At 35.7% G+C, this 70345-nt stretch overlaps 9 protein-coding genes across 10 annotated transcripts; 4 read left to right on the forward strand and 5 right to left on the reverse strand.

The window, feature by feature from the left end:
* The first annotated feature begins 4952 nt into the window (after positions 1-4952).
* On the forward strand, positions 4953-8881 carry LOC142613644 (putative LRR receptor-like serine/threonine-protein kinase At1g12460). The gene is made up of 2 exons (XM_075786083.1): positions 4953-7058; positions 7147-8881. The coding sequence occupies exons 1-2, from the start codon at positions 5893-5895 to the stop codon at positions 8624-8626; spliced, it is 2646 nt and encodes an 881-aa protein (XP_075642198.1). The 5' UTR covers positions 4953-5892; the 3' UTR covers positions 8627-8881.
* Positions 8882-9820: 939 nt separating this feature from the next.
* Positions 9821-13928, reverse strand: LOC142611554 (putative aminotransferase ACS10). The gene is made up of 4 exons (XM_075783617.1): positions 13184-13928; positions 12941-13057; positions 11077-11237; positions 9821-10990 (listed from the first exon to the last, which is right to left on the reverse strand). Exons 1-4 carry the CDS (start codon positions 13688-13690, stop codon positions 10135-10137), a joined length of 1641 nt encoding a protein of 546 aa, XP_075639732.1. The 5' UTR covers positions 13691-13928; the 3' UTR covers positions 9821-10134.
* Positions 13929-27473: 13545 nt separating this feature from the next.
* On the reverse strand, positions 27474-27947 carry LOC142612069 (uncharacterized). Its single transcript, XM_075784200.1, has one exon. It carries the CDS (start codon positions 27945-27947, stop codon positions 27474-27476), a length of 474 nt encoding a protein of 157 aa, XP_075640315.1.
* A 9902-nt stretch (positions 27948-37849) lies between these two features.
* On the forward strand, positions 37850-44732 carry LOC142612877 (protein TPX2-like). Of its 2 annotated transcripts, XM_075785049.1 has the most exons (18): positions 37865-38250; positions 38528-38671; positions 39622-39711; positions 40047-40200; positions 40812-40920; positions 41343-41393; positions 41994-42091; positions 42188-42263; positions 42360-42422; positions 42575-42661; positions 42862-42920; positions 43058-43136; positions 43218-43283; positions 43385-43447; positions 43556-43633; positions 43748-43792; positions 44028-44122; positions 44318-44732. In XM_075785049.1, the coding sequence occupies exons 1-18, from the start codon at positions 38064-38066 to the stop codon at positions 44334-44336; spliced, it is 1563 nt and encodes a 520-aa protein (XP_075641164.1). In that variant the 5' UTR covers positions 37865-38063; the 3' UTR covers positions 44337-44732. The 2 variants fall into 2 exon arrangements, with proteins under 2 accessions (XP_075641165.1, XP_075641164.1); XM_075785050.1 differs by lacking the exon at positions 39622-39711 and having other exon boundaries at positions 37850-38250.
* Positions 44733-45089: 357 nt separating this feature from the next.
* On the reverse strand, positions 45090-47932 carry LOC142611660 (guard cell S-type anion channel SLAC1). Its single transcript, XM_075783758.1, has 3 exons — positions 47417-47932; positions 45832-46637; positions 45090-45557 (listed from the first exon to the last, which is right to left on the reverse strand). Exons 1-3 carry the CDS (start codon positions 47930-47932, stop codon positions 45230-45232), a joined length of 1650 nt encoding a protein of 549 aa, XP_075639873.1. The 3' UTR covers positions 45090-45229.
* A 2539-nt stretch (positions 47933-50471) lies between these two features.
* LOC142612070 (blue copper protein-like) lies at positions 50472-52345 on the forward strand. The gene is made up of 2 exons (XM_075784201.1): positions 50472-50631; positions 52038-52345. Exons 1-2 carry the CDS (start codon positions 50472-50474, stop codon positions 52343-52345), a joined length of 468 nt encoding a protein of 155 aa, XP_075640316.1.
* A 6394-nt stretch (positions 52346-58739) lies between these two features.
* On the forward strand, positions 58740-60785 carry LOC142612071 (uncharacterized). The gene is made up of 5 exons (XM_075784202.1): positions 58740-58866; positions 59155-59360; positions 59547-59610; positions 59706-59767; positions 60486-60785. The coding sequence occupies exons 1-5, from the start codon at positions 58740-58742 to the stop codon at positions 60783-60785; spliced, it is 759 nt and encodes a 252-aa protein (XP_075640317.1).
* Positions 60786-62186: 1401 nt separating this feature from the next.
* LOC142612072 (uncharacterized) lies at positions 62187-63731 on the reverse strand. The gene is made up of 3 exons (XM_075784203.1): positions 63166-63731; positions 63002-63067; positions 62187-62805 (listed from the first exon to the last, which is right to left on the reverse strand). Exons 1-3 carry the CDS (start codon positions 63729-63731, stop codon positions 62187-62189), a joined length of 1251 nt encoding a protein of 416 aa, XP_075640318.1.
* Positions 63732-66971: 3240 nt separating this feature from the next.
* Positions 66972-67679, reverse strand: LOC142612073 (uncharacterized protein At4g02000-like). The gene has a single exon (XM_075784204.1). It carries the CDS (start codon positions 67677-67679, stop codon positions 66972-66974), a length of 708 nt encoding a protein of 235 aa, XP_075640319.1.
* Between the last annotated feature and the right edge of the window lie 2666 nt (positions 67680-70345).

The following is a 70345-nucleotide window of genomic DNA, read 5'->3' on the forward strand; positions in this document are numbered from 1 at the left end:
TAAAGTTCTCTTCAACTCTGTCATTCATAAGTGTTCATTAATATGTTGCATCCCTCCCCTTTTAAAAGACCTTTGTGCTTGGAACATAACAATGTTTTTTGTGTGTGTGTTACACATTGTTAAGCTTTATTCTAATAAATAATATTCTCTTAAACAAAATATTTTTCTTTGGTTGATAACATATCTATTTTGGGGGGATAGGCCCATTTCCTTACAAAGGGGTTAAGGCAATCAGGTTCAAGGGCCCTCAGCTTAAGATGGCCACTTAATTGGGGAATATCTACACAATAGCTGATGACCATGACCCATGTATTCCTTAGGAACCCTATGCAATCTTGTCCCAAACTTTCTAGTCGAACTAAGAAAACCTAAGGATGGATGATGACTGTGCTAAGAAAGGCCCGAGGATGGAGGATGACAGAGTTGAAATAGCCCGCGCAAAGTAGACACCTTGGTTTGTTTATGGGATAGTGTTTAGGTGAAGCAAATTGTCACCTTCACATTAATTATTATTACCTCCTAATAGCCACCCAACATAAATGTTGAATGACCTATCTAAACAATAGAGGAGATAGTTTTAGGCCTACAACCGCCTCATTATTTCTAATGACGGTGAGGGAGATGGGACAAATGTCACAGTTGCCTTTTTGTGTCTGGGACAAAAGGTGGTATACCTTGACATAAATAAAGAATGAAAAAGATTGAAATGGTGTATGCAATTTAAGGGTGAGAAATTTGAGAGTAAAACTTGGCTGAACATCCCTTATAAGAGCATTCACATCAGATGTTTAAAAAAAAAAATGCCATTTTGACACACCAAACACCTACTTTATCATTTTACCACATCATTTTACAATATCTCATTTATCAGATGTTTTATCCTTCACTCATATACATTAAAATAATATTTACAACAAATTAAAATAATATTTCATCTCCTTCCATTGTCAACAGCAACAACAGCAACAACAACGGCACAACCAACACCACTACTACAACAACACCGACGACCACCACCGGCACAAACCCACATCCACCAACTCCACCATATTAAAAAAAAAAAAAAACCAGAAAAAAAAACCACAACAACCTAATGGCACAAACACCACAACCACCCAATAATCACCCTCACAACCACTAAATTGCCGCCACAACCACAGTACCACGGCCACAACTAACCCACAAGCCACCACATTTACAAACCTCAAAACCCATCCCAAATCAAACAAACCCACAGCTCAAGCGGCGAGATTGATGAGATCGGATTCAAGCAGGAGACGTTAGCGGCGAGATCGGCTTCAGGCGAGATTGGTTTTAGCGGCTTTAGGCTAGAGAGAAGACGAGCGGCTTGAGGTGGCTTTAGGCGAGAGAGAAGACGACTATGGCATGAGGTGGCTTTAGGCTAGAGGGAGCTGTGGAGGACGACTATGGCGAGATCAGCGAGCGGCGGCTCTAGGCGAGATCAGCGTGCGGCGGCTCCAGGCAAGTGTGTATTGATTCTTCTGCAGAGTAGAGTGAGGACGAGAGAGGAAGAGAGTGAGAGAAAAAAAAATGAAGGTGAGAAAGAAATAAAGAGCAACGGGAGAGATGGAGACCAGATAGGAGAGAGAGCTGTTGCAGACGGAGAGAGAATGCGTTGGGAGAAGAGAGAAGAAAATAAAATAAGGAAAAGAAGCAAATAAAATTATAACACACCAATCTGTACCGTCTCAAAGATGAGACAGTACTGTAGCTGTGTGTTATGATTTTTGGAATTTGAGCTATCTGATGAGATCTGATTTTCAGTGTTTGATATGCCAAATGTGTTATATTATAGCATTTAACACATTTACAATACCTGCTATGAATCCTCTAAGGGAGAAACTGTGGTAAAGGCGTATTTCTTGTGCCATTCTAAATCAAATTGTAATCTTTGAGCTTCATTTGTAATTCTCATAAAAAAGCTATAATTTTATTGTATTGAGTTTAATTAATTTGTTTTACCCACTACATCTATCTTCTAGATTTTGTGGTGTTTATTTAGGCTTATGTTTTTGAAGAACTTACTTATTTTCTTAAAAATAGATAGAAAATTATTTTAAACAAATAAGTTGGCTTATAGACACACTAAACATTAGAGTAAGATGTCCTTCTAGTTCTTTTATACACTCAATAAAATTAAAATATGGGATTGAAAGTGATCATTTTAAGACACATGTCATGTTTGTGTTGCCTCCAATGCACAAGAGCATTGAAAGCAAGCCAAACCCCAAGCATAGAGGCAAGCAAAACCCTAAACATTATTTTATCAAAAATTTCAAAGAAAATAATGTAAATAATAGACATCATTACCTTATATACACGTAACATGTGAACAAGCCTCATGTATATTTTATTGCCTACCCAGCTGAATATCTACATTTGGGGTTCTATTAAACTTGGGATATTCATCCAAAGTGTGTTACAATCTTACCTCATATACCAAACTGAAAGGGGTGTCTAAAGACTTGTTGTTTGGTAGTTGAAACATCCCTATTTGAACAAGTTTTTGGTAGGTTGAATTCATCAAAATCTATTATCTTTGAGTTGAAGCATTTCCAGTTTCCACTCCATTGTAAAGATTGGATTGCTTAAAAACTTCGCTCCAAGTTATTGTCTCATTAACGAAATGTTGAAATTTAAAAACCAGATTCCCCATATAAATTATTAAATTGTCTCATTTCAGAAAGCTACAGAAAGAGACTCGGGCTTAATGCCATAACAATTGCACATGACAAAGATTCTGCATAAAGCAAGAGAGACTGTAAACAATCCACAACTACCATACCATCGGGTACAGTGCTTGCTGATTACACTTAACCCATACTACTAATTTTGTGATTAATGCTTACCAGGCGTTGTTAAATTTGTTAAGAAAAGTTAATGAATACTTTAAGAACATTGGGTTTGAAAATATTTATGAAAAAAATGAGTTCATTTTTTTGAAAACTTTTTACATGTGAAGAAAATAGTGTTAAAATTTGCTTAAAATAATTTATTAACAATTCCGATCCACATTTGTTTAGCACAAAACTAATGATATTTAACTGGAGGTTGATGTACACGCACCTTATTGTTGCGTGTACTTAGAGTTAACTTGGCCAATGCACCATTTTGGAGCCATATTAAAGTGCTTCGCAGCAGTATTTTTGCTTAAAAAAGTGCATTGTGACGTTGATATTGGGAGCAGAGAAAATTAAAAAGAAAAACTCATAAATAGAAGAAAAATCATAAATAGTGCTATGGGGTCACTGTTTGTGGACCACAAATGCAAATGCCAACTGTTATTGAACGTATTAAAAGCATTTCATAGACCAGCCAAACACGGCATAGAAACCTGGATGAGGACCTTCCGATAGTAAAAGCCGCAATAAATCGGACGGTCATTAATAACTTAATGTTATTGGCTTCTGCTAGTGTACTTTTCTTGACCATTGATTCTTCTTATTCCCTTTAGTCAATGTAAACGGACAAAAAGTTTGAAAGGGAAAATAAGGTTAAAACGGCCAGATTTTAAGACTAAATCAAACCTTTGAAAACATATAAAAAGGAATAGCCCTTAACACGGTTGGCCTTGAACGCACAAAAGAGTCATAGACCCAGTCACCTAGATGATCCTGTCTGTGTAACCCTATAACATATGGAAAACCATGTAAATACTATTGAGTAAGATTACGACCACAATATTTTGTACACATCATGTTTGACAAAAAGATCAGGGACATAGTATTTTTTACAATATTAATATATATTTTGTTAAGAAACAAACACACAGAAGGAGTAGAAAAGAAATTCTAATATAAATACACACCACAAACTTCATTCAAAGGCATAATAACATTACTTTTTAATATGATTTGTTGTGATTAAAATAACAATACTTTTATTTGTCAAAAACTTTATAGTTCAACTCGTTAACACATTCAGGTGTTTCTAACGAAGACATATAAGAATTAAATATCATCTCCCAAAACTGTTGAATTATTAATAAATAAATAAAAACATCAATTTTATTTGATTCTATCATTAATATTATTTTTTTAATACAATAATCAAGACATATTATGTGTGAAAAATGTTATTTCTTACTTAGCAAGAGTCTTTTAACTCAACTTATTAATATGCTTTAATGTTTTTGCAAGAGACATCTAAAACTCAAATCATCATTCCTTTTACTATTGAAGTATAAAATAAATTTAAAAAATTGATGTTTCATACTTATTTAATATTTTTATGTGATTAATTTAAAAATAACAATAGGCACTGTTTTATGAGAGTGACCTCAGAAGCCTTCTTACATGCATCTTCCATAATCAAAGAGAAAACTGCCACTCAAGCTAAGTACGTAAGCGAACAAGACTGTGTTGATTATTGACATTCAGCATAATTGCATAAATCAAAATAGAAAGAGTCTTATCCATCCAACTCAATCAAATGAGAGAAATTATGCTACTTTGATCAACATGCGTGGCAATTGGATTCAACTTTCCAAGAAAGTTTTCAGTCATATCATATTTAATACAACTTGCTAATGATTTCCCACCGACAAAAAAACAAATGAGCGATTAGGTAAATGTATGTTTTTTTATGGGTGGTTGGAAATACAAGATTTAACATAGATGTGGGGGAAAAAAATTCATAGCAGTTATGGCTATGTCAAATCCTTTTCCAAATCATAAATTGGAAGAAATTTAACTTTTTTTTTTCTTCATTTGGTTAGAGTAGAGCTTTAGAAAAGTTTTGAAAAAAATAATAATAATAACTGTGACGTTTATCATCTGCTGAAATTAATATTAGTAAAACTTTTAATAAACAAAAAAAAAAAGATAAAACAACGAAAGTCACAATCGAAACGGATAGAAACTAGAAAGAAGGTTCAAAGCCAAAAAGCAAACAAAGCAAAGCAAAAGCCCCCTCTCTTCGTCAAATAGTACAGACAGACAAAGAAGGCAAAAGCTTCTCTTCCTCTTCTTTTTTTTTTCTCTTTCTTTTTTTAGTTTTCTTATTACTACTTTGTCTTTATGTTTTCTGGGTGGTAGAGTAGTAAATAGTTGATAGTGATGGTGGTCTTGTGGGTGTTGGTTGATTATGGCAGTGGTGGCGTGGTTGGTGGGTGAGAGAGAGTAAATGCTGGGTTTGAGTAAACAAAAGGGCCTACACGGTGCTTATATGAGATACTAGAAAAAGAAAGAGCAAGACAGGTTGGGTTTCATATTTGATGCATATGAATCATTGTTAAAAGAAAAGTTTTTGAAACAAAAGAGAGAGAGAGAGAGAGAGAGACAGAGAGAGAGAGAGAGTTTTTGTGTGTGTAAGAGATTCACATGCACGTGGTTCAGCTTCTGTTGGTGGCAACTGCTAAATACATGGTTTTTTTTTTTATAAAAGCAGTTAAGTATTAAATTTGGCTCACTCACTCTCACCTGCTTTCTTTCCAGCCAAGACAGTCACTATTTCACCATTTTCATTACAAACACTCCCATGCCTGCCTGCCTGCCTGCCCTCCATTCATTCTCTCTCTTTCTCTTTGCAAGCCTAGATTTTTGGTACTTTTATTTGATTTGATACAAACCCAGAACACAAAAAGTCCCAGATCTCCGTTGTTCAGGCTAAACTGAGAGAACCAAGAAGCAAAAGAAGAAGCTATTTCAATAGGTACTTGCATTTCCATTTTCTGTTTGAATTAATGCGTTTAGATTGTCAGAGTACTTTCCTTTTCAATTCCAGTGAGAAAAAAAAATGTATTTTTTCATTCTGGAAAAGAATTGTTACATTCATAGCACAGTAGCTAGAAAGCTCAGATCTTCTGTCAATTGGATCCAGCTACCATAATGCCAAACGGATAGACACTCTGACCAGCACAGAGTTGCGAGCATGAGAAGACTTTATCAATTTCGTCTTTCTCATGCTCTTTTATGCTTTCTTTCCTGCTTTATTGGGATTGCTACAGTGTCACCAGCAACTGAGAAGGAGATTTTGCTTCAATTCAAGGGAAATATCACCAGTGATCCGAAGAGTAGCTTAAATTCATGGGTTTTGAGTGCTGACCATTGCCAAGATTACAGTGGTGTGTTCTGTAACTCGGCTGGATTTGTAGAAAGGATTCTTTTATGGAACACTAGTCTTGGTGGGGTGTTGTCACCAGCCTTGTCAGGTTTGAAATATTTGAGGATTTTGACATTGTTTGGGAATCGGTTTTCAGGCAATATCCCACAAGATTATGCTAACATTAAGACATTGTGGAAGATCAATGTGAGTTCTAATGCATTATCCGGGTCAATCCCAGAGTTTATTGGTGATTTACCGAGCATTCGGTTTCTAGATTTGTCAAAGAATGGTTTTTCCGGGGAGATACCATCAGCTTTATTCAAGTATTGTTATAAAACCAAGTATGTTTCTCTGTCTAGTAACAAGCTTTCGGGTTCAATTCCTGTATCAATTTTGAATTGCAGGAACCTTGCAGGGTTTGATTTCTCTTTTAATAATCTTAGTGGTGGCATTCCTTCGGGGGTTTGTGGTATTCCTATGTTAGAGTATCTGATTTTAAGAAGCAATGTGCTATCAGGAAGTGTTCAAGAGGAGATTTCAGCATGCCAGAGCTTGAAAGTTTTGGACCTTGCTAGCAATTTGTTTACAGGGCTGGCACCATTTGGGGTTCTTGGATCCAAAAATATTTCTTTGTTCAATGTATCCTATAATGGGTTTCATGGGGAGATCCCTGAGATCACCTGTAGTGAGAGCATGGAGTTTTTTGATGCTTCAGGCAATAATTTGGATGGGGAAATTCCACTTAGCATTACAAATTGTAGAAGTCTCAAGGTTTTGGACTTGGGGTTCAACAGGCTGAATGGGAGTATCCCAGTAGGGATTGGAAATATGGAGAATCTATATGTGGTTCGATTGGGTAATAATTCAATAGGCGGGACTATCCCAAAGGAGCTGGGAAGCATAGAGCTGCTTCTCATTCTGGATTTGCACAATCTCCACCTTGTTGGCCATATTCCTGATGATATAAGCAACTGCAGGTTTCTTCGTGAGCTGTGAGTTCAATCGCCTTTTTAAATTATTCTACACTCCAATCAAACTTTTTTAATTCAAACCTGAAGAAATTCTAATTTGTTGATGCAGGGATGTTTCTGGTAATGCTTTAGAGGGAGAAATTCCTGATACCCTTTACAACATAACTTCCTTAGAAGTTCTTGACTTGCATCAAAACCGGCTCAATGGAAGCATTCCTCCGAGCCTAGGGAACATTTTAAAAATCCAATTTCTGGATTTGTCAAATAATTCACTTTCTGGGCCCATTCCCCCTTCTCTTGGAAATCTGACGAATTTAACACATTTAAATGTCTCCTACAACAAGCTCTCTGGCACCATTCCTCCATCCATACAGCATTTTGGTCCATATGCATTTTTTAACAATCCCCTACTCTGTGGCACCCCCTTGGACACACCTTGCTCAGCAAACGGCAACGGTACAAGTTCTACACGAAGGAAAACCAAGGAGCTGAGTAATTCTGTCATTGTCGCAATTGTTGCTGCTGCAGTGATCTTTGCTGGTGTTTGTGTGGTATACATCATGAACATCAGGGCTAGCAGAAGGAAAAAAGTTGATGAAACAATGGTTGTTGAAAGCACACCACTAGGTTCCACGGAATCAAATGTTATAATTGGGAAGCTGGTTCTCTTCAGCAAAAGTTTGCCATCTAAGTATGAAGATTGGGAAGCTGGCACAAAAGCTTTGCTTGATAAGGAATGTCTGATTGGTGGTGGGTCCATTGGTTCAGTCTACAGGACTAACTTTGAAGGCGGGATATCAATTGCAGTGAAGAAGCTTGAGACTCTGGGAAGGATCAGAAGCCAAGATGAATTTGAGCAAGAAATTGGACGCCTAGGCAACCTTCAACACCCGAATCTGGTTGCTTTTCAGGGTTACTACTGGTCCTCAACAATGCAGTTGGTTCTATCTGAATTTGTCACAAATGGGAATCTGTATGATAATCTACATGGACTTAATTATGAAGGCACCAGCTCTGGTGGCAGCAATAATGCGTTGTTTTGGTCTAGGAGGTTTTACATTGCTCTTGGAACAGCGAGGGCCCTAGCTTACCTTCATCATGACTGCCGGCCTCCAATTCTTCATCTCAACATCAAATCAACAAATATACTCTTAGATGAGAAGTATGAGGCTAAGCTATCAGATTATGGGTTGGGGAAATTGCTTCCCATTTTGGATAACTATGGTTTAACTAAATTCCACACTGCAGTTGGGTATGTTGCGCCAGAGTTAGCTCAAAGTTTGAGACTGAGTGAGAAATGTGATGTTTATAGCTTTGGAGTTATCCTTTTAGAGTTGGTTACAGGGAGGAAACCAGTAGAGAGTCCAAGAGCAAATGAGGTGGTTATCTTGTGTGAATATGTTCGGGAGTTGTTGGAAAGTGGCTCCGCTTCAGATTGCTTTGATAGAAGTTTGCGAGGTTTTGCAGAGAATGAGCTTATTCAGGTTATGAAGTTGGGGCTCATTTGTACATCTGAGGTTCCTTCAAGGAGGCCAAGCATGGCAGAGGTTGTTCAGGTTCTCGAGTCTATCAGAAATGGATTGGGGTAATATGATTATGTACACATTACAGGATTTATTGGACAGCCTCCAAGTTAGATTAGCAGTATATTTTTGGAGCAGAGATCAAAGCAAGTAGTCTAGCTGCAAAGGGGACATTGTTTAGTTGTGCAGAGGGGACAAAAGAGTTGCTTATTTGACATATATAAGAAATAGAAATTGATTCTTTTGTATTTGTTCTCCAGTTACCATCATCAATTGTTCATGACTTTTAATTTTTTGCAATAAAATCATTCGTTTAATGTATCTCATTTGCAGATCAATACTAAACATTTCTCCCAATTTTTAATCTTCTCTTTAGTGCATGTGCCCGGGATTAGCCTCAAAAAAAAAAAATTAAGGGTAAGGTTATCTACCATAACCTCTCTCATACTCCACAAAATCTTTGTACATTGGATAAGACCCTTTTTTTTTTTTTTTTTTTTCTTTTTTTCCTTCAGTGCATGTGCGCACACACACTGATGGACACACCTGAGTGGAATGGTAGGTAGCTACTAAGATCAAGTAAGAAAAAAAAGGAAGTGTGAAGAAAAGAAATTTAGACAAGCTAAGACGAGCAGCAGCAGCTAGCAAGCTCCTTATATGCTGCAGCTCTTTTACTATTTTCTACTATAAGTCTATTATGACTGGTGAGAGGAAACTGCATTATGTCGGTGTGTCAATGGAGGGACTCATTTTAATACTACCACAAGAAACAGCCTGGGAGAGATTCTTGAGTGTACCACTTATTGTTTCTTTCAGCTCTGATAAACTTGATGGAGTGGATTCCATAAGGACTTCAGAGGGGAAAAGGTGTTTCAATTATGTAAAGCCATAATGGCCTGTGACTAGAAGGCCACTAAGAGTTGAATTCTGACAAACTAAAATAATTCAATCAGAAGAAGATTGCCATGGGGACCCGCTCCCTGGAAGTTTCTGTTTGAAGTATCTTTAACTACATTTAAGGAATCAGTTTGTGGTGTTTTAAAAGAAAAGCATGTAGCTTTCACGGATTGCCATTGATCAATTTTCTAAAAATGTACCCTTGTAGAATCATTTTTAGCCAAGTTTGTCTAATCACAAGTCACAACTACCGCTGCATCATTTCAAATAGGGCCGCTAAACCGCAAGAAGAATCAAATATGTTTCTAGCTGTCTGCAAATCATTGATATTAAAGGCGTAAAAGTGCACTCTAGAATGCCAAGTGGCAGAAAATAGAAGGTGACCTTCTGCCCTTTTCCTTTGGGCCATGCAAATATGAGCATAGAGGCCAGAATTTTTACAATGAACCTGGTTTATTTATATCTACACAGTCCAGGTAACCAAGTTTCTTTTAATCACCTCCAGATCCATATTCCAAATCTTAAGCACAAGTCCCAGCACATTAAATATAAGGCAACTTAATCCATTGCATTGCACTTGGTCGATTCAGAGTTGAGGTATGCTTCTGCCTTCTACAACTGTGACCCTAAAGCTACAGCAACGGCTTGTAAAAATAAATCTAACCCTGTTTGACATTTCAACTATGAGATTTACAGGTTTCGGTAATTTTCCGAATTCGATCCATAACAACAGGAATATCTTTTTCGGTCAATGTAGTAAAACAGAACCGAAACCATCCAGGTTCAATACAGTGACAACAAGATCCAGGAGTTACATTAACCTTAGCTATATTCAACAACTTATCCCAGAGCTCAAGTTCCCCTTTCTCACTGTAAGAGGGGATATACCCACGCATGTCAGCCCAACAGTAGAAACCCCCATGGCTCTTTATGCACTCTATTCCCAATTGCTTTAACCCTGCCACGAATTTTATGTACATTCTTCGGAGCCTCTCTCGATTGATCTCAATGAATTGTTGAATAAAGTTTGAATCTGAAAGCATAAAGACAAGCAAACGCTGCGATAGTGCTGAGATAGAGGAGAACCTTGTCAACTTTTTAGCAGCAGCCAGTACGTTATCATTGAAGGAGTAGATAATGCCCACCCTAAAACCTGGAAGAGAGAGGTCTTTTGATAGACCATATACAATATGAACCCTGTTCCGGTCTAAATCTTCCAAATCAATGATTTCGGCCATGCTCACAAACTCTTCATTTCCATGAGTGGATCCAGCAAATAATTCATTTGAGACAATATGTATGTTCTTCTCTCTGGCAAAGTCTAGAAGGCTGTACAGTGTTTCCCGATCAAGCAGACTGCCCACAGGATTTGAGGGGTTTGATATGATAATCCCACGAACTTTTGTACCACGTTTCTTTGCCTGGTTGAATGCTCGATCAAGAGCTGTTATACTTAATCTGAAATTGTCAGCACTGCGGCAGGGAACGGGTATTATTTCCACCCCAGTTCGCCATTTTACATCCCTGTCAGAACTGCATAGCATGTTCAAATTCTCAGTATTCTCACCAGATAGCTGGCAGCCTAAAGATAACTTTTGAAACACTGAACAAGTAATTACCAAGGGTAATATGGGGTGGGAACAAGAAATGCATTTCCAGTGTCAGCTAGGCAGAAGCTAAGCATCTCAATTGCAGGGTTTGCACCAGCAGTTAATATTATTTGCGAGGGGTTGAAGAAAACTGACTTTTTCATGACTTGAGACATGAACCCTGCCACTGCCTGCAGAACAAGAGAATGTTGATACGACAACAACTGTAATTGTAGTCCAATGATATACTACACATACAAGAAAGCTACATACATAGTCCATGGGAGTAAAAGCACTATATGTTTGAATTTTTAAGTGCCACATAAATGAAAGGTCATAACTCTGCCAAAAACTGATGTTGGCATCCATGAAGGGATTAATGTCCATCCAGAGAACCAGGCTTTTATTAAAGAGAGGAGAGAAAGGATGCCCCAAACTAATAATCATTACTTACATAACTCTTCTAATCAAATGGATTCATGTGTCTTTTCTATAGGTAAATTAAGTACACAAGAGTTATAAACCTCACCCTAATTATTCAAATTTCCAATTATCTATAGGAAATAATGTGAACAATAAACTATGACATAAAACAAAAACGAAGTTTTAAAGTGGCAGTACTAAAATCCCACAGTATTGTATGGCCAACTAGTCATGCCAGAGAATATCAGCTCTTAGTCTTGAATAACTTAAAATGAGCACTTTTACACAAAGTTGGGAATATACAAATCATTGAACAATTTATATCTATACTTGAACATAATTGTCTATTGCCAAACATGGTAGCAACTGTCCATTCATTCTGTGTTAAATCCAAATCAGATATAGTTAAGACAGAAGCCACCAGATCAAGAAGGTATCAATTATTAGCTCAAAAATATTGTATATTCCACTTGACCATCTATAATCTAGTCTAAGAGCATGCTTGAAAGGTCAACTGCTGCAATGGCAACAAATAATAGCAAATCATACTGAAAGTTAATTGAGCTCAGCATCTGTTATGTAATACCTAAAGAGAGTGCTATCATTCTTTAAGTTTTATCTTGACTAGGACAAGCACACAAAATGATCTCTGCCAGGGCTGTTTAAGATCAACAGCTAGAAGAACATCCATTTGCTTTAAACTGCAAAGGATTAGTAGATTCCTTTGGCTGGAAACAAGTCGTTCTCAAGATGCCAGGAATCTATAGATGAGGAACCCACAACTGGAAATGTTAGATTAATAGGAGAATATTTATCAGCCACAGAAAGTTGAGCCTGCCGAGGCCCAAGACAGAGTTAAGACTAATAAACCTGCTATACATCCTAGTCCAGTGAAGTAGGACTTGTTTCTTAAGGACATATCCAACAATTACAAGAAGAAAATTACATGTAATTCATTTAGTGAAATTCTTTTAGTGCTTACATACACATTGAATTAGTTAAGAGTTTTTTTTTTTTTAAAGTAGTGGATATGGAACTCTCTCATGAATTGCCTTCAGCAAGGTAAGGCATTCAGGATCTGAACTCAGCTTCAGAAATCATAAAAACATTACCAATTATAAATCAGCAAAATCACTCTGAAATGAATCCATGCATACACAACTTCTATGTCAGCAGCCTAGAACAGTCTACGACATTGTCACTGCCAATCAATCACATTTACCAGGAAATACAATTTTGTAAAAAGTCCAATCAAAACCAATTCATACAATTAAAAACTTGGATTCCACCTCATTATCTAAGCAATACAGAACTAGAATTTAAATTAAAAAAAAAACATAACCAGACAAATAAAACACAGCCGTAGTTCTACTCCTTGCATGCAACAACCCAAAAACATTCAAACCAATTACAATTTACACAGAGACAAAAAGCTCATATCACAAATATAGATTTATAGGTATTAAATTACCACTTTGAGCTCCATCAACCCATCAAATGGCTGGTAACTAGCAATCCCACCAATACTCAGCTCTTCCCCAAATATAGCATTCTTCGCAAGCCATTCTCCAACCAAGTCCAATGATAACTATAACCCACCAAAACATTTATAAAAAAAAAAACCAATAATCAAAATTAGTTTACAAAAAACAATATTAAATTTTCCAAGCAATCATTGAAATGAACAAAAAAAAAAAAAAGAAGCAAAACCCACTTTGTTTTCAGCCAAGCCAAGCTGGATAACCCCATCCGGGTTACTCGACTGGTGATACGGATCCTCCAAGGCCTTCCTCAAACCGACGTCGTGTGGCGAGTCACCACCCTTAACAATTGAATTAGCACGACCCGACACGTAAGCGGGTCCACCGGGGCTCCTCGGTGTGAGATGGACCCGAGAGAGCGAGCGTGGCAGCACGGACACAGACACCTCAGCCAACTGTCCCCCCGAATTCTCCGGCGGTGGCTGCGGAGGCGGAGACTTCGGTTCAGAACGGTGGCGTTTGAGGTAGAGCTGAAAAAAGTAAAAGAGAGCGCAAGGAATTACAGAGCCTAAGAAAAGGCCACCTCGTCCTTGAACCACGCCTTGTAGAGGCACTATAACTCTCATGCCTGTGCTTGTTGTGATATTGTGCTTGCTATAATGTTGTTGTTGTTGTTGTTGTTGTTGTTCTTCTTCTTTTTCTTCGGAGCTCCGAGAACGGAACAAACGGGTCCGGGTCATTATTACAGTATAGACATGTGGGAAGCTCGATGAAAAACGCTGCTTTTTTTATTTTTATTTTTTATTTTTTATGTGTGGTATTGGTTGTCGGAGAGTTCGAAGAAGAAGGAAGTGGATTGTGTGTTGGTGTTTGTGTTTGTGTTTGCGTTTGTGTGTGGGAGTGGGAGAGGGAAGTGTAAGAGTGACGATTTTTTTTTTGGACTTTTGTTTAAATTTTGATTTTGGATTTTTGAAATTTTATAATGTTGTTGGGCACTTGTGCGGCGTTCCTTGTTTGAGAGGATAGATGATGGATTTAGGATCTAGTTGCTGGGATTTTTTTTCTTCTTCTTACTTGAGTTTTTACTTTCTTAGCCTAAAATGAAACAAATTGTGTTATTAACAAACTTTGTCATCATCTACTTTTTTTTTTTTTTTTCAGAAAATTGTCAACATTTAAGCTTTTGTACCATTTACTTGGTAGAGTTTTATAATTCAACTGATTAATTGTCACATTCAAAAAAAAAAAAAAATTTGTCACCTAATAAATATTATGTCTCAACCAAATTAGCCAACATAAATAAATAAACCAGCCAATAAATTTGTAATTTTCCATTTGCTTTTAGAAGCTAAGGTTTTATTTATTTTTTTATAAACCCCTCAATGGAAAAAGTATAAAATAAAATGGAGGATTAGTCATTACAATTTACAATAGCTTTATTGTCTAATTTTGGGGCATTTTTCTTTGTATTGTCAAGTGTTGTGTTTGGATTGACTTCACTTTTAAACCAGGGTTGAATTTGCTATTCTCATCAACACATATTGTGATGAAGGCTAGTAGTATTATCCTAGGAGATGCACACAAAATCGTTAATTTGCAAATAAAAGGGGGTTAGACAATGAATACAATAAGCAAAGGCATCGAGCCTAAAAATATGACTGATGGAGAAAATTTTAGAGTGATGTGATAGTTAAGAGGAAGAGAATTAGGAAGAGGATTCTCCACATGTGATCATGAACCTAAGAAACTTGTTATGCCTTCTATTGTTTTTGGCACAAAACGTTGTATTTTGTGAGACAATAGTAAACAAAAATATTTGAGGTTAGTGAAGCTTCGGAATGGCAACATGGTGGGTTTCCTATTCCCCAACCCCGCCCCGCCCCACCCCACTTCCATTTCAGCGCAGGTTTTATTTCTTCGCCTCGTTCTAGCAGATACCTGCGGGTGCCCACGAGTACCCATCTAGCCACATTCAAAATTTTTTTATATAATTTATTATTGTATAAGTTTATTTTGAATGCATTAAATTAAAACTCAAAAAAAAAAAAAACAAGTTCTAACTTTTCAATACCTTCTCAAAGCATAACAATACAACAATTTAAGTAATAAGAAATACAAAAACAATTCAAACATAGGAATACAAAAATTACAAAATATAAACAATGTAAATATTAAAACATAAAAGTATAAATTCAATAATACAATATGCAAAAACATTATAAATTTAAGAATACTAAAAGCACATATGTATGTCTTATAAAAAAACCTATAAATGAATAAATTTTAATTGTGTTAAAATATAAACAAGATGGATGCCGTGGGGGGGGGGGGGGGGGGGAGATGTTAACCCTCATCTTAGCCTTATTTGTTATTGGCCGGGTAAAACTCGTACGTCAAGGGTGGGAGAGGCAAGTACGCACAAGTGTGGGTTTAAATTACCATCCCTAGTGAAATTTATTTTTCCTCATTCTCTAAAGTTTTCAACTACTTCGCTTTTTATAGAGATCTTTAAGGATGTCTAAAATTCCTAAGAGGCTACTCTTAACTGATAAGACTTCTGAGTTTTTGTAGTCTTAAGCTATGGGTCTCGTAAGGAGGTGAAAATGGTTTGGTTCAAAGTTGATTTTGGGTAATCTAGTCAGTGGAGGTTAATTATTTTGCTTCCCTTATAGATTTGAAGGTTGCTGGGAGTTATGGATTTGGAGGATTATGTCGATGAGCATTTAATGGTGATGAATATACATTCATTCAAAATTAAATATGTTCATGCAATAGATCTTGGATATTGGGGCAATTTCCCCCAAAAGAGATCCCTTTAAGTGTGCTTGGATCACATGGGATAGGATAAAATAAAAATGATGATGAGCTTGATCTTGATTTGGATGTTGGGTTGTTTTATTAATTGGGTATACAGTGAATTAAACATTAAGTGACATTACAAAGATTTTTTTTCTTAGATAAATAGGAGGAAGTGAGGATGGATTTGTTCTATGAGAATTGTTTTTTTTTTTTTCATTAAGCCAAGATATCAATTGGTTTTATGGTGTAAGAGAGTTTGAACCTCAAATTTTTTAATTGACAATAAGAAATTTTATTAAATGAGTTAATTGGATACACAATAATTATAATTAGTTTTTTTATAAACTATAATTATAATTAGTTATTAAAGAAGTTCGTAATGAAAAAAAAAATTGTAGTACTATTCTATGCTGTAACTTCTGCAATAAATAATTGATCGCATAAACAAATAGTAAAATTGAGTATTTGAGGGTGGATCTCAAATCTCTAACCTAATGCTCAATCTATATTAAAAGATCGTGGTGATCACCATAAATAAATATTCATCCAATAGATCTTTGGGTATTTGGGTAATTTCAAGGATACTGGTAATAGTATAGTATAATATATAAAGCAAACATTGTTTATATCTCAACCGTTGTAGGATTCTCACGACATTAGAAATCCCAAGAGGAATCTTAAAGACAAGCATGGCCAGAATCAGCCCATAATTGGCCCACAACTACAAAGTCATTGGCTCCTTGCTAGATGACAAAAATGCCGGTTTTGTCCCCTCTCATGGTTTACCACTACAAGCCACGCAACCAAAGACTTCCAGCTAGGCAAGCCACCGTACATCCCCCAAGCCATTATACAACACATAAACTATGCCCTCATCTTGTTTATCAATCATAGAATCATAGTATACATACATGTGTCCAATAATGCCATATGCAATGTCTTGTCACTTTCCTTAACCTTTTAGATGGCACCATAATACAATCTCCTTACTGAGAAGTAAGGACCATGCATATCGAGTTCTTCCACAATATGCGACCATTGACATTGTCTTAGGAAGTATAACTTTAACAGTAGAGTTTTAGTAATAAAGCTATCGTAATGTATTTGTAAACACAAAATTTTTCAATTGCAGAAAATCAAACAATTGAAAAGAAATATGATTTATAAATATAAATTTGTATTGATGAATAATGAGTACAATCTCTATTTCAATTTTTTTACAAAAGAATACCCTCTGACTCTATCTTCTTTGAACTTGACTCGAACAAGAGATCTTCTTGACTTTGGTTGGAAGATGGATTAAACAGTCTTCACAACAAATCACTAGCTTTGAGCTTGTTAATGATTTATTGTTCTTCAAGTCTTAGAATGTGAAGGATCTTAGGTTGAAGTTCTTCGGGCTTTAGAGGCTTGATCCGTTGAGCTTCAAAGATTTGGGTTTGTTGAGGTTTATGGAGGCTTTTTAGCTTGATTTCTAATAGAACTTCAAAGAACTTGAACAAGAGATCTTCTTGACTTTGGATGGAAGATGAGCTTCAAAGATTTGGGTTTGTTGAGGTTTATGGAAGCTTTTTAGTTTGATTCCAATAGAACTTCAAAGAACTTGAACGAAAGATCTTCTTGACTTTGGATGGAAGATGGATTGAACGGTCTTCACAACGAATCTCTAGCCTTGAGCTTGTTGGAGATTTGTTGTCCCTCAAGTTCTTCAAATTCTTTGGATGTTCTTCAAGTTCAAGTTCTTCAAAAATGCTTCAAGTTCTTCAAAGATTCTTGAGACAGAATTTCTCTAGAGCTTGGGCCTCTTGAAAACTTGGTCCCAAAAATGAGAAAGGATGCACTTTATTTATAGTGATTTCAAAGGATAAACTCCACTTTGAATTGATAGGCTTGAAAGTATGTAGTAGACTTTCGATTTGGCCAAATTCTTCTTAGAGATAAATATCTCTATTTATCTATATCATATATTTAATAATCAACAAAGATAAATAATTATCTCTATTTAATTTATTTTAATAAAGATAATTATCTATCAATTTGAAATATAAAGTTTATCTTTATTTTATTTATTTATTTTAATAAAGATAATTATCCATAAATTTTGAATATGAAATTTATCTTTATCTTATGGGTCCAATGAGATGTGACAAATTTTGATATGCCAATATGATGTCAATTTGGATGACACATATCATCATCTAATTTAATGACATTAATTTAGAATTTGCTACTAAATTTTAATGTGGCATTTTATGATTGGCTTGCCTCTTACTGTATTAGTTTGACATTGTTGTTGGAAGTCAACCTTTAATTGTAGATATTTAATAGTTGTGCTTTTGCAATGATATAGAGCTTTAGTTGAAAAGTTTTATGAACTTAAAAGATATGAACCGTGAATTGTAGATTTTTTATCTCTTATTAGAAGCTCGAAATTTTCAGTTTTAGTAAGTTGCCAAACGCCCCTATTTTTTTTTGTCCCATAAATTTTCCTAAAAATTTTAAATTTGAACTTTAAGAACCATTAAAGAGCTCTTTAATAAAATTGCTAAGCACCACCACACACCCTTGGTGTGATGGTCACTCCACAAGTATAAGTGCTTGTGGGGTGTGGGGGGCAAGGGTCGGGGTTCAGGTCTCCAAAAGGGAGCTTTCACACACATATACACTTAGATTAGGCTAGAGTAGAATTTCTATCTTGGATTAAAAAAAAAAAAAATTTGCCAAGCAGTTTCAGTTTAAAAGGTTTTAACGCCCTTTAAGACACTTTCTGACCAAAAGCAAAACCAGACAACCCTATGTAAATAAATTTGCATTTAGATGAATGGAAACTTATTTAACCAGGACAGCACATAATTACTATACAAGGACAATATAAGTAGGAAAATAATTATTTTTATTTGTGCATGCTCGACTTCTCACACACTTAAGCATATGTTTTTTCAGGAAAATACTATTTTTAAAACTTTTTTTCGGTAAAATAACATTCTTTTCAAGTTATTTAGGATTTTTGGGTACGTGTAAAGTCATCTTTTGAAAATGCAATTTCAAGGAGAAAATCATCACATTCTTGTTGTGTTTATTTGGTAATGTTGAGTTGGCATTAATTCACATGCAAATAAATTTTTTTGATAAATTACAAAGTTGATCCCTATTTTTTACACTAAATTTCAATTTAGTCCATAACATTTTAATTGTGTTAATTTGATTCTTAACCTTTTTAGTGTCGTGTCAATTTAATCTCTGCAATCATCCCTTAGATGAAAAAACTGATATGTCAAATGAGACAGTAAAAATTTATTTTCAATGCCATATCAATTGCCAATTGTACCGCCACGTCAATTAAAAAAAGAATTAAAATTTGCCCATGTAAGATAAGTTTGGGGAAATTAAATAGGTTCTAAAATCAATACTCTGATGAGGTAAAGTTTCTCTATTCATTAGGACAATACCAGAAATAAAGGGGAGACCAGATCATTCATTCTCAAAACTACACAACCTCTAGGTTTTGCTTACAAAAGGGTTGCTATGTCAATTGTCAAGACAAGTGTCCTCCTTCTAATCTGATATGCCATTTGCCATTGCAGATAACCAAAATTATGAAAAGGTTGACGCTACATGCATCAAACATTAATCTAATTCTAACCGCACCGAAGGCAATGGGAAAAAGACATAGGACAACATTTTTCACAAGTAACATCTTTTTTTTATACTGTAGGGTCACAATTTGTGCTTAAGCCCAAAAGAGGAAAGGGAATAGGCTCAAAGAGCCCAATACAATGAATTTGTATAGAGTAATTTTGAAATCTAGATTCTAATGAGTTTGTATATCAATTGTAGTGGGACAAGATGACAATAGAATAAAGATGAAACAATTTTATATAAGGAAAATCGTCCCCAGACTCAATCCGAGGAGGTTGGTTCTTCTATATATCTCACTTAATGACAGATTACAAATATTGTTCTTCAGTCTACAGTGTTTTTCTCTCATTTTTTTCTCAAATCCCCTTATCTTGAGGGTCTCCTCTCCATTTTATACTATCCTTCCTCCTTTCTCTATCTTCCACGTATGGATCAGATTGTTAGTCTGGATACTTGTCCCATTAGCACCTCCCTAAAGCCTTTGGAAGTAGCTGTAAGGCTGAACACTGCTGCTCAGGTATCACTTCCTCATTAATGTGGCCAGAGAGCTAGCTGCAGAGCATTCAATGCGGTGGTAGCAGCTTTCTCTTAAATATTTCATAGTCTTTCCTTGTCCTGTGTTCTCACAATGTATATTCTTACCTATAGAATCTCCTAGAAAGTTTCTTCTAGGTGGCAGACCATACCTTCTAACCTCTGCTTCGTTCAGCCGAGGAGACATCTCTCCTCAAACCTCTCCTCGGACCATTGTAACTTGACTTCTTTCTTTATTTATCAAAGCTGACATCCCTAACGACATTTACCTCGTTCTCGGACAATTAGGCATCTTCGGACCGGGCCCCCGGCCTAATATAAACTACTGGGCTTATTCTCCCTTCAATAGCCCTTCGAAATCCTCCATTCGAGCTCCTTATGAGAAAAATGGGGATTTCGAAACTACCCCAATTATCCTGATCTCATCGTATGTTAGTCCTGTTTGAGTAAATACCTTTTTAACTACCCAACGCACACTCCTGATGATGAGAATCAACAAGCATTCAATGATCCATTGCATGTTCCAGTTGGGCCTATTACAAGAGCAAGATCCAAGAAGATCAAAGAAACACTTAACGAGCTGATTCAAGAGATTTGGGCTGATTATAGCGCAGGACATTCCAAACTTGGCCCAAAGAAAGATGAAAACATAATAAATTTAATTCAAGCTATTGAGGGATGACCTGGATTAATTGGGAGTGATTTATGGCATGGATTAATGGATGATTGACTTTCCAGCTCTATATCAGTTAATGGAGATTTTTTCCTATTTTGGAGCTGTTATTTTAGAACGTTTTTTAAGGTATTTTCCTTGTTTTTAGGTGCATTTAATGCTTTTTAGGTTAAATTTGATTCCTGATATGGTTAGGTATCAATTATGAGTTATTTTAGAATATATTTTCTTATCTGTCAAGTTTTATGGAGCCCTTAAATAGGCATTGAAGTCTGTATACGTTTTTTATTATATTATTGAATAAAAATAAAAAAAGGTGAGGCTTTGCTCTTCTTTTGGTTCTTCAAGAACTGTGAACTTATCAGGGATTCTTCCTAGTAACGTTCAAACTTTATACCTTCGGTTCGTAATTCTTTATAATCATTGGGTCAAGGTCAACTTATACCTTGGGTTCACATTTCGATTATAAACATTGGGTTAGGGTTTCTATCAAAAATTTGAATTTTAGCTTTCTTGGGTAAATATTCCAATATTTTTGTTGGGTCTCAAAGTGTGTCGATTGAGGTTCGCATCACCTGACGCTTCGGTATCCGAGACGCACCTTCATTAAATTTTTGCGGCTTCATGCTTCCCATGTTCTATGGTACGATATAGATCAATAGCCAGGGATTTTCTTGGACTTCGAGTGAGAATTTTCCCGCTTTTCTCCCTGCCTGATACAAATATCATTTGAAAGCTTCCTTTCCTTCACTTTTGCACTCATAAATATCAAGAGCTAGTCCGAGGAAAGTTTCTTTCTACATGTAAGTCCAATCTTCTTTCACCAGCCCAATATCTTCCTTCTTACTTCACCCATGGGTAGATTCTCTTGCTTAGTAGACTCTAAGGAGAATATAGAGAGCTTTAAAGCTACATATAGGATCCCACCAAGAGTCTTGACTAGGTATTGTAAGGAAGGGGAATGGCAAGAGAAAAGGCAAGAGGGAGAAGTAGTAATCCTGATGATTGCCTTTATAGGGGAGGGATGAGAATTCCCATGGGCACAGTCACTAGGGATTACCTTAGGGCTCATAGATTAGGTCCCACCCAGTGTGCCCCAAATATGTTTAGAATTTTAGGTTGCGTAGGCGCCCTTAATGAGAAAATGGGCTTAGGTCTTACCCATTATGACGTCAATTGGGTCTATAAACTCCATCACTTAAAAGGGAAGGGATACTACCTAAAAACTAGGTACCCTGAGTTTAGATTCATTTCTTGCCTCCCTGATTCCAATAAAGACATGAATAAAAATTTTCTAATCGTCTTTGGGAAGTGGCACGATGGCCTCCCCTGTCCGACGAGAGAGGGGAAACCAGGTGGGGGTATAAGCTTAGGTTTACTATTTCTAATTCGTCTTTTGTTTTTCTTTGCCATACTCTGTATTTATCTTCCCTTGTTGGTGTTGTTCTATTACTGAAAATTTTTATTTTCTTAATGGTTTCGTAGATAAGCACGCTGCTGAACCAAACCTAAGCCTCGTCAACAAGCAAAGTCTAGATTGAATACTCCAAGCCGAGGTGTTTGTCCATACAGACGGTCAGCTACGTGTAGCGCACTTGATACTCGGCTACACCCCGATCTCATCCAGCTTCCAATCAACAAAGAACGTAACAAAGGTGAAGGACCCACGCCTGCCCTTAATCAACTTCGCCTTCCTTGGTTTTCTCAACCCAGGTCTAGGATCGCAAGGTGTATTGAAGGTAGAACCACTACTTCAATACAAGGCCGAGGACGAAGCAACACCTTCTCAGCCAGCCACTTTGAAGGAAGAAAAAGAAGAAATAAAAACAGAAATAGTCGAAGTGACTGACTTCGAGGTCAAGTTCGCCGTCTTCAACTAGTCCAAATTTGCAGAACCTCAGATCGGCGATCCTAGCCACCTTCCTGTGGCCCAAGTGAGCAGCCTTCAAGAAGATATAACGGTTCCTGAAGCTATGGGCATACTGAAGGAAATATGACATGTTTGTATCGCATACAAAACATACGCAATGGAAAAATAACGAATCTACTTCATTCGTAAAAGTTAACACGTACTATATAAGTTTCAGAATTTGAGAACAAGAGAGTTTACCTTGGAGCGGTGAATTTCAAAAACAGAAGATCAGAAGCACTTGGGAACACTTTCAATCTTCACTCCAATTCCACTAACGCCCAAGATGCGTGGTCTCTCAATTAGTTCCAAAGGGAGAATGTCAAAGTGTCTAACACTTCTTACACCACTTCGCAATAGTGTTCTTTTCAATTCTCTACCGAAAATTTTGTATGTTCCTTCCTTTGTATCTAACCGATTATCTAATTGGGCTGGCCTTTTAGGCCTTTCCAATTGGGCTTAAGTGCATGGCTTGGAGTGAGACCAAAATGGACAAATAAGACACTAGCTCCAATGGGCCTTGGGCTTTTCTGTCAACTCTTGACAAGTCCAAAGTTACCATTAACTATATTTAATACCACTATATAAATATAGTTGCACTCTAGGCCTTATCTATAAATTATATCCCAAGACTTTATTGTACATGCAACCCCTTCATAAAAATTCGTAGTAACACAAAGTCATGAGTATAGACTGACACTTTGTAAATTACTACATCTTATCCTTAAGTACCCGGTTTAATCATTTAAGTTATTCATTATATATTTATGAAATCCAATTTCATAAATATATACTCTAGTAACAATTTACTAGAGTAGTTAGGCCTAACATTCTGAATAACAAACCCATTAAACTTATCTTAAGGGAATATTTTGTATATCCGTTAAGAGACTATGAATTTCATCTTGAGAATATATGTTTCATCAACACTAAATGTGGTTGTCTAACATACTGAGGTTTTGATCGTTTCTTTAGATCTCACTCTTGATATATCAAAGCAACCTACACCTCATGATCAAGTCCATTATTCTCTCAGGATTAAGAGTTCATGTAAATATAAGTCGTGAGTTTATTATTTATTTGATAGTCGTTAGAAGAATAATAAATCTCACACCGGTCCAGTTCAATATGTTTTAACTCTTAAAACATATCAACATATCAACTAGAAATCTCAATTTTCATGATCAAGACAAACATCTTAGTTGATATGTTATAGTCTTCGCAGATGAAATGCCAAATTTCATCACTGACTACGAATTACAATTCTGAGTTTACAAAGAACTTGTGATTTATATCTTCTGTGACTTTTCACATAAATTACATACTATGCATCTCATGGACTATATGATAATGTCTCAATATTCATGTTACCATTATTTTAGATAATAATAAAATAACTTTATTAAACACAACATTAAGTTATACATAATGTTATACATTATAAAATACATAGCATTATACAATAGGATTTAAGGGCACACATCTTAACATATACAACATAAACCCAGAGGCAGCCTGATGGATATGATGGAGTCTTAAGTTGGGGGGAAGGCGTCAGAGGCTGCCAGTCAAGCTAAACACCCCTCTCTTCCCACATCCCATGATTCCCAGCATGAACCCGTAGACAAAAAGAGAAAAAGGGAACAGAGAGGGAAGAAAGTGATAAAATAAAGCAGGGATGTTTCCTCCAAGGAAACTGAGCCTCAACGGGGGGCCAAGGTAGCTAAGACTACCCAAACTAGGTCATAGAGTGATGTGGTACCTGGAGATAGAGGACGTGACCTCCGTACCAAGGTACCGAACTAGAATCCCCCTTGGTGTTGGATAGGTCCCCTCTCCATGCGAAGTCCTCCATTAGGGACCCTCAGTAAGGGAAGGCTGGGTATGTAACAGATGTTGTAGAGCAAGCTTTGCTACTACCCAACGACATGACCGAGTTGAGAACTAAGAGGAAGCACGAGGTGTTCCTAGGTTTGAAAAGAGACCTTGCTAAGGTAAATTGTTTGAGCTAAGTCTGATGTTTACTTGTTCACTTTTGTTATCACTACTTAGATATATACATATTTTTTATATTTTAGTATTTATTCACTTCGCCTTTACTTACTTACTGTTTCCTTTGTAGGCTATCCAAGCCGCCTTCAAGGCCGAGGAGATGGTAGACTACTCTCACGGGCAATACAAGGATGAGGAGGGAAGTAGGATTGCTGCTGTTGAGGCCTTCAATGTGGCCGAGAAGGGGGTAAAAAAGTTGGCCACCCAACTCTCTCAATTTGAGAATGAGAGAAAAAGCGTTGAGGCAGCATTGGAGGGGTTAGAGAGACAAGTTGAGACCCAACGTAAGCAACTTCGCCAAACTGAGGAGGACCTTGCTGCTACTGGGGAGGAAATCAAAATTTTGAAGAAAAAGCTGAAGGATGCTGAGAAGGCCAAGGACCAGGCTGAACAGGACGGTTACAATGTAGGGGTAGCTGAGTCTGAGGAGGCCTTCAGGTCCGAGGTAACGGGGGTGTGTAGGGTGTATTGCCTTCAGGTGTGGAATGAGGCCCTCAACCAGGTAGGGGTTGAGGCCTCCTCTGCACTCAGGAGGGCAGGAAACGTATACTACCCCCTGCAATCCAGGCACCAGGATCCTCAGACTCTCTAGAGGATATTGCCCCTCAACATTGCAAGCCCTATTGAAGAGGTTCTAACCAAGGACCCTCCTTAACCTAACAGTCCTCAAAAAGGGGCAGAGCAAACTGGCATACTTGAGAAGGAGCAAGAAGTCCCCAAGAACGCCCCATTCGAGATGACAAAACCCTCGGATGCACCCGAGGATTCTTCCAAAGGAGGGGTGGCTACTCAAAGCCATGAGTTGACTCTGGTAACCCTCCCCATCCCTGCCAAGGAAGATTCGAAGGGCAAAGGTGTGGCATCCTCAACAGCAGTAACCACCCAGCCAGCCAAGACTTCAAAGGACAAGCTCGTAATAAAGATGAAGTCATGAGTTGTCCTTCTTTTGTTGTTTTTTTTTTTTTTTTTTTGAATTTGTAATACAAGCAGATCTTTTTTAAGTAAATTTCCTTTTTCTAAGGCACAGTTCAACGAAAAACGTATGCTTTTCTTTCATAATTGTGATATCTGTGTCTTTCCCTTGTATAGTTTCTGTTTTACTTAACACTTAACTAACATGACAATGAGATATGGCTCTATTTGGTTATTAGCATAAGTGGTGATACAATTACCACACCTTCCTGACTACCAACAGAACAGATTAAAAACTACTAAGTCCACAACATTATTAAAACACACTTTTAACTTCAAAAACCATACACCACAACAGAGCACTCATCCACATCATTCCCAACAAGCCTAATGGACTTGAGGAGATAATCAAATATTGATCATATAACTGATATATTTGAAGTACTTACAATTGCTTTAAGTGATGCTCATGAATTCCCATTTGTTCAAGTCATTGTTGTGGGAATCCTTGCCATTTAGCATGGATGGTTTTATCTGAGACTTAAATAAATAATGGAAAGTACTAATTTACCTAGAGCAGATGGTTTGAAGAACATTGAATAATTCTGGTTTTGTTTAACACTTAGAAAAATGATGAAAAATATCAATTTACCTAAGGTATGTGGTCTGAGGAGCCAGACATAACCAATGTTCTGTTTGATACTTATAAATAAGATAACCTGAAGTATTAACTTACCCAAAGTAGATGGTCCGAGGAACCAGACATACCTAAGGTTTTGTTTAACATTTAGAAAAATGATGAAAAATATCAATTAACTAAGGTATGTGGTTTGAGGAGCCAAACATAACCAAAGTTCTGTTTGATACTTAGAAAAATGATAAAAAAATATCAATTTACCCAAGGTATGTGGTCTGAGGAGTTAGTCATAACCAATGTTTTGTTTGATACTTAGATAAGATAACCTGAAGTATTAATTTACCCAAAGTAAATGGTCCGAGGAACCGGACATAACTAAGTTTCTGTTTAACACTTAGAAAAATGATGAAAAATATCAATTTACCCAAGGTATGTGGTCCGAGGAGCCAAGTATAACCAATGTTTTGCTTGATACTTAGAAAAATGATGAAAAATATCAATTTACCCAAGGTATGTGGTCCGAGGAGCCAGACATAACCAAGGTTCTGTTTGATACTTAGATAAGATAACCTGAAGCATTAATTTACCCAAAGTAGATGGTCCGAGGAACCAGACATAACTAAAGTTCTGTTTAACACTTAGAAAAATGATGAAAAATATTAATTTACCCAAGGTATCTGGTCCGAGGAGCCAAGCATAACCAATGTTTTGTTTGATACTTAGAAAAATGATGAAAAATATCAATTTACCTAAGGTATATGGTTTGAGGAGCCAGGCATAACCAAGACTCTGTTTGATACTTAGGTGAGATAGCCTGAAGCATTAATTTATCCAAAGTAGATGGTCTGAGGAACCAGACATAACTAAGATTCTGTTTAACACTTAGATAAATGATAAATGTAACACCAACGTAATAAGCAATTTGTGACATAAAAGACTTTCGTTAATAATAATACATTTGCTAGTTATTTACATTCTAGGGGTGTGGTACAGCATTTTCATCTAAATCTTCAAGATAATATGCCCCTATCCCAACTACCGAGGTGATGCGATACGACCCTTCTTAGTTGGGCCCCAACTTTCCCCATGCTAGGTTCTTTGCAGTACCTAAGACCTTTCTTAATACTAAGTCTCCTGGCGTTAGTGGCTTTAACCTCACGTTTGAGTCGTACCCTTGCTTGAGCTTGTGTTGATAATATGCCAATTGAACCATGACGTTTTCCCTTTGTTCTTCAACCAAATCTAAGCTCTTCTCTAACAGCCCATTATTATTGTTTGGGGTGAAAGAGCTCGTCCTCAGTGTTGGGAACCTAGTCTCGAGAGGAATTACAGCTTTAGCCTCGTAAGTCATTAAAAAGGGTGTTTCTCCTATGGATCTTCCACCCATTTTCCCTTTGCATCATCCAACCTTTTCTTAAGTACATTCACTATTACCTTATTAACAGCCTCGGCCTGTCTGTTCCATTGTGGATAAGCCGGGGTGGAATACCTATTCGTAATGCCCAGATCACAACAATACCTTCTGAAGGCCTTGCTATCAAATTGAAGGCCATTATCCGAAATACGGATACGAGAGATCCCAAACTGGGTGACAATGTTTTTCCAAAAAAATCTCCTCGTATCCAGGTCCCTTATATTGGACAGTGATTCAGCTTCAACCCATTTGGTGAAATAATCTGTGCCGACCAGCAGCCATCTCCTATTCCTTGCTGCCTTAGGGAAAAGTCCTATAATATCCAAGCCCCATTGAGCAAAAGGCCAAGGGTTGGACAGAGGATTGAGGACACTCTCTAGTTGATGAATATTTGGAGCAAACCTCTGGCATTGGTCACACTTCTTCATATATTCCTGTGCTTATTCTTGCATATTCGGCCACTAATACCCTTGGGTGAAGACCCTGTGGGATAAGGATCTGCCTCCTGTGTGGCTTTCGCAAATCCCTTCATGCAACTCTTCTAGGAGTAGTTCCACTGCCTCAGGGTGTATGAACAATAGATACAGACCAGAAAAAGACCGCTTGTACAGCTTTTGGTCCTCGGACAGCCAAAACCGAGGAGCCTTTCTATGTACCTTGTTCGCCTCAGACCTTACCTCGGGCAAGATATCCATTTTAAGGAATAGCACAATGGAGTCCATCCAACTAGGTCCCACCCTGGTCTGATGAACACGAACCATATCCCCTTTCATCTCAGTAGGCTTGCACAAGTCTTCAACAAGGATAACCCAAGGTAAGCTTTGCATCGAGGATGTTGCAAGGGTGGCCAGAGAATTAGCATGGGTATTCCTGCTTCTAAGGATTTACACTAAGGTGAAAGACTCAAACCCTGACAGCAAGTGTTTAACTTGACCCAGATACTCTTGCATCCTCAAATCCCTAGCTTCCAATTCTCCCTCTACCTAGCCTACAACCAATCTTGAATCTGAGAACATCTCTACCATTTTTCCTCCCATTTTCTTAACCATAGTCATCCCTACCAATAGAGCCTCATACTTAGCTTCATTATTTGTGGCCAAGAAGCCCAATCTTAAGGGTTTTTCAATAATGATTGTCTCAGGAGAAATTATGACTAGCCCTACAACAAATCCTTTTTGATTTGCTGCGCCATCAACGTACACCCTCTAGGACAAAGGCTTTTGCAAAGAGACCGTACCAACTAATTTTTCATCCATGTTCTGATTTTCAGCCTTTTCTTCCAATGGGGACTCAGCAAACTCTGCCACCAAATCCGCAAGGATCTGGCCTTTAACTAAGGTGCGAGGCATGTACTTAATATCAAAAGCCCCTAGAATTGTGCCCTAGAATGGTGCCCCATTTGGAAATCCTTCCTGTGTAATCAGCATTTTGAAGTAACGATCTAAGTGGCAGTTGGGTTAAAACAACAACTCTATGGGATTGAAACTAATGGGGAAGCTTACGCGTAGCGTGCACCACTGCTAAAATTGCCTTTTCTAGTGGTAGGTAACGAACCTCTGCCTCATGCAACGATTTGCTCACATAGTAAATTGGCCTCTGCACGCCATTATTAACCCGTATCAGTTCCAAACTCACGGCATGGGAAGCTACAACAATGTAAGCAAATAAAGCTTCATCCTCCTCGGGCCTAAACATAACAAGTGGATGAGAAAGATATTCCTTAAGTTGTTGAAAGGCTAAAACACACTGCTTAGTCCATTCAAATTCCTTCCACTTATTCAATAGCTGGAAAAAAGGTCTGCACTTGTCCGCGAATCGAGAAATAAATCGGTTCAAGGCAGCAGTCATTCCTGTTAATTTCTGAACTTCTTTGGGATTCCGAGGTGGCTGTAAACTGCTAATTGCCTTGACCTGATCAGGATTGACCTCACTCCCACGATGAGTGACAATATAGCCCAAAAATTTACTTGACTTAACGACAAAGGAGCACTTGGAAGCTTTGAGGCGCAGCTTATGTTTCCTCAGTATTTCAAAAATATGTTCGAGGTCTCCCACGTGCTCGAATACCACCTTACTGTTTACCACCATATCATCTATATAAACTTCAATATTCTTACCTAGTTGTGGTTCAAACATCCTAGTCATCATCCTCTGATAGGTATACCCTGCATTTTTTAAACCAAAAGGCATCACCTTGTAGTGGTAATTTCCAGTAGGAGTGAGGAAAGCTATCATCTCCTGATCATCCAGAGCTAGTGGTATTTGGTGGTATCCCTGGAAGGCATCCAAGAAGCTCATTTGAGGATAGCCTATAATCGTATCTTCCAATTGGTCTATCCGAGGCATGGAGAAAGGGTCTTTTAGACAGGCCTTATTCAAATCGGTGAAGTCCACACATACTCGCCATTTTCCATTCTTCTTTTTCACCATCACAGTATTAGCAAGCCACTTAGGATAAAAAAAAACCTCTTTAATATCCCCGACCTGCTTAAGTTTGATCACCTCCTCCTTGGTTGCCTCAAAATGCTCCTTAGATGAGTGCCGATGTGGCTATTTTCTAGGGATTACAACTGGGTTTACATTCAGATGATGGCAAATGAAATTTGGATCCACTCTAGGAGCCTCATAAGCACTCCATGCAAACATATCAATATTCTCCCTGATGAATATTATCAGCTCTTCCTTCTCCTGCAGAGGCAACTGAGCCCCAACCTGAAAGAACCTTTCTGAGTTGTCATCAATAACAAATTTCTCTAACTCTTCGCAATTTGGCCCTTCCAAGACAGCGTCAGTAGATAACACTGAAGTCCTTGGCTGCTATAAGCCCTTCCTAGTGGAAGCCGAGGACTCCCCCTCTTGGCTAATGCATTATTGCAGCCACCAAACATTGCCTAGCAATGAATTAGCTCCCAACCAGCTCCTCAATTTGGTCCCTAGATGGATATTTTACCTTTAAATTCAGGGTCGAAGAAACTACTCCCAGGGCATGAAGCTAGGGTCTTACTACTATGGCCGTGTAGGGACAATAAGCATCTACCATGATGAAGTCCCTATCTACCACGATGAAGTCCACATCTACCACCTCTGAATTGGTTTGCACGGGCAGTCTAATCTGGCCCATTGTAACAAAAACTTTCCCATAAAAGCCTAACAAAGATGAATCATAAGCTGTGAAATCCTCACGCTTCAAGTTTAGCCCTTTGTACAAATCAGGATACATAATTTTTGCTCCGCTGCCCTGATCTACCAACACCCTCTTTACATCATACCCCTCAATCCTGAGGGTGACTACCAAGGCATCATCATGTGGTTGTATGGTTCCAGCTTTTTCTTCATCTGAAAAGCTCAATGCCGATTGTATCTCTGTCCTAGCCTTCTTCGGCTCATGGTTAGAGTCCCCGCAGGTGGCCGGGCTACAGACATCACCCTGGAGGGGTGAGAACTAGTTCTCCCTAGAGCAGTGAAGATGACATTAATAATGCCTAAATGAGGCTTTGAAGAAGTGTCTCTCTAAGGTTTGGGTCCAGCCTAACCGCCTTACCCACTGGATTAATGTAGAAAATGCTTCAACTTACCATCTTTAACCATCTATTCCAGATGATTCCATAAAGTTCTACAATCTTCTGTGGTATGCCCTCGCTCCTGGTGGTATTAACAATGAAAGCTTTGATTGCACTTCATTGGATATCCTCCCATCTTATTTGGCCATCTAAAGTATGGTTAATTCTTAATCGTTTCCAAGACTTGATGTACTGGTTCTCTAAATACTGTGCCGATCACCTGATTAGCAGTAGACCCAGACTGCCCCGTAAAGTCTTTTCGAGGCCGATTGTTATTGTATTTGTCCGACTTGAAATCCCTCCTCTCTTGAGGGATAACCTTCGTCTTCGCCTTCGCCTTCCCCTTCCCCTTCCCCTAATGTTGGTCCTTCTCAACCCACTTATACTTGTCAATATGGTCCATAAGCCGACGCACACTCCTCATAGGCTTCTTGGTCAGTGATTTTCTCAAATTATGCTCGACAGGTAGGCCTACCTTAAAAGTCCTTATGGCTACATCGTCAAAGTCTCCATCGATCTCATTGAGCATCTCCCAGTATTTGTCCGAGTACATTTTCAGGGTTTCCCCTTCTCGCATGGTCATAGACAGCAGAGAATCTAAAGGCTGAGGAACCCTACTGCATGTGATAAAGCGAGACCCAAACGCCTAGGTGAGCTCCTTAAAGGAATCAATAGAACCTGCCCCTAGGCCGTTAAACCACCTCTTTGCCACAGGTCCTAAACTGGATGGAAAAACTTTGCACATCAAAGCCTCATTCTTGGAGTGCACAGCCATCCTCTGGTTGAAATGACTCACATCCTCCACATGGTCTGTTCGACCATTGTACATAGTAAATGTTGGCTGAGTGAATCGCCGAGGAAGTCTTCCTCCTTCAATTCTACGCGTGAAGGGTGATTTAGAAATCTGGTTCAACGCTCCGGTTATAGCGTCATTCCCCAGGCCTCTGCAAGATGAATTCCTATTCCTGCGGCCATTAGGGTTGTCCTCTTCATACGAGAAAGACTCATTAGGGAGAGTCCTTGACCTGGGCCTGTAATTGCTATCCCCACCATCATCAGAAGAAGGGTCAGAAATGGAAGGAGTTCACTTCCGTTGTTCGTGGTGCAACTTCCTCTTCATACGATCAATCTCCAATTGCATGGCCCTAGCACTATCATCATAAGAGATGTGGCTTCCACCCTGAGATTGGCTCGTGCCAGTATGGGTGATGTGCACACTCCCCTCCCGGTCCCTTCGTCGTTTAAGACTAGGGGAATGATCTTGACGTTGGGACCCCATAGACTTTGCCTGGTGTAGACCTGAACCTACTACCATAACTGGACATTAAACTCACTAAAACACAAGGATTTCCCATAGACGGCGCCAATTGTAGGGTAACAATTTGTATCTAAGCCCAAAAAAAAGAAAGGAATAGACCCAAAAAACCCAATACAATGAATTTGTAGAGATTGGGTTTGAAATCTAGGTTCTAATGAGTTTGTATATCAATTGTAGTGGGCCAAGATGACAATAAAATAAAGATGAAGCAATTTAATATAAGGAAGATCGTCCTCGGACTCAAGCCAAGGAGGCTGGTTCTTCTATATATCTCACTTAATGACAGATTACAAATATTGTTCTTTAATCTACAGTGTTTTTCTCTCATTTTTTCTTCGATCCCCTTATCTTGAGGGTCTCTTCTCCCTTTTATACTATCCTTCCTCCTTTCTCTACCCTTCACGTATGGATCAGATTTTTGGTCTGGATACTTGTCCCATCAGCACCTTCTTGAAGCCTTTGGAAGTAGCTATAAGGCTGAACACTGCTGCTCAGATATCACTTCCTCATTAATGCGACTAGAGAGTTAGCTGTAGAGCATTCAATGAGGTGGTAGCAGCTTTCTCTTAGATATTTCATAGTCTTTCCTTGTTCTGTGCTCTCACGATGTATATCCTTACCTACAGAATCTCCTAGAAAGTTACTTCTAGGTGGCATACAACACCTTTTGACCTCTGCTTCGTTCAGCCGATGAGATATCTCTCCTCGGACCTTTCCTCGGACCATTGTAACTTGACTTATTTCTTTATTCATCAAAGCTGACCTCCCTAACGACGCTTACCCCGTCCTCGGACAATTAGGCATTCTCGGATCGAGCCCCCCGACCTAATATACACTACTGGACTTATTCTCCCTACATATACCATGTTTAAACTTCTTAACAAACAATAGGGACCAATTTTGTTATTAATTTCTTTCCTATGAATTTGGTCTTTGTAAAAAATTTTGGTCTCTTTTACAGTCTACACAGCAGCTCTGATATTAACCTTTATTTTAATTATTCATGCACAAGACCTTTCCAAAATCTCTAGAGGGAGAGAGAAATAATGATACAGAGAGAGAAATTGCAAAATAGAGAGAAACAAATCTCTCACGTGTCTCAATTTAATTTGGGTTTTTTTTTTTTCTTGACGTAACAGCACAGTTAGCAGTTAATGTGGCATGAAAAATAATTTTTTATTATTCCATTTGACACATCAATTTTTTCCATCCAAAAGATAATAGTAGAGACAAAATTGACACAACACTAAAAAGATTAAAGACCAAATTGACACAACTAAAATTTTAGAAATCAAATTGAAATATGGTATAAAGGATAGAGACTAACTTTGTAATTTATCCCTTTTTTTTTTTTTTCTTTTTCTTTTTTTTTCCAAGAAACCATTCCACCATTTTGGCTGGATCATTTCCCAAAATGGCTATTGACATACTATTTTTTATCACTTAATTTTTATTTTCCGGTAATGACAGAGTATTATAGAGAGATAAATGTTTAACTCCCCTTGTACAAGCAAAGATTACCTTCTCCTCGCATTGTGAATGGCCCTGGTAGGTAAATAACATTAGACTTGCATGAAGCGATGGATGCGTAAGTTTGATGCTTGAAAGCTTGAGAGCAATATCGGTGTGAGTTTATGGTCTGAATCTTTGACAACTTAACGGATAATGTTTTTGGAGATTGATAGTTATAGGATTGGCTCTATGTTAAACCAAGTCCAAAGGTGATTTGTCTTAGATGTCTACTTTTTTTTTTTGAATGAATGGGTCTTAGATGTCTACTTTACTTTGGCATTATATAGCTTGCAAAAAAGAAAGAAAGAATATAGTTTGCAAATGATGGCTAAGTAAATAGCACTGTATTTGGATGGAAATATATATATAGGATAAGGATGGAAATATAGATACTTAATTCAACCTCTCTCAGTCACATTTAATGTCCATTTTTTTTATGATTTTATTTTAAAAAAATGTTTTTCATAATTTTTTTTATGTTTGCTACCGCAAAAAATAAAAATCAATACAATATAGCATTTTTTTTAATGGAAAATGTGTTAAAAATTATTCAAGATATTCTCATTCATTAATAACCAGCCCGAGAAGGCCGAGGAACGAAAATCCCTCGAGAGATAGGAGGTAGGTCGTAAGAGCTATGAGATTGGAAGTTGAGGAGGACCATGGTGATGTACGGATAAAAGAGAGAAGAAACTTCTTGATAAAACATCCATAATTTCTGCATTAAATGCTATACAATAACTTAGCTTGCCGCATTAATGGCATGATAACACTTGAATAGTGCCCTCCATTGAAGTGTCGAAAAAAACTATTGATTTTTCAAAGTAATAGCAGTTGCAAGAAAAAGATCTAATAAATTCAATGGATTTACATCTTTTATTAATGGATTTTTTTTTTGATGGGATGAGAATAAGGGCTTCCTCATGTATCCAAAAAAAGAAAAAGAAAATTGGTCCATCCCAGAATTTAAAATTAGAAAAAAGAAAAAGAAAATTGTTGAGGTATTATTCAGTGTGACATGAGTTACCAATTAACGTGATGAGGTTATTGTCATGTGTAACATGATTACTAGTAGACCCACAAAAAAAAAATAATGAAATTATATTGTTTACATATAATTCACTCCTTGTTATATTGATGTCAGTTCACCATCCAAATTACTTAAAGACAGTCATAAGTAATCATGACTTGCAATATCATTAGAAAAGGTATTAAGGCTTAACATGATCAAAGAATTGACAAGAGGGTGGACAGATATTTTATTGTGTGTTGTTCTTCATAACACTACAAATCTCTAGCAAAAATTAGGCCATTGCACTTACTTAAGTAAGGGGCGTTTGATTTTCTGTGATGTTCTATTGATATGATGCATATTATGATGATGTGATATTAAGATTTTTAGTTTATTTTTTTTTCTAACATTACTATAATTTAAAATTACAAATATATCACATTATCTTAATCTTATCATTTTCTTAAACAATGCAATGTTGTATTCTTATGTTGAGATTACATTAATGGAAGATTACAATAACGTAATATTATAACGTAATGTAACATCACGGCGAACTAAACACCTCCTAAGAGATATGACATCAAGAGATGCATCAATGATTTTTAGGTTAACTAACACTTCTTAGTGTTTTTAACGAAAATGTTCATGGACATAACTATTGTATGGACATAACTATATCGGGTTTGGCCTAACCAATACTTCAAATAAATAGGTATCATTAATACAGACTAGGAATTGTTAGCTTAACCAAAGGTCTTATAGCTTGGTACCTCCCCATGCACAAAGTGCTTAGGGGTTTAAGCAAAAATGGTTCAAGTTGCAGATTTAACAACATATTATAACCATCAATGTAAAAAAAAGTAGCTGTTAGCTTAGAGTAGTTCCACAAGCACAATATTTTTATTTTCACAATTCACAATAAAATCTAGGTGAGAAGTTATTATTGGTTCTCATCTAGGCCTATCACCGATATTATTTTTTTAACTTACTATTAACAACTCTTTTTTAATTGTATTTTTGTCATAAACTTATCATTAACAACTTGTTACCTAAACTTTATTGTGAACATGTTATGCCCTAAGATTTATTTGTTTATTTATTTATTTTTTGAGGTGCCCGTAGATTTATTTGGTAGCTTATTTGGGAATGTAGTAAAATTCCTCATCTTTTATAATTTTTATTATTCTTTAAACATACTGAACGAACGTACCTCACCAGTGGTATCCAATGCACACACTGAACGAACGTGGGCAGTGAGTGGCATCCAATGCACACACTGAATGAACATCAATAAATTTCGGGTGCATCTGACAATTTTTATCTGCAAAGTATTTATCTCATTTATCAAACAACCTGAGCAAGGAACCCACCTAGTTAAATGCAAACCAGAGACGATTCTTCTTATTTTTATCTCCAAAGGACTTTTTTCTTGTAATTTTTTTAAAAAAAAAATTAATATGTCTAAAAAGGACTTAGGGCTATTTGGTGCATGTATTTTCATCCCCACATATTTTTTAAAAATACAAATAATATTATTAAAACAACATTATCAAATTACCTTTTTATTTTTAACAAATGAAATACAATTTGATAGGTGCCTTTTTCACCGAAGAATATGCCATTTTGTGTTGACTTTTACCACAAAGATTGCCTCTTTTAACACAGAGAGAGAGAGGTCATGTCATATCACACATCACACAAAGGCAAAATTGATGCATTGCTATCCTCATTTCCCATTTCCCATTTCCCATTTCATGAATAAATTCTCATTCCACCTGTTATTAGTTTTTCGTGTACCTAATAATAATAATAATTACAAAACTCCCATTCCCACACACATTTCTTCCAAATATCATGTTTTGGGCCTGAACAAGTTAATCACTATTTTAAAATTCCCCAACTGGTTATAGATTCATGTAAGCATAATTTTTTTTTTTTTTTTTTTTTTACGTAGGGTTAGATTATTGCCTCATATAGATTTTGCTTACCTTCAATACATTTTTAATTGAAATATCTTTTTATTTTAATGAGAAATTGTCACATTACTAACTAAGAAATGGTCATTTTAAGAAATGTTGGCTCTTCCAAAGTGTAGGAAGGTCAATAACATTAATGTATTCCCATAAAAAAAAAAGGTCTGGTTAAGGCACACATTAAACCATCTATTTTTAGAAACATTTTTTAGAAATTTTTTTTTATTTTCGAAAAAATATTTTTAAAAATAATTAATTATTGTGTATTTTTAGAACACGCACTAATAAAAAAAAAAAAATATATATATATATATATTTGACCAGTATTTATAGCAGTTACTATTTACAACAATAGTGGAGGATTCCTAATATTATTATGTGTCAGAAATTTAAGGGAATTTATTAGTAGCATAAGTCTTTTTTTCTTAATTCCATTTTTACCCTTTCATTCTAATGTCTTATTTGAATTTTGCTGGTGCCTGGGTGGGCCCTCCTTCTTTATCAACCTGACAACGAATAAAACCGTTAGGGTCAATCTTGCAATTATCTTGAAATCCCAAGGGCAAATGCCCAATGCGCCGAAATTTCAGAGTGGTCCGACAAGGTTTCGCCGCCCGAAACGAGAAGCTCAAACCCCGATACCACTTGCCTCCACCCTGTCTTTCAAGAACTAAAGAGCGGAGATTACAATCTTACCCCTCACCACCAAAAGCGAGATTACCAAAAAGCCCCTTGCTCAACGAATTAAATAATGTTTCTCCCGGAGCCATTAATTCAAAATTTTTGGATCGTTACAAAAGTACGAAATACGAACCCTCGGCACTATAAAACAAAGATAAAACAAACAAACAAACAAAAAACGAAATCGTGCTGTTTATAGTTGTACCTTGTGCTCCAATGTTTGTACCCTTCAGCTACTTGAAATTTCGGTTTCTTTGATTCTCTGTTTGCTACAGTGAAACGCAGCGAAATCAGCGCCGGTTCTCTGCTACAAAGCACTGCTTAGAAGGCGATTTTTATCGGATCGGATTCGGAGCTCCATACACACGCAGAGAGAGAGAGAGAGAGAGAGAGTAGTGAGAGAAAGGAGGCTCGGATGTAGAGAGAGAAAGAGAAGGTTCTAGAGAGAGAAAGTGAGAGTGTGTGAGAGAGAGATAGAGAAGAAGATGGAGGTGGAAATGGAAATGGAAATGGAAATGGAGGTTGAGCCAGTGGTTGAGGTTCGTGAAGTGGTGGACTTTGACTATGAGTTCGAAGCGGCAATGTACTTCGATTTGAGTCGAGCGGAGACTCGAGCGGAGGCTTGTGAAGCTGAGCTCTGGTTCGAGTCCGCTAAGGAGTACCCTCCTTCTCGTCAGTACCTCTATCTTAAACCCTAATCTCACTTCAATCTTATAATAAAATACTAATTATTTCATTTCATTAACTTTTTTATTATCTAATCCAATGCTGAGTGCATTATGTGTTACTTTTCATTCTCAATTTGTGTGTTTGTTTGTGATTGTGATTTTCCTAACCCAAAAAAGAAAAAAAGAAAAAAAATCCATTTCTGCGAGTTATATAGGCTTATATATATATATATATGTATATATTTTAGTTTAATTTGAATTTTGTGTATTTTCTGTTACAGCTTTTGTGACAAAGTTGGTTAAGAGAGAGGATATTCTGCTGGAAAATGTGAATACCTCGCCAAAACCAAAGAATGTGGAAAGTACACTGGAGTCTGATGTTGGCGTGGGCCGAGATTTTTGTGCATTTGATGTGAATAACAAAGGTATTTTTTATGCCTGTTATCTTCAATTCAACACTGTTCTATGATTCTAATATGACCCCAAGTGCTATAATTCCTATCAATAAGATTATTGTCGTTATTTAGTATTCCTTTGGAAAAGTTGCGTTTTTTAAAAAATTTAATTTTTGGAAACATATAGTGAAGTGTTTGGTACAATTTGTGAAAAAAATGCCATTGATGTGAAAATGGGTTTTTTTTGAAAAAGCATCCCATGAGCTGTGATTTGAAAACAAGCTTTTTGCCTGGCTTTACAAATGCAAAGAAAAACGCAAAATTTTCCGCGTTATCATTTGAATTTGTTGATTTCCCCCACAAAATCACAGAGACAAACAGGCTCTTTATCTTGTCAATTTCTTCGTTATACCAATGCTGTCACTCTGTTGCTTCCACTGCTAGTATGATATAGTACTTTTACATTCATTGTAATAGTTGAGTATGTAGTTCAAATTGTAGCACTGTGGCTGGTTGATTCCATCGGATGATGGCAACGCATCATTCTTTGATGATAGCCCATATTTATTTTGATATGAGGTGCGTATTGTAGACATAGTTCACTCTCAAGGTTTAAGGCTTTCACAAACAGTTTCCTTACAAATTACACCTTTAGGATTGAGTCCCAAACCACAAGCATCTAAAGCCCTTTATTGCCAAGCTTGTTGTTGGCTAGGAACTCCTCAAGTTTTCTTTACTGCTTTTTTTTTTTTTTTTTTTGCAACCAGCTTTTAGGAATTAAAGAATGAATATTGTGACTCTGTAGTTGGACTATCTGTAAACATAATGAGACAATATTCAGTGGATCTGTTGGTGGATGGTGAGGGAAAAAACAATAAAAGAACTTTCAAAACAACCTTTGTAGCATCTTTATTCTGTTTCTTGTATAGACTGTGGTTGTCTAGTAGTATGAATGTATGATGTCTTACATGGTCTTCCAGAGTGTGATGGAATGGATAGAGGGATCTTCACTAAATTACAGAGTGGCAATCTGCAAAAATTTCTGAATCAACCCTTGGAATTAACTACAGGTGACCATCGTTCTACCCTGACAAATAATGCATGTCATAAATGATCTTTCCAGAGGGTTAAAGAGTTACCAATACAGCAATTTGTAGTGATTATTCAAATTCAGAGGCATATAATTTTCACTACTATAAGGTTTGATTAAGTTCTGTTAGCCATCTTAACTTACAGTCTGGAATGTGTGTGGTCTCTTGATCCATGCATTACAACTGTTAAAATTCAAAAATTTTAACATAAAAAAAAGTTGCATCTTCCATAGTTTAGTAATGTTTCTTAAGATTGTCTTCTCATTATTGCTAATTTATTATGACTTTGTGTTTCTGATGCTCTATCTTTGCAGGTATGACATATTATAATCACCCATACACTGACAAGCTAAAAGCTAAAGCAAAGTCTGCTGTCAAACCCTTTTTCCCTAGGAGCTCAACCTTGATGAAACCTACGGCTAGCCAGTTGGCTAAGCAAAATCGGCCTGTCCAAGTTAATGGTTCTAGGTGACTTTTTGAAACACTGTTTTCTTCATTTATATTGTTATTAGACCTTATGGTGATGGGTGAAAATCTTAAACAAGCAGTTATTGAAGTGATGTTTTTAAAATTCTTGAGCCTTATCCCGTTATTTTGGGGCCGACTATGGATCTTTAGTAGATTAGTCATAGTCAATAACACGTATTCTTTTCCGCCATTCTATTCAATCTAAAGTAAAGGCACATTCTTGTTACTTCCTTAACCGCCATTCCTTTTTTACTACTTATACTAATGTTAGTTTTAGTCTTCCTTTACATTTTTTCAGTTTCTCAACTTGCATCAATTCACTCTCTCATTAGCGCATTAATTCGCTCTCCTTTAAACATGACCAAACTATCTCAAGCGATTCTCCCTCATCTTTTCACCAATAGGGACCACTTATTACAAGATAAAAATTTTGCAAGTTTAATACTGTATTACTCTAATATGTTCTCTGCACCTTTTAGTACGCAGTATGGTATAAAAGCCCTGAATTTGTACATTGCCCTTGATTCCAAGGCAGTGCCCATTTAACAAGATCTGGAAGGTCTTCTTATATACTATATTCCCCTTTTAATATTCTGCTGCCCTGTTGTTAGATTTCAGTCTCAACTGGCTCAAAACAAGGAGAGGAGCTTACATTATTCTTCTGGGGTGGAAACTCAAGCTTCTAAAAGGCAGAAGCTGGAGGGAGGTCACTTGCAGAAGGTACAGAAATTATGTCATCCTATGTTGTTTCTTTTGCCAGATTATATTTTAAAGAGCTCATCACAGAGGATATTTGCGCTGTGTTACTGACCATATTGGAAATTTTAGTGATCATCAAAAAGTGTGCTTGTTTTTGTCTTAGTTTTTATTTAATAATAAAAAAAATGTTGTAAGAATTTTGTATGTCACAATACTAATAAATTATGTCATGAATGCATCTTATTAGATATATTATTGAAAATTATTTATGAATTCTTCTAGAACGCTTAAAAAGGTTTTGAATCTTTTGATATAAGGGGGCTGCTATGTTCCAGGCAACCTACCTGACCCATCTCTTTGGAAGACTAGGGTTGATAATATTTTTGAAAGTATTTTTCCATGATAAGGCAGGCCACAGCCTCACCATTTGTTCTGTGTAACAGGTTACAGGCACAAACCAGGAAGCCAATTTGGTCCACAAACCATCTAAAAAGGTTAATTACATACTCTTGATGCTTGCATTTGCCCCTCACATTAAACTTTGACTTTTTTGTTACACATTAACTTCTGTGCATTTCATAATTGTTATAGGCTGAATTTTTTGTACACATTAACCCCAGAAATATTAGAATATACATTCTCATAAATTTCTATTTGTAATTTGCAACTTTTTGATAAATGACCCTTGCTACTAAGGTTTCATTAAATAGAATAAAAGTCCCACTGAACTTAATGAATCACTTCAATCAACAACAATAGCCTAGACTTGTCCCAATTTTTTTTTGGGCCAGCTATATCTCTCAACAGATTAGTCAAAGTCGGTCACATGTATTCTTTTCCGTCATTTTATTCTATTCGAAGTCATACTCTCTGTTACTTATTGAATTGAGACACATCCTTTTTTACTTCTTCTACTAATGGACCATTTCAACCAAAGGGGCCTAAAAATTGTAGTTTGGATTTGAGGTTATATTGGGAAGCAAAAAATGTTTTAGAGTTTCAAAGTGTTTACATTTTGGGTCTTTCATGTTAAATGTGACTATTGGAAAGGTGGACTTGAAAGAAACATTGAACATGTCGAGGTGGTCTTGCAGGATGAAACAGTTGATAAAAACTCTGCTCATGGCAGAATGAAGATTACTATTCCAAGAGAGCCTGAGCTTGAAACAGCTAATAGGGCCCAAAGGATAAGGTTAGCTCTTGTTGCTATTTTGTCATATCTTCACAAATAAAATGGTCTTCTGTCTAAGCAAGCTGCAGGGCACAAATGACAATTTTCATATTTCAGGCCTAAGAATAATACAGAACTAGAAGATGTGAAACCAGCTGCACGTAGATTCAAAGCACGCCCATTGAACAGAAAAGTTGGTACTTGAAATTTATGCAGATGGAATTTTGTATATGTTGCTCCTGTTTTGGATCCCTCCCCTCAACCATATCAATATGTTTGTAATTTGCAGATTCTTGAGGCCCCTTCATTGTCACTTCCAAAGAAGAGCATTCCAAAGTTACCGGAGTTTCAAGTAAGTGTTCCATATCTGTTTCCTGCTTGTTGTTAGGGTAAACTTACTCTAGGCAGAATTGTCATGGAAAACCAGGAGTTTCTACATGCTTTTGGAGAACAAGTTTTTGTAGTATTTGCAGGCCTAATTTTTGTTTTTCTATTGCTTCCCAGGAATTTCACCTAAAGACATTGGAGAGGGCTATGCAACACACATCTTCTTTTACATCATCCTCTATTAATTGCAACAATACTGACAAGGTCATCATCAAGTTCTTTGAATTTTCAACATTACCTTATTCTAAATCAGAGTCTCATTGGTTCAAACCTTATGCCCAAGAAGTACAAATTAGAATAATCATTGTGCCAGTGATACATGACTAATAGTATTCATGCTGGCTGCAGTTGGTGATTTCCCTGTGTAATCATTCCTGAAAATTTAAAAATTCTACTCTTTTCAGGGAATGGACAAACCTCACACTTCAGTTGTTGCAGGAAATGGAAACCTGGAGCCCAGAAGGTAATACCGTAATAGTCTGAAACTTTTTATAATTTCGACGTAAGGAAAAAAAAAAAAGGAAACATCCAAATTACATTTGACAGTGTATTTAATTGAGACAATAGTGCTTACTTATGATTGGCTCTTGCTTTGTTTAGACCAAGTACCATGGATGTTACAAAGCAGGATGGATGTGATGTAATGCACAATTTTAAAGCTCGTCCTCTAAATAAGAAGGTAATCTTTGTTAGTTTAGATCATTTGCTAAATACGGTGCTAGCAATGCCAGTTTTGGACTTATTTCCTATCCTAATGCAGATATTTTCAAGTAAAGGAGATATTGGTGTTTTCCGAAATAGCAAGCGAGAAGCAACAGTACCAATGGTAGTCTATGGATTTTTATCTATTTCCTAGTCATTGTATCAATTAGATTTCTTGTTGACAGAATTATCTGAGATTATATGATGTTGTGATTTCCTCTATAGGAATTCAATTTCCATTCTGAGAAAAGGATTCAGCCTAACCCACCAACAGAACTGTTCAGCAAGGTATGCCTTGAAATAATTAAGTTGCGCTCTGCTGTGCCTGTCTCCCTTTTCTTTATTTAAAAATTCTATCTCCTGGTTTTCTCATTTCTTCTCCTTTTGGCATGCTAGCTCTCTCTGAAAGCTGAGCTCCAGCCAAATAATGGATCTCAGCTCAGATTGCCTCACCCTACATCTATATCTATGAAGGTTCCTTGCTACTTTAACTTTCAAGTTTTAAATGGATATATCTAAAATTGATTTTGTCGTCATTTTGTTTAGTACCTTACTGAGTATTCTTTTCTTTCACTTTTTTGGTATAAGGGCTCAAAAGAAAACAGATTGAGTTCTTTTCAACCAGAACATGAGGTAAGCATGCCACTTTATTTCAATATTTATTTGTACCCAAACAGAATCCTTGCACCTCGTCCTCCACTACTCGTTAATGGAGGGACGAGATGCCATTTGGTCTGAAAGAGCATTTGCGTTTTGTTATGGATATTATTTCATTTTCCCCCTTCTCCAATGATAAAAAACATAACTAATAAACACAAAGCTTTGGTGATTCCTTGTTGTGATGATGTAATGTCATGTCCTCTTGTAGATACTGCATCCGACGAAGGGAAAACCTCCTATTTTTGGTGGACAGCAGATTCAAAGTGATGGGTGCATCTTTGAAGGTGGTCTGCAGACTAAGAGGTATGCCAATTGAATAAAGGACATCTGATGCAAGAACTCTCTCTCTCTCTCTCTCTCTCTCTCTCTCTCTCTCTCTCTCTCTCTCTCTGTGTTCTTAAATTTTCACATTCTCAGTTTCGTTGTATAACAACAACCAAGTCATAGTCCCAAAACTCACAATCTGAGTTTGGTCATCTTGCTTTTAAATTGCCACAGGAGCATGGGTATCCGCTGAGAGCAAAAGAGGACAAAGTACCAAGAACGATTTTTCTCATTGCCTGCAGATTTGAGCTTCTGCTGTTGACGATGGAAGATTGATGAATGTACATAGGAATGTACTGCACATCAAAGATTATCAAGCTCTTTTGCTGTATATGGAATCTTGTTATCTCACCTTTGAAGAAACTGACGTTCTCACAAAAATTATGTTGAATTAGTTTTTGCTTTTCATACAGTTTCTAGGTTTTAGTTCATAATCCAATAAATATGTTAAAAGGCCGGTGTTGTATAGGCAATTTAAGCCACCTCACCCTCATAGCATCTTTTTCCACCTTTTTATGTTTAACCAACACCAAATGTAATGATCAAAGTCAAAATATATGAAATACAGATCTTTCCTCCAAAGTTAATGTTAATGAATTTTTGCACTGTTTGCGGCAAAGATAAATTTTTGTGGGATGCTAGTGGGCCAGATTCTTATTTAAAAACCTGGGCTGACGCAAGGGTTAACTGATGCAAGAAATAGAGAAGCAAAATTCACACCACCTTCATTCATGTTCTTGTGTTCTGAACCGGACTAATAGCAGGAATCAACTGGCAATGATGCAACTATTTAAGAGCCAAAACGGCATTAAAAGGAAATTGACCATAACATCATAGTAAATGAAATTCAATAAAACATTTGGATGATTTTTTTTCTTAATTTTAAATTCTTGGATTTGAAAGCAATTTTTACAAAGCTAGTTTTGTGGCAGCATTCTTGCACAGTATGTATAAGATGTGCTTTTTAAAATCATTTAGACGCTATACCAATATAAGTAAACTTCTCATTGTCGGGAAAATTATTTCCATGTGACACAGAAATTGTGACTTTATCTTCTGATTGAATAATTTCAGTACCCTGCTTTGTCAGAATCCTTGTTTACTGAATTGTTCTTTTGTTAAAGCCTGCTTTGTCCAACGCTTAATATCATAGGCTCTTTTGAAGGGCTTTTTCTCTTTGACAAGTCTTCTCTTTTTAATGGCGATGGCAAGATCATTTGGAAACAGTGTGTGCCAAACAAAGGCATGAAGAAGGGTGGAAATGAACAAGATGGCCACCATTGTTGATGACACAAAAGAAAGGGTAAGCGCAAGGCCCTTGCTTATAATTGTTGGGACCTGCTCTGCGTACTTGATGGTTGCCACCGAGGCAGTTGTCATGGGAAAGGTGTATGACCACCATGCCACAGAAAACCTGCAAGATTATGACTGATGGTTAAATTTAGAGGTAAATGGCTAAGTTTGACAGTATTTAGAGATGATGATATATATAACTTCATTTGAATGGAAAATGGTGTTTAGCTAAATTATCAGGACTCAAGTGCAAAATTTTTTTGGTGAGGTTTTTTAATTGGTTAAAATACTATCAATAATTAAAGATTTTACAGTCTTCAAAGTATTACTTACATGGGGGGTAAGCTAAGCCTCCCTTTTCAGAGTGAATAATTTATGAAGAAATAATAGCTTACCTAAATCCTGTGAAGAAGTTGATTCGTACAACCAGTGAGACATAAAGAAACAATGCTATGAAGTAGCAAGTCCTTGACAAGCCATCAAACTCGCCATAGATTGTTTGCCAAGCAAGGCTTGCAGCAGATGGAGCAGCAATGAACATGGAGTATACAGGGTGTAGCTCTTTAGGCAATGTTTCACTTGTTGGTAATCTCTGATACAAAGTCACAAACACCACAAGATAATGTGCAAAGCCTACTGCCCACAAGAACTTAGCAGCCTCATTCCACCCCACTTTAGAAGCTAAAATAGCACCCACAAAGTTGCCAACTACTGAGAGATGAGAAGAGGGATTGGCTACTTTACAAAGACGCCTCTTCCCACCTGAAAGCCACTGGCCGTAGATTTTCAGCTCGAGTAAAAAATATGGAGCCATGAAGGTGCACCATACTGCAGGGTGAAGGATTTGAGGGTCTAGCATGGGAGGTGCACCAATGGCTAGGAACATGCAGACAACCCAGGGGGCAAAGAAGAAGTTAACACGGATAGGGTGGAAGAACTCTCTTTTGACAGCTTCAAAGTAGAATATGCATTTGAGTATGTAGGTGAAGGAGACGGAGATGAGGACTGCAAGGGCTAATAGCCAGAGGCCAAGGTTGATGAATGGCGTAATGTGGAGAAATTTGGTTGCAGGGCTTGTCGCCAAAGTACGCCATAAGACCGCTTGGCTGCTAAGGCCAAGACACATACCAAAGCATCCAATTGGGAACCGAAGGAGGAAGGGCCATTTCTCATCTTTTGGGAGGAGAATGTCTTCGTAGTCCTGCACGATAACAACATAAATGTAAGTTGAGATAATGGCAATAACAAAGGCCTCTCCTTGCGAAAATATTAACTTGGTCAAATAGCATTTGGCTATCTGATTGAAAGGGTTCATGAGTTGCATTTAAGTTCAAGAGAGTAAACCAGATACGGTTTGAAACATTAATAGCCTCTTCATCGAATTCTGAGAATAAAATCAGAACTCAAAAAGGAAAAGATTAAATTATGCAGTTTGATTTTTTATTTCACTAGAGGGTAATAAAGGACAACTTGTTCTGATAAGAATGAAAAAGAAAAAGAAAAAAAAAGAAGGTATAGCCAAGGTTTGAACTTAAAATTAAAACCATTGCTTTGATCATACCATGCCATGATAAACTACTGCTTTTAATAAAAGTTCAAGCTGGAAAGGGTCAATTAATTACCTAAACATTATTCTAACATTGATGGAGTTCGGAAATTTCTGTTGGAAAATTAAGAGGTTTCAATTGAGTTACAAAACTTTTGATAAAAATTATATTCATTTTTCAGTAACCAACCAAATGCGTATTCATAGTAACTCTAAAAAAATGAAGACAGAGAAACGTATGCTTCAATCACTAATCATACTTGCCTAGTACGTACATTTTGCAGTATATAATTATGTTTAAAGAAGCTGCCTAACGAGCAATACATTAGCAAGAACAATCCAAGAGATACAATCATGCAACACACACACATATGTATGTATGTATGTATATACTGTATACGTATACAAGTTTACCATGAAAATGTGAATGTTACCTTGACTTGGTCTAGTTCAGGTCCTCTAAGGGCAGCAAAGTATCTTCCAGCAGGGACACTTTCATTAACTGAGTCATCAAGCCCAGTAGAGCCATCATTCCTTTGAGACACTATTTCCCTCTCTTTACATGAAGGCAACGAAGGATTCTGCTTACTGAGAGTTGGTTTCGTCTTGAACAAACTGAAATCGCCTTTCGGTGCTTGCAAACCAATCCTGTTAGCCGAATCAAACCCTCCAAAACTTCGTCCACTTCTAGTAAGAACCCTCCTATTATCTTTGACCTTGGACTCCCAATTGTGCACTGAAAAACCTGTCTCTAGAGAAAATTGCCTGCTTAAACTCCTATGTGGTCTCTTATTAGTGTCTCTAACTTTGATGGGTCTGTTTAAACGCTTATGATCAGCTTTATCTATCTTTTGGGTTTTTCCCTTCTTATCTTCTTCTTCGGGTAAGTCTTCATGGATATCTATAAAATGAGTCTCAAAAGAACTAGGAAATGCTGGCCTGCTTTCCATTTTGCTTCAGCTAAAGACTTAGCAAATACTATGCTTAGTCCAAGGGCTAGTCTTTATTGTTATTATTATTTTCTTAATATATAGTTGATATATGATATTTTTTACAAGTTGTTTGTGTCAAATTGTGGGATGCTTCACGAGAAGTGGAAAAGGAGTAGGTTTTATTTGGTTGTTGATTATTTGATAGATGAAATGGGAGCCAATACTTTATTGGATAAAAGTTGGTGTTTGGAAGGATATCCGTGAGAGGGTATCAAGTTAAGGTTTTGTGGCTTCGGAGCTTAGCACTATATCAAAGCTTTGAGACCAACTCCGAAGGAGATTGGAAGAGCAAATTGTGCCATGCAAAGAGGGAGAAAGAGAGTGATCTTTCGACAATTCACGGGTTCGGACTTGGGGAGACCTGTTCATGCACAAATCTAACCATCATAAGCCACTGTTGTATGCTACACAATGTGGCTTGTTGCTGTTTTGCTATTCTTTGATCCAAAACATCTACCCCACGTACCTTCCCTTCCCCTGTTCCCCACTATCTATATATAACCAAGGAAAAAAAAATCTAAAACGTCAACATGCAGAGAAAGAAGAAGAAAAGAGAGCAAGAGGGTTGGGATGTTATTGTATCATGTTTGGATGCATTCTTTGAGGGTAGAGAAATGATTAAATGTGACTTAAAGTGGTATCATAAATATCCACTTAAAGCAATTTTTTATTTTCGTTTACGAAGGAATATATAAAGAAAAATCATGTGAGGTTTAGTCTTCGTCTTTTTTTCTTGTTTTTTTTTTTTAATTTTTTTTTATATTATAACTCTTAATAACTAATTAAAATCTAAATTTTTTTATCATTTATCTTTCTTTATTAGTAATTTTTGAAAAAAAAATCTTAATTGACCATGATGCTAATAATCATTATGTTTATTAAAATTTTCAAATAAGTTCTTAAAAATCAATCAATACAAAAATCTATTGAAAAGACACGTTGAATTTTTTAAACATCGCAAATAATTCCATTGAAGTTCAGTTCGGACTGCTTTCAAATAGTTTGAAGTAACTTTAAATGTCCTTAAAGTAGTTTCACATGTGTTGGAAGCAAATTAAATAAACATGAATTAATTTTTAAGTATTTAGGGTTGTTTGTTACTTTTGTTTAAACAACGGTTTTTTAGTGTTTAAACAACATTACACATATTTTCAGATACTTTTTCACTTATACGTATTTCTAAAAAATACAAATAACATTACTAAAATAACATTACCTAACGGGTCCTTAATTACTAATTAGATGTGTCATTTCAATAGATTTTCACACGGATGATTTTTCATAAGTTATTAGAAAAATGTAGTAAAAACTCAAAATTTTGATTTTATAATATAAAAAAGGTTTATTAAGAACTAAAACCAAAATACAATAAATTTATTTACAATATTACCTTCTTTTTTCTTACAACAATAAAGTATTCAAGATTAATAATGAACCATTTAAACATTGTTTCAAATAATATCCTTATAAAGGCTTTTCAAGAGGATGCAAAAATTCATTAAAAAAAAAAATTATTAGTACTAAATATAGGTATGAATGTTTAATATATATAAAATCATATATGATATATAAAAGTGAAAGCTCAATCGAGAGTCTAAATTAGATTCAGATTGTGTTCCAATTTTTTCCAAGTGTTCTAATTGTTTTATAATTTGATGTCAAGTATCTTTCGAATTTAGATTTTAAATGCCTTTCAATTACATGTCAAGTGTCATTTCAATTGGTATATTATACTTTTATGTCAATTATATTTATATGTAAATTCATACATCTAAACTTAGAAATATGTACCCTTTTGTTACTTATTTGGTAGAAACATTATATATATATATATATATATATATATATATATATATATATATATATATATATATATATCAACAGAAATGTTATATATGGCTGTTCTTAATTACATCTATGCATTTGTAGAGGTTATAAATTAGTTTTTTTTTAATAATTCAATAATTGAGGTAGGGAAATTTGAATCCTAAATATCAAAGATATCAGAAAGTATCAACCAATTAAGTTATAAAACTCTTCACCATTAGTCCTAATTATTCTTAAACTCGAGAATTACAAACTAGTTATTTGAATATTAGAATTACTTTATGGTAATCAGATAATCTTAGTTACTAACTGCAATCATTAAACCACAAGTACTACTATATTATATGGCTAAATCCATAAAAGATACAGTCGTATTCTATCGTGTTCATTTTTTTTTTAATAATTAATGTAGTATCTTCATGGAACCGGAAACAGAAAAAAGTTTAAGTGAAAAGCTCCAAAAAAGAATTATTAGCCTTTCATATACGTGTAGGATCTTATTGTGCCATTCGGCATTGCGGTCAATAGACGGTCAATAAGTTAAACTTTTTAACTTATAACACACGTAAAAAAATCTATAAATAGGCACAATTTTAAACTTTGAGGCAATCACTTCCATAGCGCCAACATAAGAAAATCAATTTGATAAAAGAGATTGAGCTTCTGATTAATGGCCTCTACCCAGTTCTTCATTTTTGCCATTTTAGCAGTTCTTGTTCCTCCGATTTTGGCCACGGATTTCGTGGTTGGTGACGATAAAGGTTGGACCATTGGTTTTGATTACCAAACTTGGGCTGATGGGAAGGAGTTTCATGTCGGTGACCAACTCGGTAAATTAGCTCTCAAACCTCTCTTTTTAATACGCTGTCTACTCAAATGCTTTGCTTTCAACTCTGAATTGTAAATGAAACGAGCGGATTATAAAAACAGTTGGAGAAAAAAAAAACTTATTTGTATTTATTTTTTTAGAAAACGAGCTATGTTTAAAAATAACTGTCTTCATATACATATATATATATATATATATATATATATATATATATATATATATATATTTGTGTGTGTGTGTGAGAAATTGTACTTATATAGGTTTAAAATTGAATTATGTACATGTTTGTAAATAAATTGATGAGTTATAATTTTATTACTAATAAATTATTAATAATATATAATAAAACAAGTTTGTTTCATAGTAAGACTTATATGATCAGTGTGAGTATACTTTAGTATTCTCAAAAGAAAAAACAGTGAATTCTACGTTAGAAAATGAGTGTGAGTTATAGAGGTTTAAAGCCTGTATTGTGTATCCAAGAATTAGGTTTTTTTGGATACACACTACTGTTAGTTTCTTTAAAACTTTCTCCCCTCTCCTCTTGTGCGTGTGTGTATGTGTTAAAATACTTAGGTTATGTTTGGTAATAGTTTTTGTTTTTTATTTTCAAAAACTTGTTTTTGGGAATATAAAGAAAAGAAAAAATTTCTTGTATTTTTGAAACCAAAAACATGTTTGGTTAGTTAAAATTAAAAAGATAGGTTTTTTGAAGAAAAAAAAATAGAAAATACTAAAATATGTTATTCCTAAGATTTGAACTCTTGTATAAAAAAAAAAAAAAAAAATTTGAACTCCAATGCTAACTCATTAAATAAAACATATTCATTAAATTAAATGCATGTTTCATTGACTTTTGAAAATTAGAAACTGAAAACAGTCTTTTGTATATTTTCAGTTTCCTTCACAAATTGAGTTTTGATAAGAATTTTTGTTTTCAGTCCATTTTTAATTGCCAAACAAGTTTCTTAATCTGAAAAATAGAAAATTATTATTGGAAACAAAAAATAAAGGGAAAAATAGTTACTAAACATACCCTTAGTATTTTCAAAAGAAAAAACAGTGGGCTAATCCCATATTGAAAAATGAGTGTGTATCCAAGAGTTAGACCTTTTTGGATATACACCTCTGTTAATTTCTTTAAAACCTTCTCTGCTCTCCTGTTGTGTGTGTGTGTGTTAAAATACTTAATATTCTAAAAAAAGATATTTAGAAGTTCATAAATGGAAATCATTCTATCTAATTAACTCAAATAATAAAATTTCAACTATAATTTAGTTGTTAATTATTAATAATACCATATTGTACAAATAATACCAAGCTTTTAATTAATAATAAAATATAATCGATCGGTACATATTATCCACGTTGCGATTGATGATAGAAGAGATTAACTTCTTGGTGCAGTTTTTAAGTATCAAAATGGAAACCATAATGTCCTTAAAGTTAATGGCACTGGCTTCCAACAATGTGTGGCACCGGCTGGCACGGTGCCCTTGACTAGTGGAAATGATGTGATACCCCTAACAACCTCAGGAAGAAAATGGTACATTTGCGGTGTTCCCACTCATTGTGCAAATGGAAAACAAAAGCTTGCCATAACAGTGCTTGATAGACTGTCTCCTGCGCCTTCTCCCACACTGACATCGGCAGCACCTTCTCCCAAGGCATCAAGGGGAAGCGTTGCGCCTGTACATTATTGGTGGAACTCCTAGTTTGTAATATTTATTTTTTGAATATTGAATATATAATGACCATTTGGGTTAGCAATAAACTTTCAACTTTTTTAATCTCCTATTTATGTAATTTTTTTTAATCATAAAACTGTATACTTTCTTCACTTTCAAACAAATTAACAAAAAGAAAAAGAAAAAAAAATCAAATGAGCATCACCCTTTGTACTCTCTATGGTGATGTGATTGCCACACAGCACACTAGTTAAATTTCCATGCAGTTTGTAGATGGGTCTTATATAGGCAATGTGTAAAATAAAATGACATGCATTTAATACTCTTTAGGTATTTTTCTCAACTAAAACATAATTCTGGTGGCCTATCGGAGAATGATGTTGAACCCTACAAACTTAAGGCGTTTATGGGTAGCATGTACATGTATTCTGCTTTTAGCCATTGTTTAAAACGTATACGGCATGAGAATCTTACGATCTTAAGCACCCATAATTAGTAGGGTAAGCTTTTGCCACCTGCAGGAACATTATTCTACTCATGGGCAACAGGGCAAGACGACAAGTCTTGCGAAAGCTAGCATTGCCCACTTTGTTCGTAGGTTGAGGGACCTTTCCTATCAATCTGCACTGACCAGCTTAATCATCAATTACTACTAATAAAAAGTGGAATAGAAAACTTAAATTCATAAAGAGAATAGGTTATTATGGACGGGAAAGAAAAATTAACGAAGCGTTTGGACATGGCATTTCTATCCATCTTATTACCTACCCAAATTGTCATTAATATATTCTTCTCACTTTTTTTTTTTTTTTTTTTTTAATTTTAATTTTTTACTCATGTAAGGCGACAGATACATTAATGTATTCTTCTAGAAGTAGCAAACAATCAAAACAACATCCCTATAATCAAATAACATATTACATATATATTATTCTTGAATGTCCTGGCCGGCTATGTGCAATTAATCTTTCAGAAGTTATTAAGCACATATTTTTACCAGGAAAGTTTTTCAAATAATACACAGTACGTCAACTAGAGAGATTTATTCTCGTTAAGGAACTGTCTCTATTGAAGAAATTCCATGATCCATGCATGCATTGACTGGAACTGAATGTCGGTCCAAATCCTAGATGAGTTCCGCAGTGATCACTGGGGACAAAGAAGATGTTAACCCGGATGGACAAGGTCTTGACAAGGTCGTATTAGAATATGCATTTGAGTATGCAGGTGAAGGAGACGGAGATTATAGGAATGAAAAGTGTTGTAGCATTTTAATATTATCTAATAAAAATGAATAAATATGACAACATAAATATAAAGATATAAGTGTTAATAGAAAAGATAAAGAGTTAGTAAAATATTTAATTCCACATTAATTGAAAAGGAGAAAGACTTTTTGTTGTTCTTAAATAGAAAAAAGATTTCTCTCCATACTAATTTGAAGAAAAACTCTTCAAATTTCTTGTATATCTTTATGAGTGTAAATTCTGAAAGTCTAACCATTGGATTGAATGTTCCTATTATATTCTTCATGTTTGCAAAATTTCAAAAAGAGCAAAGATCAATTGCTATATCATCAAACAAATGTTAAAATTATAAGTTTTTGTAATTTAATATTGTGTATAACAAATAAATTTATTGATTAAATAGTAAATAACATCCAATTTTATATGAAATTTGATATGTATGTTAAGAATATAAAGAACATGAAATTCAACGGTTAGATTTTCAAAATTCACAACTCAAAAAAGAGATATATGAGAAGTTTAAAGAGTTTTTCTCCAAACTGATTTGGAGAGAAACTTTGTTCTAGGGAGAAGGTCAAAGAAGGTTTGCATCGATTACAAAAATTAGTCAATCAAGGGCTTGAATCTCTTTAAAAAGAACGAGTGTCACACCTCAGTCCAAATAGTATTGGTATTTTTGACAACAAGCCATAGGACCGCTTAACTGCTAAGGACAAGACAAATATATATCAAAGAATCTAATAGGGAACCAAAGAATGTCCTCATATTCATGCACTACAAGAACATAAATGTAAGTCGAGATAATGGGTAGGGGTGTGCAGCTAACCCGCCAACCCGCCAAAACCGACTAGACTCAACCTAACTTGCCGGGTTGAGTCGGTTTTTTAGGGCTTGGTTGGTTGGGTTGGGTTACAAATTTTTTTTTTGATAGTGGGTCGGCCGGTTGGGTTCGGGTTATAAAATTCCAAACCCACCAAAAGTGACCCGATCCACCCATATATTTAATATTTTTTTTTTTAAATAACCAACTCTTCCTATCCTATATAAAAGACAATTAGTTCACACAAACCCTAGTAAATTACTATTGTTATTTAGTTATTAGTGTTATTTTCCTTTAAGGATTTTCACTGATAATAATATTTGGGTTTTTTTTAATATATTTATATTTATTTATTTTTTACTCAATTTAATAATAATAATAATAATAATAATAATAATAATAATAATAATAATAATAATAATAATAATAATAATAATAATAATAATAATAAATTGTCCAACCCATGGATTCAATCTGACCTAACCCAACTCATATGGGTTGGGTTGGGTTGGACTTATGTGATGGGTTTTGTTAGATTGAATTTTTTTTTAACCCATCATAGTGGATTGGGTAAAAAATTCTCCTTAACCTAACCCAAACCAATCCAAGCACACCCCTGATAATGGCAACAAGGTCTACTTGCTGAAATTATTTACTTGTTCATATAGCATTTGGCTATATGATTCATAGCATTCATGAATTCTATTTGGGAGGAGGAATTAGAATGGAAAGATCATTTTCTTGTTTAGAAGTTTAAGTAGAAGGGGATAAAATGAGTACAAAGGAATACTTATTTCTCTCTATTCCCTTAAAAGTTCAAATTTACATCCTCCCAAAATTTGAAAGAAATAGAAAGAACGGAATTTTCATTGAAACTCCCAAAATACTCGTATATATTTAACCATTTAATTATTTTAAATTAAAAGTCTAATAATAATATTGTCATAAAATGATATAATTTATTTTCCTTTATGTTACTCCCAAATAAGGTTACTTACCTTTCATTCATTTATTTTAAAATATCCAAACAAGATTACTTAATTCTTTTCTCAAAAAAAGAAAAAAATTACTTAATCCTATTCCATTACTTAAAAATTTTCATTTCATTTTACATATATCTATATATATATATATATATATATATATATATATATATAATAAAAAAATCATTCCATTCCATGCCTTTATAATTTATTCATTCCATTCTTTTATAAACTCCCAAATGAAGTTAATTTACAAGACCTATAAGATATTGTTTTGAAAAGAGTAATGTTAGGGAAACTTTTATAATAATAATAAAAATAATTTTCACAACTCCACAACTTGTTAAAATACCAAGCATGTAATTGAGGTGATTAAAAAAATATTTGTAATTAAGGTAACATTACTTTCATATGAACCCACTACTAACAAAACTTTTTTTATGCATCAATCTCATCGGCTAATAAAGAAGCCATACAAATAAATCAAAAGAAAATCAAGGTCTAAAACATATATGGGTTGGGAGATCTTCAACTTAGGTCCTTGTGGTAATCCAATTGGCCCAGATCAGCAGTTGTGCGGAATTTTATGCCCCTAAACTTATTGTTAAATTCAATATTGTCATAATATTGACTTTTGAAGATCAAATTAGGAATTAAAATGGAGAAGAAATATATCAAATTATTCAGCCCAAGTACACTAGATGGAGTATCAGCTAACATATGAGGTGAAGTCTCATGATCCATTTGGTTGGGTGGAATAGAGAGGATGGAAAATGAGAGTTTTCCATTATTTGGTTTGGTAGAAATGAGGGAGATCGAAATGCAGTGGGTTGAGTTTCAGGCCCAAAAATACTCATCTTAATTCCCAAATTGGGAGGAAAAATAGGAAACAAAATGTTAACCATTATATAGTTTTAATCAAGAAAGAGATACAAAAATCAAGAACTAAGGCTATGCTTGGTTCAGGGAAATATTTTTGGATCGTAAAATTTGTTTGGTGAATATTTTCTAGAAAAGAAAACATTTTCAAGTGTTTGGTTATTTTCCTGAAAATTTTATGGAAAACATATTTTCTTCTATTTTCTCCAATTTCTCATATCCCAAGCATATATATAATAAAAAAAGAGTAAAATTTTAGATTGAAAAAGTTGTGTGGTTAGGTGGCAAACAGTGAGGTGGGGTGGAAGTTCAGTCGAAGATTTTTGGGTGAGATGGAAAATGATTTATGGAAATAAAAGTATAAAACAATTTCTGCCATAAGTGCCTTTATTTTACCATTAACCGAAAAACAATTTTGATTAACTAACATTTTCAATTGGCCAAAACACCCGCAAATGCCAAAAATGTTTTTTGAACATCAATTTCATTCAAACCAAACACAACATAACAGAAAGATTAAAACCGCACTATAGTCCTTCACACATATGTTTACAAAGGCTCGAGGCCTTGAACAAAAAAAAAATCAAAATAACTCTATAATAGAAAATATTTTTCTATCCTCTCTTGATGTAATAAGGGTATAATAGTAAATTTATTTAAATCATATTTTCTATTTTTTTACTTCTTTATTCTCTCTACCAAACACATATGAGGGAAAACTAAAACAGATTACATCTTTCCATTTTTCTATATCATTTCTACATTTTCTATCTTTTTTCATTTTATATATGTCTAATCTTTAAACCTTATAAATTATAATCTTTAAACCTTATAAATTATAAGAGATTTAGTTTCAAAATTCTCATACACAAAATAAAAACCAATTAGTATATTGGTCATATAATTAAGAGCTTTTATTATACAAGCCGGCCAAGATGCCCATGCTCTAGCTCAACAAGCACTATCAAAGGATGATTTCACAGTTTGGAGGGAGTCTATTCTACCATACATACAAGTTGTACTTGATAAGGATTTCAATTTGTTTTGTTTGAAGTCAATTTATTCTCTAAAAAAAAAAGGAGTATCATAGAGCGGACATCATAAATTCAAATTCTCAAATCATATAATATCTATATAAAAATAAGAACAAGGTTTAGCTACAAAATTAGTTGTAGCTTAAAACTACAATCTCACTCAATATCTTTTTATTGGAAGTGAATTTTGATAAATCTACTATAGGATTACATCTTTTTTTTTTTTTATATACATCAGGCTTGCAAAATTTCTAGAAAATGAAATATCAATAGCTATGTCATCAATAAATTATTTAAATTGCAAGTTTTTCTAGTTTAAAATTATACATAAAATATAAGCTTATAGATCATATGGTAAATTAAGAACGTAAAAAACATGTAATTTAATGGTTAGATTTTTAAAATATATAGTAATATTTATTTTATTGAATAAGGTTATAGTCTAAGATTACAACTAATTTTGTAACTAAATTTTGTCTTAAAAATAATTCTCAACCTTGTTAAGAGAAATCAATTGACCAGTTCACTATGTAATGTTTTTATGTTTCATTTTCTTTGCCAGCCATTTCCAGCCTGCAGGGTTTACATATATTTAATTCATTTTCATTTATTTCCAACCAAACACAATGGTGCTTCGGTTTTGCCAACAACGAAGACATATAAAATTAACACCGATGCTCGACGCTTTCAATAACTAAACATACTACTTGCCTAGTATATTTTACAGCAATGCAAGAACAATCCAAGATATGCTTCCCGTAACTAAACTGAAAAATAAAAATAAGAAATTTTAACTGACTCGGAAAGTATAAATTTCAATGGAAAATTTACCATGCTCTAAACACCTAGATGTGTCTTTTCAATAGATATTTATACGCATTCGTTGGATTATTTTGATTATAAAATGAGTTGTGTAAAAATAATATTGTACTTAAAAGAGTTGAGATTTTAAAGTTGAGTAAAAAGTGTAGTTCTCCCATAAATTATGGAGAATTATGGTTTAACTCTTCCACTTGTATAAAATTTTGAATAACCAAAACCAATAACTAAACATAGATTTTAGTTATTTCAATTTGTAAAGTCTCCTGTCGTATAAAATATCTAGGGTTTTATCCTGTTTATACAAAAAATCGATTGATATTTTGATCTGATAATGAGAGGTAATCATCCACCAATGAACTAAATCTACCAGTCAAAAGACTCAAAAATGTAATGTTAAAAATGAATTTATCAGAAAAAGTCTATGTGAACAGCTCCAAAAGAATTAGCCTCTCGTAAAACTCAAGGATCTTATTAATAGGCATTGCCGTCCACAGACGGTCAATTTGTTGAACTTTTAATTTATACACGCCAAAAATCTATAAATACGCACAATTTTAACACTTTGAGGCTAGCACTTCCATAAAGCTAACATAAGAGAATCCATTTGATAATTATAACTTAGAGCTTCTGATTATAATGGCCTCTACCCAATTCTTCATTTTCGCCATTTTAGCAGTTCTTGTTCCTTCGATTTTGGCCTCCACTGGTTTTGATTACCAAACTTGGGCTGATGGGAAGGAGTTTCATGTCAGTGACCAACTCGGTAAATTAGCTCTCAAACCTCTTTCTTCACTATGCTATCAACTTACGCTCTGTTTATTTTGATGTAAAATATTTATAGGAAAATATTTTCTTATTTTACGGTGTTTGTTTTACAGTAAAATATTTAGTTAAATGTAAAATATTTACAGTCAACTAAATCAATCTAAGCAAATTTATGTAAAATATTTTACACTTAAAATTTTGGAAAAACATTTTACATTTGCTCACTAACTCTAGTCCCAATAACTCTTACGCTATCTCTCCCTATCATGGTATATCTCCTTCTCAGTTTTCTCTCACAAGTCACAGCCCAACCCATTCCTTCTCTCACCCACCAATCAATCTCTCCCAAAACCCATAGACCGGCGCCACCCACCTATGGTGCCACCCACAGATTTCACACCTCCTCCTTCCTCTCGTCTCTCTCACAAAATCCATCGGAATCTAGATGCTAAGCAGCAACTTGGGTTTTTGGTAGCTGCTCTGATCTTGCTGGTGACTGTTCTGATCTTGCCGCCGCTAGATTTACTGGGTTGTTGGATTTTTAGATTAGATTCTTTGTTCATGGGTTTTCTTTTCATGTTTTTGATCTGGTTTTGTGGGTGTTTTTGCCTTTCTAATATGGATTTTTGGGTTGTTTGTGGTTGTTTTTTGGGTGGTTGGTGGTTGTTTTTTTGGTAGTTGGTGGTGGTTTTTGAATCTTTGGTGGTGGCTGGTGGTGGTTTTGAAGGTTGTCTTTTGAATGGTTGGTGGTGATTTTGGTGGCTCTTGGGTATTTGGATAGGTGGATGACGGTGGCTGATTGGATGGGATTACAGTGGGTGTGTATTTCAATTACAGTTGGTGGTGGTTGTTTGGCTGAGTATGCGGTGGTTATCGGTGACCCATTTATATTTGCAATGGTTAGTTCAGAACACTAACCAAATACTTGCAAATGTTTTACAGAAAAATATTTTACACGTAAAATATTTACATGAAAAATATTTTACATTTGAAAATATTTTACGTCAAAACAAACAGAGCGTTAAATGCTTTGCCTTTAACTTTGAATATCTAATCCAAAACTGCTCCTAAAGTAGAGTTGTAAATGAAACGAGCGAATTAGGAAAATAGTTCGAGAAAAAAGTTATTCATATTTATTTTTTTTTAGAAAACAACCTATGTTTAAAAATAATTATGTCTCCTTAAATAAGCTTGTGAGTGTGGAGCTCAATTTAATTATATAATATTATATGTTTATATATAATAATAATAATAATAATAATAATAATAATAATAATAATAATAATAATTAAAAAAAATTATACTCATGTAGGTTTAAGATTGAATTTAAGATTTTTTTTCAAAAAAAGAAGAAGATTGAATTGATTATACTAGAAAAAAAATATAATTTCTTTTGATTATAAAATATAATCGTTTCGATTAACTCAAATTTATCTAATTAACTCAAATAATAAAATTTTAACTATAATTTGGTGGTTAATTATTAATATAATACCATATTGCACAAAAATAATACCCAGCTTTTAATTATAAAATATAATCGATAGGTACATATTATCCATTCTGGTTGATGATAGAAGAGATTAATTTCTTGTTGCAGTTTTTAACTATAAAAAGGGAGTCCACAATGTTTTTAAAGTTAATGGCACTGACTTCCAACGCTGTAACGCATCGGCTGGATCTGTGGAATTTACTAGTGGAAACGATGTGATTCCCCTAAAAACCCCAGGAAAGAAATGGTACATTTGCGGTGTTCCCAATCATTGTGCAAATGGAAACCAAAAGCTTGCCATAACAGTGCTTGATGGACAGTCTCCTGCGCCTTCTCCCACATCAGCCGCAAGGAGAAGCGTTGCACCTGTGTATTATGAGTGGATGGTGGCTTTTTTTAGCATCCTCATGATGGTCATGGTTTGATATTGGAATTTCTTAGTAATATTCATTGTTATGGTCTTGGAGTGTAATAAATTTCCAGTTTGCAGTTTCTGGAGCTATTGGTTTGTAATACTACGCGTTTTTTTTTTTTTTGAAAAACGTTGTAATACTAGGTTTTGAATATCTTCTATATTATTAATAAAATGATTTTCCTCTTTCGTTTTCAATTTTTGACATACCAAAATATCCTCATACAAATTTTGAAATAATATAATTTTTAGTTAAAAAAAATTCTATAAAAAAAAAAAAGGTTAAAACAATAATACTTTTTTTTTTTTGAGAGAGTTTCAACTTATGGCGTCTGCTCCTGATAATTGCTCTTTATTATCAGACCAAGACACTAGTCAGTTTTTGGTGTAGGCGGGGATTAAACCCCAAATCTCTTATACAACCATCAGAGACGTTACTAGTTGAGCTAACTGGAACCTACAAAACAATAATACTATCTCCCATACAAAAGAGAGAAAAAAAAAAAAACCATTATTCCCACCACTCATTTGTATTCAAATATTTGATTCCTTGCCAAAGGCTTTGTAGTTGAATTGCCACATTCTCATGCACAGAGTGCTTGGGAGTTTATGGGAGAAAGGGTTCGAGCTGCGGGGTTAGCAGCATGTTATAATTATTTCTCTAAAAGAAATGTTTGATTCCCATTTATATTTGTTATCTATTTGAATTCAAATACTTCAATTATGTTTATAAAAAAATACAAAATTATTAGGAGAAAAAAAACTATTATTCTTACCATCCATTTATATTCAAATGTCTGATTCTTATCTGTATTTGTTATCTATCTGTATTCAAATACTTCAATTATCTTCATAAAAAAAATACAAAATTACTTTTTTTTAAAAAAAATTTACTACCTCATGTAAAAACTACTTATTCTTATCTCAAAATTTCTATGTATGTATTTTTTTTTTAATTCATTAAAATATTCCAAAATTTTTATCATCCAAATTCTATACAGTTATCACAAATCTCCATCCATCTAACGTATATCATCTTTCTTTTGTTTAAATCTATTTTTTTAACTTATCACAATTCTTATTCCAATCAATAAATTCAAATGTTTCATTGAGTTTCATTCTCTATCTCATTTTTAAACATTATTCCACGTTACCTTACTTTTTTCTTTAAAAAAAATACGTATAGTTATTTATATATCACTTTTAAACATTGTAGCACTAAACCAAAAATACAAATATATATATATATAAAGTATTATTACATGTGCAAAATACTTGTAAAGAGTCTAGTTAATTAAATAAGCCGATTGCAGTATTGTACAACTTTAGCACACGACACATGTTAAATTTCCATGCAGCTTAGGCAATGAGTCTTTTTTTTTTTTTTTGAGAATTTAAACTCCTTAGCATTTTATTAAGATATAGGAAAATTGACGGATACAAAACGATAAATATTTGGTGGAACATCCTCCATCCAAATTAAAACAGGAAAAGAAAGCATAGCTCTCAGCACTAAGGCATGGGCCACAGTGTTTCCCTGCCTCTTAACATGATAGAAAGATTTGGTTCGTAACAAACCACTTATAAACTCAATGTCTTTTATAATGTGACCGATACTAGGAATTAAACAATTTCCTTCAGCAAGTGCTTTAATAATAGTTTTTGCATCTCCTTCAAAAATGGAAAGTGTGAACCCTAGCTCATGAATGAACTGGACTGCTCTACGCGCTGCCAGGACCTCCAATATTTCTGTGGATGCTGGTTTGGGTATTTTTTCTACTAAAGCTGCCATGACCTGCCCCTTATTGTTTCGAACAACCACCCCTATCCCTGCTTGATCCGATTCAACAAATATAGCCCTATCAAAGTTTGTCTTCACCATTACTCCTTCTGGTGGTTTCCATTTGATGTCTCGCTGCGTCGAAGTATTCACACCAAGCCGAGTATGGCTTTGAAATTCCCTCAATAGAGAAGCAGTGCTCTTTAGGATTTTTCCCAATGGCATACTCGGTTCATTACACCTCACCTTGTTCCTGTGGCACCAAATGAACCAAGCTATCGTTGCAAAAAGCTCCAACTATGTTGCATGCTCACCAACTAAAGCAACCAGGTCTGTGAACTGCGATATCCTTGGGTGGTCCTTTAAAATCCATCCAAAAACCTTTTCCCATACCGTGCGTAGCTGATTACATTCCCATAACACATGCATCGTGCTCTCATTTCCAATACCGCAATTTGGGCACGTCGGATCCTCTAGCACTTTCCTCCGAAGTAAATTGCATCTTGTAGGCAAAGCTTCAAAACACGCATGCCATAGAAAATTTTTAATCTTATTTGGTACCTTCATCTTCCAAAGGCACCTCTAGAAAACTCTCTTGCTTGTCATATCTGACCCTGATGCTCTGTTCTGGGTGTTCAGCTCACAAAGTAATTGGTATCCAATTTTCACCGAATATAATCCATCCCTATATCTTGGCCAAATAATGCAGTCAGCCTGATTAGTAATACATATAGGAATGGATTTTATTTTTGCTGCTTCAAACGGTAGGAAGAGGTGACCAATCTTTGCATAATCCCACTGTTTTTTGTCTTGGTCAATCAAAGAAGCTACTCGCACATCTCCTAGAGCACTTTTCTGTGGTGAACTAATCTTAGAAGGGAAATTTCTAGGTAACCATTTATCCCAGTAAACCCGAATGGTTGAGCCATCCCCCACTCTCCACATAGAACCTACTTTTATGACTGATCTAGCTTTTAGTATGCTCTGCCATGCATATGAACTGGATGATTTCTTTGCTTCAAACACCGTCCCATGGGGGAAATATTTGGCTTTGAATACCCGGAAAAATAGAGATGACTGATCATGCAGCAACCTCCAAAACTGTTTAGCAAGCATCGCCTCGTTGAACTTTACCAAATCTTTGAAACCCAAACCGCCTTGGTCTTTTGGTTGGCACATTACCTCCCAATTTCTCCAATGAATTTTCCTTTGCTCTCCTCTTTGCCCACACCAAAATTTCCTTATCAACAACTCGATATCATGACAAAGGCCCACCGAAAGCTTGAATCAAGACATGGCAAAAGTTGGAATGGCTTGGACCACTACTTTTAGAAGTACCTCCCTACCTGCTTGGGATAAAACTTGCTCTTTTATATAATTTAGGCTTACTCTCCTATTTTTTCCCACCACCGCTGGTAAGCCTAAATACTTTTCATACTCTTTTACCTCCTCTACCCCCAAAAAATTCAAGATCTCTTCTTTCCTTTCCTCAGTGATAGCCTTGCTAAAAAAGATTGTCATCTTCTCTCTATTTATTTGTTGGCCGGAAGCTTGTTTGTACAAATTCAAAATATCTTGGATTTTTACCAAATCTCCCATTACCGCTCTACAAAAGAGCAAAGTATCATCTGCAAAGAAGAGGTGGCTAATCCGTGGTCTATGCCTACATAAAGAAAAACCCCTTATCTCATCCTCCCCGGCTACAACCTGAAGCAACCTGTTTAAACCTTAAGAGCAAAATAGGAACAAAAAAGGTGAGGGAGGATCACCTTGTCTTATTCCTCTAGATGGTATAATATCACCCTTAGGTTCTCTATTCACCAAGATAGACTATGAAACCGTACTAATGCACTCCATAATCAACTTCCCCCATTTTGCGCCAAAGCCCATCTTCTCCATGACTTTTTTTAGAAACCTCCATTCAACTCGATCATACACCTTGCTAGATCATACGCCTTACTCATGTCAAGCTTCAAGGCCAAGAACCCCATTTTTTTTCACTTCTAATTCTTCATATGGTGTAAGGTTTCAAAGGCAACCAATATGTTGTCAGAAATGGCTTTATCTGATTGAAAAACACTCTAAGATTCCGAAATGAGGTTAGGTAAAATTCTTTTTAACTTGTTTGCCACAACTTTAGACACTATTTTATAGAGGGTATTACAAAGAGAAATAGAACGAAATTCAGATACAAGAGTGGGGCTTTTTACCTTAGGAATAAGTGTGATAAAAGTATTATTTAGAGATTGAGGAAAGGAACCGGTATTCAAACAATTTAGAACCGCTACCGAATCTTCATCCCTAATAATTTTCCAATAGTGCTGGAAAAACAGTGGAGGCATGCCATCGGGGCCTGGCGCCTTTAAAGCTTCCATTTGAAACACTGCCCTGTCCACCTTATCTCGAGTATACACCTCCTGAAGCATGTTGTTCATTTCGGTTGTGACTGCACATGGGATATCTGCCACGGCTTGGTCCAAATTGCATGGAGAGGCCGAAGTGAATAAGTCTTGACAGTAGTTGATTAAGATTTGTGCAATCCCTCCCTCATCCGTGCACATCTGCCCCATTGAATTTCTTAGCTCACAGATTTTATTACGTTGATATCTATGAGTTGCCTAGCTATGGAAGTAGCGTGTGTTCTTGTCACCTTCATGTAACCACAATGCTCTAGACCTCTGTTTCCATATCTTTTCCTCTTTCACCAATAATTCACTGATCTCCCTCTTCAATTTCAGCACTCCATCCATTGTTCCACCCCTAATCGTTGCTTCCTCCTCTCTTCTTAATTTTTCCTTCTTTTCCTTCAGCTATTTTGTTACATTGCCAATTGAGTTCCTACTCCACCATGTCAAATTCAGTTGGCACCTTTTTAATTTGCCTTCCACTTATTCCATCAGATTCCCACGTACTGGCTGCCTTTAAGCCGACTCCACTGAATCTTGGCACCCTTCCTCATCCATCCACATTTGTTCAAACCTCCATGGCCTTTGAAGTTTCTTTGGTATACCTAATGGAAAAATAACAATCAGCTTGTGATCTGAAGTTCCACACTCTAAGTTTACTATTTTTGTATCCGGGAATTTTTCAATCCAATCAATTTTTGCAACCTCCCTATCAATCCTCTCCTAGATTGTGTGCCCATCCCTTTGTCCGTTGCACCATGTAAATTTTCCTCCCACATACCCCAAGTCTCTAAATCCGCATTCATCTAAAACGTCTCTGAAATCTTGCATCTGCCTAAATGGATGTAATCTGCCTCCCAATTTTTTATGCACTCTTGTAATTTCATTGAAATCACCTGCACAAATCCATGCCAAAGAATGCCTGGCTTTTAATCTACGTAACGTAGCCAAGAAATATGATGATTTTGTGTATCCAGTTCTCCATAGAAGCCTATGAACCTCCACGCGTCATCTTTTACTTTATTCACAATGGCGTCAATATGGTTGGGAGAGAATGTATCCACTGAAAAATCAGAATCTTTTTTCCAAAAAATTACCAGCCCACCTCCTCTAGTTTCTCTTGAAACTTCAATCATACCTCCAAACTTATAGCGTGCTCGAATTTCCTCCAGCCTAGCTTTTGTCAGCCATGTCTCGGCCAAGAACACGACTGAGGGATCTTGTGCCTGGATTAAATCTCCAAGCTCCTGATCTGTCTCCTGGTTCCCAAGCCTGCGACAGTTCCAACATAGTAGACTCATTGGGACTAGCGGGGCTGTAAAACAGCCTCCGCTAATGAATTTGTTGTTGCCCTTCCATTCTGTAAGTCCAACTTCTTCTTTTTGTTTTGATCTCTCCATTCTCCATCATTCTTAGTCAGGATTCTTTTTGCAGGTAAAACGGCATGCTCTGTAGAGTTGTCGTGCTTAGTTTCTTCGCAAGTCCTTTTCCACGTTTTTTGCCTAGGGTTTTTTCCTGGTACTACCTCACATGGGCTCACGTGATCATTAAATCTAGGTGGAGCATTGATGCTTGACCCACTTTCCTTCAATTGATTAGCTAACTCCTCGGGTTGAAATTCAAAATTTTTCGTTACTCCTTAAGCCCTAATCGGGTTATTTATATCACTAGGAATAATTCTCTCATTTATCTCATATCTCCTTAATTTCTCATCAATTTCCTTTATATTCCTTTCCAGGCTATCACTTTCCAAATCGGGTTTAGGCGTTTCTATCTTTGAGGGGGCAGAATTAACTTCACCAAAATTAATGTGCTCATTAAATGCTTCCGCCAAATCCGCTTCTGTCTCTACCTACGGTATCTCCACTGTGATTGGCAGTTCTGACCACCCCACTGCCGCTCTCGAAGTGTCAACCCTACCCCTTTGGCTTACTGGTTATTACTTCTTCTTCCTAGCTTCATAGAAGCCTGGTACATGGACCACGGATTTTTTGTTTGGGGTTGCTGCAGTGGTTCATATCCATGGACCATACTCCCTATCTTTATCCTTAAGGCTTCCATCACTCTCTGTCCACCAATCACAATCATTATCTCTATGGTTTAAGCACCCACACCAATAACATATATTAGGCAGCCTCTCATACTTGAAAGACACCCACCCTTCCTCCCCCTCGTCGAAGGAAATAAGCCTACCTCTACAAAGGGGAAGAGAGACATCAATTACCACTCGCAACCTCATGAAACTCCTGCCCACCATCTCTGAGAGATGAGTCATCTTGTCCACTATTCTAGCATTTCCACACAAATCTTCAACAACCTCTCGTGTCATATAGGGAGCTAGGATGTCATGAATCTGAACCCATATAGCTACCTGGTTAAATACCAATTCCCGAACTGGCACTTTTTTCTCGTAGCGCTGCAGCAGGACTATGTGCCTATCAAAGCTCCACGGTTCAACCGCTAAAATCCTGTCTACCTCCTTCTTGTCCAAGAACACAAATAGCATTACATGATCACCTGCATTTCGAACTTCAAACCCGTGTTTTGATCTCCATAAAGGGTTGAAAGTACAAATGATTGCATCAATACTTAGTGCCCGTTTTGTTAAAAACGTCGCTGCAATTATAGACTCAGTTAGGCTCCTATCCATTCGAAGATGGACTCCACCACCTTCTCTGTCATTCAGTGAGAGGTTACTCCAATGCTTCGTAAGCCTCTCCATCACCGAGCTCACTTCACTCACACTCTTGTTTCCCCACCCTAGAGGAAAAACAAACAACCCACAAAGCCTATAGATAACCTTGTTATCGTTCGAACCTAACACCTAACTAGAAGGGACACTCTGTTCTACTACCTAAGAGAAGCTGGAAGGACAAAGCTTTCTTAGCTACAGAGAAACTTAGGCAATGAGTCAAATGACATTTAATAAAATTTTTGGAAACTGGTGGCCTATAGGATATTGATGTGGTTCATATGGAAACCTTGGACCTACAAAGTTTAGATGTTTTGCGCTAGCATATTTGCTGCTCTTAACCATTGTTCAAAACATAAGTGGTAGGGTAAGCTTTTGCCATCTGCAAGGACAATTCTACTCACAGGCAAGTCTTGCGAAGAAATTGTCGGCCTGTACATAGGTTGAGAGACCTTAAGTTCAAATGAAGGCGAGAATTTTTTTAATTATTAAATATTCAGCATTCATATAGCATAAGAAAAATTCTGTCCCTTCAATGACGACCGTAGACCAATTAAAAGGGATGTAATATTGCTCGGTAACACCTTTGTTTTGGATACAAAATGTCAGAGGTTTCAATCCTATCATTTCTATTTGTAACTTCTCCTCTAAATGTTTCATTTGAAAGCACTAAAAGGTGCAAATTAGTTGAGTTACAAAAATTTTCTTTTCATGTGTGAGAGAATGAATTATCATGTCATTGTATTTTAAGAGACTTAAAAGTTTCCCGTACATCATGGACTAAGAAGAAAAATTAATGTCATTAAAATATTTCTTCTAGAAGCAACAACCAATCAAACAACATCTCTATTATCAAATAACATACCATGCTTCATGCTTGAAATGTTTACGTTGGGTCCATAGGACGAGGTTGGCAAATTGTCACCTTGTGTAATCAAAATTTAGAATCTTAGTATGTCTTGAGTGTATTTGAAGTCAAGTTCAAGTTCAAGATAAGCCAAGGATCAAGTAGTAAAAAGACCTAAAGTTTAAGGAATCTCGACTTCAATTCGATTTTAGTTTGACCAATCGAGATTGACTTATCTCAACCGACTGAACCAAAATCTTGACTAATTGAGACTCGTGCAAATTTTGCCTTTTGGTTTTGTTTTTGTTTCAGATCTACAGTTTTAATTAGGGTTTACAAAAGTATAAGGGCAACTCTAGAACAAGTTTTTGGTATATTACTGATAGGCCAATAATGTATTGATCCATTGTAATAAATTAATTAGCCAAATTAATTAATTAATTCATTAATATGCAATACACGTGGTAGCACAAACAAATCACCAACTAAATTAATATGCAGCAGACTATAAAGTTGACATGATGATTTGTTTACGAATGGGGAAAACCTCCAAGGCAAAAACTCCACCGGGTGAATTTAAGGTCACCACTCCCGAAAATCCATTAGTATCACAACAAGCGATTACAAGTAAAGAAATCTCAGTACCTTATACTAACCTACAGTTGAACCCTTACCCGAATACACAATTGGAACCTGTTTTGTGGTGACAATCTCTCATTTTCAATGCACGACTCCCAATACATGACTAACTAATCGATGCACGAATCCAAGTACATGACTAACCACCAACTTGAGAAGAATGTTGGCTGCAAAGTTCTTCTGTTCATTAACACGATGAATATCACGAAACTCCTTGGTCACAAAACCCTACGGCGTATAGATGCAGCAACTTCTTTAAGAGAAAGATGAACTAGGACAAATTCTGTCTCCGGTCATAATTTGCATGAACAAAACTTTGCCTTACGCTTGCACAACCTTTTACAGCCCTTAAAATAATCCTTATATATGTTTCGGATTGTGGAAAAAGAAAGCCTAAACACATACACATTGATATGCATGAAATTAGATCTGAAAAATTGATTTTCATAAATCTCGATAGATAGGGTATCTGTCGAGAAGCTGTTGAGCATCGGGCTGAAACTCCCTTTTAAACCTCAATAGATGTCATCTGTCGAGTTTTAAATTCCAGCATTTCTTCACTTGTTTCGTGGACAAATTTGCATAACTTCAATACTTGGACTTGAACTTGAACTCTTGTTCTTTGAAGTATTAAACACATCTTAGATCTATCCAATTACAAGTAAAGTGCATTTTTTCAAAAAATTAGCCAATTCTAAATGACATATGTTTCTAACATGATTCACATATGTTCTAACAATTACATCAAACTAGGTTGAACAGCTCTATTAAGCTCACTTTTTTTTTTTGGGAGTTATTAGGCTCACGAATCATTATCAGGTTTCAACTTCCAACTACGCATTGAGAATTGTATAGGGCTTAGAGCCAATAACAATATCACTTATTATTATTATTATTATTATTATTATAGAAACAAAAGCTTATAAAATATGAAGAATCACGACCGAGCAAAAAATAATGAATTAAGGTTACGACGAGGAAGAAACTAACAAGAAGAAAAACAAAGAATGAAGTTCCTTCTGATGAAATAGGTGACTAATTTGAGACATTTGGCAAGCTCTACCTTGAGCTTGACGATACATGTTAACCAATCGCAATCCCAAGCTTTTACCCCAAAAAAAAAATAGTGACAGAACATGCTTCTCCTAGACTGGGTGAGCTTGAACAAATCCACATCGCTGGGTTCTTTGTTCTAATTTTTTTTCCCATT

The sequence above is a fragment of the Castanea sativa genome, chromosome 10, assembly GCF_040712315.1.
Source record: "Castanea sativa cultivar Marrone di Chiusa Pesio chromosome 10, ASM4071231v1".
In the NCBI taxonomy this organism is placed as follows: Eukaryota; Viridiplantae; Streptophyta; class Magnoliopsida; order Fagales; family Fagaceae; genus Castanea; species Castanea sativa.

Bases quoted from the DNA above. Each gene is read 5' to 3' on its own strand.
- LOC142613644 (XM_075786083.1), top strand. From the start codon at position 5,893: ATGAGAAGACTTTATCAATTTCGTCTTTCTCATGCTCTTTTATGCTTT. The intron at 7,059-7,146 runs GTGAGTTCAATC...TTGTTGATGCAG, and splicing joins TGCAGGTTTCTTCGTGAGCT to GGATGTTTCTGGTAATGCTT.
- LOC142611554 (XM_075783617.1), bottom strand. From the start codon at position 13,690: ATGACCCGGACCCGTTTGTTCCGTTCTCGGAGCTCCGAAGAAAAAGAA. The intron at 13,058-13,183 runs GTGGGTTTTGCT...GGTGGGTTATAG, and splicing joins TTGGCTTGGCTGAAAACAAA to TTATCATTGGACTTGGTTGG. The intron at 11,238-12,940 runs GTAATTTAATAC...CTTGTTCTGCAG, and splicing joins GGTTGATGGAGCTCAAAGTG to GCAGTGGCAGGGTTCATGTC.
- LOC142612069 (XM_075784200.1), bottom strand. From the start codon at position 27,947: ATGAAGAAGTGTGACCAATGCCAGAGGTTTGCTCCAAATATTCATCAA.
- LOC142612877 (XM_075785049.1), top strand. From the start codon at position 38,064: ATGGAGGTGGAAATGGAAATGGAAATGGAAATGGAGGTTGAGCCAGTG. The intron at 38,251-38,527 runs GTCAGTACCTCT...TTTCTGTTACAG, and splicing joins TAAGGAGTACCCTCCTTCTC to CTTTTGTGACAAAGTTGGTT. The intron at 42,921-43,057 runs GTAATACCGTAA...TGCTTTGTTTAG, and splicing joins GGAAACCTGGAGCCCAGAAG to ACCAAGTACCATGGATGTTA.
- LOC142611660 (XM_075783758.1), bottom strand. From the start codon at position 47,932: ATGGAAAGCAGGCCAGCATTTCCTAGTTCTTTTGAGACTCATTTTATA. The intron at 46,638-47,416 runs GTAACATTCACA...GTTATCGTGCAG, and splicing joins CTGAACTAGACCAAGTCAAG to GACTACGAAGACATTCTCCT. The intron at 45,558-45,831 runs GTAAGCTATTAT...ATAATCTTGCAG, and splicing joins AACTTCTTCACAGGATTTAG to GTTTTCTGTGGCATGGTGGT.
- LOC142612070 (XM_075784201.1), top strand. From the start codon at position 50,472: ATGGCCTCTACCCAGTTCTTCATTTTTGCCATTTTAGCAGTTCTTGTT. The intron at 50,632-52,037 runs GTAAATTAGCTC...TTCTTGGTGCAG, and splicing joins TCATGTCGGTGACCAACTCG to TTTTTAAGTATCAAAATGGA.
- LOC142612071 (XM_075784202.1), top strand. From the start codon at position 58,740: ATGGCCTCTACCCAATTCTTCATTTTCGCCATTTTAGCAGTTCTTGTT. The intron at 58,867-59,154 runs GTAAATTAGCTC...TCTCCTTCTCAG, and splicing joins TCATGTCAGTGACCAACTCG to TTTTCTCTCACAAGTCACAG. The intron at 59,611-59,705 runs GTTGGTGGTGAT...TTTCAATTACAG, and splicing joins TGAAGGTTGTCTTTTGAATG to TTGGTGGTGGTTGTTTGGCT.
- LOC142612072 (XM_075784203.1), bottom strand. From the start codon at position 63,731: ATGTGCCAACCAAAAGACCAAGGCGGTTTGGGTTTCAAAGATTTGGTA. The intron at 63,068-63,165 runs GTCAGATATGAC...CGTGTTTTGAAG, and splicing joins ACCCAGAACAGAGCATCAGG to CTTTGCCTACAAGATGCAAT. The intron at 62,806-63,001 runs GTATTGGAAATG...TTGGTGCCACAG, and splicing joins TCCGACGTGCCCAAATTGCG to GAACAAGGTGAGGTGTAATG.
- LOC142612073 (XM_075784204.1), bottom strand. From the start codon at position 67,679: ATGGAGAGGCTTACGAAGCATTGGAGTAACCTCTCACTGAATGACAGA.